Here is a 51,920-nt window from a genome sequence, read left to right as displayed (position 1 = left end):
ATACTCCTTCACAACTCTTTAAAAGAGGTGCAAGGAACTGCAGATGCTGGAATCTTGAGCAAAAAAATTGCTGGAGTAACTCAGCTGGTCAGGCAGCATTTGTGGAGGGAATGGACGGGCAACGTTTCGGGTTGGGACCCTTTCTCATATTACTTCATATTCAATTACTTCCATTTCCCCGCTCTTTCCTCATGTTCCAATTCTTTTTGGACACTATTGGCTCACACTCATCCTACTTTCAGGGCATCGGATTCTTTTGGCAATTGTTGTATTTTTCTACCACTGAAAGAACTTCACCTCGGTTATTTCATTAAATGTTTCATGAATCAGAATGCTCCTTTGCTATCTGAAAGAGACCATTTCCAGTTTCTTCACATAACTAAATCTATCCTATGTACATTTCTAGTAGTTCTCTTTTGTATGCTGCTTAAAGTACCAAAAGCCCAGAATTAACCACGATACTCCAACTGGAAGTATGCTAAATATAAAATTAAATCATGTATATGCAGACACATACTTCAGTGTAGTGCCCACATAACCATAACAGACAGCTTTCAGTCCAATTTCAGTCACATACACTCAAACAACAAAAATGAATATTGCCAGGCAGGCTCTTGGTTAAAACTTACAAACACACAAAGTGGGTGCAATGGATGCAAAAAGCAGATGGAAGATGCACATTGTAGGAATGCTCATGCAAACTGCACATTTTCTATGCTGGTAGTACACACAGGGACAACTGACAAACTGATATTGTAACCTGCACCACATTTTGCAGTAATTTCTGTGTTTTAATACATAATCGTCATCACGAACAGTCGCATAACCAAATGCCACAAGATTTCAGATATTTTAAGATACACCTTTTAACAGATGGGAGTCCACAATATAACATATAAAACAGGCCTTCTCCTTTGATATAATGACCAGCTTGTACACAAATTAAATGATATACTTTCTTTAAAACTGTCAGTAAATGGTAATCTCAAAACAAAAGTTATTAAGTTACTTTTTATCCTACATACCATTTAAAAAAACAATGTCATCCACTATTCCTAATCAAGCATTTGCCTGGTCAGGTAGTCACAGGTTACCTGTGATTACCTGATCACCTGTAATCCAGTGTGAAACTGCCTGTGCAGTGACCAATGTGGCATTATCCCATAGTAAGCGTTTTTCATTCTTGCACCAGGTGACCTTTCCATATCCTGCACCAACCATCCCCATAAGCATTAGACTCTTAATTTAGTGGCAATTAGTTCTCCTCTAGACAGTCTTGTGCTGCAGATTTTACCCACACTCTTTGCATTCTGAACTCTCATAGCTGGAGGCAGTTCATTATCCTATCCACATGAGAGAGATCTCTATGCGGCAATGAGGCAATGACTGGCTGGTGTGTTATAAGGTGGAACAGGGGCACGTCCATTTCAGGCACCCAACGTCAACATTAAGTATAGAATGATCAAGCGTAAACTTTTTTATATTTCTTCAATTTGTACTCTCGGATTGTAACATGGGGCAGGCACATATAGCCATATTCCAGTCTTACTATTGCATTCCACACTCACGAATCATGACATTTTTCAGCCGCCTTGCAGCTTCTCAGGTGGAGTTGATAAATTAGCAATAAAACAGGGTTTCTCAACTGGTATCCAATTGCACAGACTCATTCCAAAGGCTCTCACTTCGGTAGTGGAAATTCCAATTGTTTTTTCCCTCCGACACAACACCATGGATTTGGTCTCCCCTACAATTTCTAACCTTCCATTTTAAAATGCAAGACCACCCTCCCCTCCACCCCAGTACAAGATGTACTGTTGGATTTATTTTACCACAGGGCATCAACTGTGTGCTGTTTAGAAAAAGACATTATCACATACCAAGCTCATGCCTTCTACGTTGAAGGGCTGAGATATTAACACGCGTTAAGCCAATGCACATGATTGACAGATATTAAAAACACCGTTCATTCACCTTACCTTATTTCACAATTTATTTAGTTACTTTTTTTTCTCCATTATTTACCTGCCCCACCCCTCCCCATCATAGTAGAAGGCTAATTATCATCCAACATGATAAATTCATCAGCCAAAAACTCTGGACCCATTTTTTTAAATATAAATAGTGGAGTAGTTACTTGATGATTAAAAAAAAACTCCAAATGAGGTCTCCAATTCCATTGATAAAATTGTCTAGCACAATTAGCAAGCCAATGTCCCTTTCTCCCTCCATTGCAGTTGCTTTCCATATTTACCCCACCTCTTCCCCAACCACAAACGCCGAATCAGGTAACAACAGTGCGAGTCTAACAGCGGAAATGGTGCAAAACTGGAAGCAGCTAGTGGCCACCGTGCATCAACATTAGTCAGCAGCTTGGATCCAAAAATATTTACTTATTAAAAATCAAAATAGAAGATAGAATGAAGGTGCTTCATGATTTCTTGGCATCTGAAAGTATTAGGCGAAGCGATGAGGAAAGGGGTGGCATTAAAGCTGTACATTATGTACAGGGTTTTTAAATCCCTTAAGCGAGACAAGTCACTCATTTATTTTCTCTGTAGATCCATACAAATCAAATGGAATGAGATGATCTGCTCCGATCTTGGCACTGAGCTCCATTGCCGCAGTCACTTTCAATGGAAAAATAATAATTCGGAAATTGAAATATAGGAGCAACAGCACCGAGCCAACAAGACTCCACATCTGCTCTCAAACATTATCCTCCCAGGGCTCGGGGTGAGGGTGTGGGTGAGGGGAGAGTTGTGGGGCAGAGGTGGGGTGGGGATGTAAAAGAACGTTTGTTTCTGAATTTATGATATACAAGTCCGAGTGAAAGGGACTGTTCATTGCAAAGAAGTCCGTTTATTTTGTTCCTCGTTAGCAACACTTCCTCTTCTTTTTACTGTTTTTGGACAGTTTGATGACGTCATTCTGCTGCTGTTGCTGCTGTTTGGCTAAGTTTTCTTTCTTGGCACGCAGCACGAGCTCTGTGATGCAGTTGAACATCTGAAAGCAAAAGCAGACGGTGAGCTTGGACCACAGCTTTACAAGGATGTTGCCAGGACACGAGGATCTGAGCTATAGAGAGAGGTTGAGCAGGCTGGGTCTAGTCTTTTACCCAGAGTAGGGGAATCGAGAATCAAAGGACATAAGTTTAAGGTGAGAGGGGAAAGATTTAAAGGAACCCGAGAGATTCCTATGAAATCTTTTACACAAGGATGTATGGAACAAGCTGCCGGAGGAGGTAGTTGAGGCAGGTACTATCGCAACATTTAAGAAACATTTAGACAGGGACATGGATAGGACAGGTTTATAGGGATATGGGCCAAACGCAGGCAGGTGAGACTAATGTAGATGGGTCATGTGGGTTAGTGTGGGCATGTTGGGCCGAAGGGCCTGTTACCATGCTGTAAAACTCTGAAGCTCGTAGAAGGAACTGACAGATGAGAAGAACCAAATTATTCACATAACCCCATCTTCTACCTCTTCGACGGCAATGCCTACCTCTTCGACGTTGAGGTTCTCCTTTGCACTGGTTTCAAAAAGTTGAATGCCCATCTGTTCTGCAAATTTTTGTGCATCGTTGGTCTCTACTACTTTGCGTGCAGGATCGTCATTCTTGTTGCCCACTGCAATAGAAGCAAAAGATTTGATAACAACAGGTCTGGTGGGAATTGGGTAAGGCAGTAACTTACAAATGTAAATGAGTGTGGGGAAGAGGTGCAAGTGAATGGGTGAAATAGGAGATGAATGGTGGGAGTTAGGGATATATGTGAATTGAAGGGGGAAACAAAAAGTTCAATGACACAGTGGAGACGGCGGGGGAAGGGGAAACCAGTTTTGTGAGCGAAATGTGTATTTACAGACACACCAAAGTGGTCGGTGGGGGTTTAATCACGAACAAAATGCATAACCGCCCATGAATGGAGATTATGCATGGCCTGCATTTTCTTCCAGTTAAACAATATCACCGTTTTTATAGCGACTAGAGAAGGGGCTGTACTCCACTTCCTCTAGGAAATAAGGTTAGCAAGTGACTAAGGGGAAACCATGCTTGACTAATCTGGAATTTTTTGAGGATGGAACAAGTAGAATGGACAAGGGAGAGCCAATTGATGTGATGTACCTGAACTTTCAAAAATCCTTTGACAAGATCCCACACAAGAGATAAGTTTGCAAAATTAGAGCACATGGTATTGGGGGTAGGGTATTGACATGGATAGAGAACTGGTTGGCAGACAGGAAGCAAAGTGTAGGAATTAACGGGTCCATTTCAGAATGGCAGGCTGTGCCAATTTCTGAATTATTATTTTTCCATTGAAAGTGGGGTACCGCAAGGCTCAGTGCTGGGACCCCAGTTATTTACAATATATATTAACGATTTAGATGGGGGAATTAAACGTAACATCTCCAAATTTGCGGATGACACAAAGCTGGAAGGAGGATGTTATGAGGCTGTAGGATGACTTGGATAGGTTGGGTGAGTGGGCAGATGCAGTATAAAGGGAATAAATGTGAGGTTATCCATTTTGGGGGCAAGAACAAGAAAACAGATTATCTGAATGGTGTCAGATTAGGAAAAGGGGAGGTGCAACAAGACCTGGGTGTCCTTGTATACCAGTCACTGAAAGTAAGCATGCAGGTACATGTAGCAGGCAGTGATGAAAGCAAATAGCATGTTGGCCTTCGTCGTGAGATGATTTGAGTATAGGTGCAAGGAGGTCCTACTGCAGTAGTACAGGGCCCTGGTGAGACCACACCTGGAGTATTGTGTGCAGTTTTGGCCTACTAATTTGAGGAAGGACATACTTGCTATTGAGAGATGGCAGCGTAGGTTCACCAGGTTAATTCCCGGGATGGCGGGATGAGAGGGGATCTTATAAAAATATATAAAATTCTTAAGGGATTTGACAGGCTAGATGCAGGAAAAATTTTCCCGATGTTTGGGGAGTCTAGAACCAGGGGTCACAGTTTAAGAATAAGAGGCGGACCATTTAGGACTGTGATGAAGAAAAACCTTTTCACCCAGAGAGTTGTGCATCTGTGGAATTCTCTGCCACAGATGGCAGTGGAGGCCAATTCACTGGATGTCTTCAAGAATGAGTTATATATAACTCTTAGGGCTAACAGATTCAAGGGATATGGGGAAAAGCAGGAACGGGTTACTAATTTTGGATGATCAGCCATGATCATATTGAATGGTTAATAGTTCAACCGAGATCAAGGGATACAAGTGCATAGTTCCCTAAAAGTGGCAGCACTGATAAACAAGCTGAAGATGGGATATGGTGTGCTTGCCTTCATTAGCCGTTGTACTAAGTAGCAAAGGTGGGTCATCATGTTACAGCAGTACACAATGTTGGTTAGGCTACACTTGTGGTACTCTTTGTGGCTTTGATTGCCATGCTCGAGGAAGGATGTGATTAAGCTAGAGAGGGTTCAGCGATTCACAGGAATGTTGCCTGGACTAGAGGGCTTGCGTTATAAAGGAGAGATTCGATAGGCTGGGACTGTATTCCCTGGGGCAAGGGATGTTGAGGGATGACACGAGTGAGGTTAATAAAATGATAAGGGGCACAGATAAGTGTAGATCGCTACAGTTTTTTCCCTGGGGTAGGGGTGTCTTAAACTAGAGGACATAGGTGGAAAGTGAGAGGGGAAGATTTATAGGGGGTCTGAGGGGAATGTTTTTCCATGGTGGAAATAAGGAACGAACTGCCAGAGGAGAGATGGTAGCAGGAATAAATACAAAATTGAAAGAACATTTGGTCCAGTAGATTTAGAAGGATGTGGGCCAGACACAGGCAAAGAGGGTTAGCTTAGATAGGCACCTTGGCCGACATGGAAGAGTTGGATTAAAGAGGCCATTTCAGTGCTTTATAATCATGAATTTGTAACACGGCAAAGTCTTCAACACATTTAACTGCAATCGCTTGATCTTCCATGCCCTCTGGCTCCATTAGCACCCCTTCTTCCCCCACTCCCCCCGCCCCTATTAGCCCTTAACTGATTCACCTTTATACTCATCAACTTGATTAAAGACTGAGACACTGTAGATGCTGGAATTGAGCAAAAACAAATTGCAGGAGGAATTCAATGGGTCAGATAGCATCTGTGTATGGAAATGACCAGACGATCGTTTGGGTCAGGATCTTCCATCCTCCAGCTGCTTCATTTCTTAAATAATTTTGGTTTTACTTTTATGTTAACCATTATGCTATTCCAATACTAATTTTCTGTAATTGCTTTGGTCAGCTACTGTGTGTCTGGTATTTATCATGAAGATCCCCTTTTCCATTTTACGTTTATCTCCGTACATCCAGGAAGCTCTTTGCAAGTCATTCCTCATCTCTTGCAATGGCACTTCACAAATTCCCAAATGCAAAACTAGGCTCACTGTCAGACCATCCCATTATTCTGATTTACACCCCCTCTCGATCCATCTTGTGTTTCTTTAGTCTCATTACTTCCCCTTTTGCCTAGCATCATACCCCCATAATTTAATCTCTCCAGCTTGACACTTTATCGCAGATCTTCCCGTTTCCTCTTTCCTACCAGATCCTTTTCTGCGATACTTAACACTGGTTACATTTTAAATTATTTTCCGTTGTAATAAAACGATCAGCACTTTAAATGTTACACCTGCTTTTCCCTCCACAGATGCTTCCTGACAATTAGCATTTCTATCATTTCCTGCTTTTAGGAAATGGCAACAGAACCGAGGGGAAGCTGCCCTTAACTATGTAGTACGAGTGGGAATACTCAAAGAGCAGATTCACAAATAGTTCCTGAAAGAGCTTTGGATAAATACACATATGAAAATTTTTCTAGAGCCACGAGGGAAAGCGATGAGTGGAATTCCTTTTAATAGCACAGGCTGGTGAGCAAAATGGCCACGACTGAGATATATCATTTTGTTTCTGTTCCATAATTGACAAAATGTCCATAATTGAACAATAACCTGGCAAAGTTTTCCCAAATGGAGGCAATATTTTTTAAATAGTGAAAGCTAAGAAAATTCAAAACTACAATTTACAATATTAAAATGAAGGGCTGAGAAAGCTGTCAAATAATTTAACACAGTGATCTTTAACCTTTTGGACCTAGGTTTACTTCTGGCCCAGACCAGACGAAGACCTTCTGTTCAGTGTCAGTCTGTGTGAGCTGATAGGGAACACACTCAATGCAGTCCCTCGAACTATGAAAAGTTGGAAATGCCAATAACTTTGTGTAGATGATAATCTTATCTAAATTACACTTGAGTACACAAAGTGAAATGACTGTTGAAGAAAGTACACTTTGAAACTGTGCTCAAGCTCGCTGTTGCTGAGGAATTCTAGGCGGGCAGGAGGGAAGGGGGTGCCTGAAGAGTTTGTATTGACACACCAGCTTGGAGTGCTGGATCAGGACACCCACAGCCAATTCATTGTGCTATCTTTGATAATATAATAAAAACAAAGTTAGAGCAGCAATGACTCCCAGATTACAGCCAATAACACCATTGGGGGGATTTTCTGCACCTAACTCATGTTGTGCTGCAGCAGATTCCGAGACCCAACAATAAAACCCTTGAAGATCAATCCCCTTTCACAGCACATGCCCAACTGTTTTGTCATTAGGATTAAAATGGCCGAATGGAATATTTTGAGCAACTTACTGGTAGATAATTCTGAAATTAGACAAACAGATTACACAATCAAAATTTGTAGAGTGAAATATATGCAAATTAACAGGTTCCCTGAATTTAAATTTATTTGTGGCCTTGAGTAGTGACTTTATATGGCAAAAATGACAGCATGTAAAACTCTGCCCTAAGCTTTTAATGAATGGTAAAAACATCAGAAATTTAGGCAGGAAAAATAACAAAGCAAGCACATTACTTAAATAGAAAAAAAGAACATAGAACAGTACAACAGGAATAGGCCCTTCATGTCATGATGTGTGTGGTGAACACACTACCCACTTAAACTCGTCCCTTCTGCACTGCACATGGTCCATATATTCATGCATCTGTCTAAAAGCCACTACTTCGACCACCAGGCATCTACCACTCTTAAAACAATTGTCTCAAATTTTCCCTTTAAACTTTCTCCCTCTGACCTTATAACTATGCCCTCTAGTGTTTGACTAAAGGAAAAAGATTCTGACTATCTGACTCTATCAATGCTTCTCATAATTTTATAAACTTATATTAGGGCATTGCAAAGTTTCCGACACTCCAGAGAAAATAATTGACCTTCATACAACCTCTTTTTATAACCAATAATCAGGCAGCATTCTGATAAACCTTTTCTGCACCCTCGCTAAGCCTCCATATCCTTCCTGTAATGGGGCAACCAGCACTGGTGATAGATTGCAGTGCCCTGAAGTGCAGAGGCATCTAGCGATCCCAATGCACAATGCAAAATGGCTAGTATCCAGGTAATGCAAGTAATTCGAAGCACTAATGTTATCATTTGTTGTGTGGAACTGAATACAAAGCTGGGAGCCACAGTTATACACGGCATTAAGAAACATCATCTGTACACGACATAGGCAGTTATACACAAGGAGGGATGATAAAATGCATGGAGTGATACAGTGCGAAACAGGCCCTCCAGCCACCATAGGCGCATCAAGTCATTAAGTATCCATCTATATTAATCCCATTTTCCCCTGCTCTTGCGTACACATCACTCCAGTTCTTCTGGCACCTTCTGAGGAGTTGGAAGCATTTCAGAAAAGGTTTGCCACAGCAATATTTGGAATTATCACTCATTCACTTTGAGCAGTTTGAGCAGGCTGGTATCATTGAAGCTAAGAAGAGAAAGAGGGGACTTAATTCGAAATATAATATTATGATGGATCTTGACTGGGTGAATCTCAAGATTATATGCAAATCCCAGGTAACGATGAGTTAAGAGTACAGGAGGAAAATTGATAATCTGAATGGTGCCAGAACAACAATCTTGCTCTCAACATTAGCAAGACCAATTATTAACTTCAGGAGGGAAAGGCCAAGGATCCATGAAGCCGTATTCATCAATGGGATGATGCTGGAGAGTGTGTACTGCTTCAAGTTTCTGGGTGTGCACGTCTCTGAAGGTCTGTCTTGGGCCCAACACACTGATGCAATCACAAAGAAAACTCATCAACGCCTCAGATGATTGGGAAGATTTGGAATGTCACCGAATATTCTGTCAAACGTCTACAGCAGTAGGGGAGGGATTATATCGACAGGTTGCATCAGGACTGTTCAGTAACATGAAACACCCAGGAGCGATGGCGGCTGCAGAAAGTAGTAGATATTGCCAGTCCCCAAGGGATACTGACTTCCCCATCGTCAAAGGGATCGGCAGGAAGTGCTGCCTCAAAAAGACAGCTAATATCAAAGACCCACATTACCCTGGCCATGCTCTCATGTCACCACGACAATCAGGAAGCACCTACAGGAGCCCGAGAACTGTGACCACCAAATTCAAGAACAGCTTTTCTCCAGCAACCAGCAGGCTTTTGAACTATACTGCAGAACCCAAACCACAACTCTAGTTCAGCAACAATCTACTATGGAGTTTTTTTTTGGTTGCACTACATACTTCAGCTTTACATTATTATGGACTACTTACCTAGTACTACTTACTTTTAATTTATTGAACCATTAATAATTGTATATTTATTTGTTGTGTTATTGCATTAATTGGTCTGTAATGCAGCAGTAAGAAAAGTCATTGTTTTATTCCTGCTACATATGACAATTAAACATTTTAATTTTAGAGATAGAGTGTAAACAGGCCGCCATCCCACCGAGTCTGCAGCGACCAGCAATCCTAGGGACGTACTGGGGATAAATTTACAGAAGCCAATTAACCGACAAACACGCACGTCTTTGGAGTGCGTTTGGAGGAAACTGGAGCACAGGGAGAGAAAACCCACGCAGCCACAGGGAGAACGTACAAGCTGCATACAGACAGAACCCGTAGTCACGATCGAACCCTGGTCTCTGGCGCTGTGAGGCGGCGACTCTACTGTTGGACCACTCTGCTGCCATTAGTCGCTTGAGGTGACGATTCCACGAGATTCTGGAATGAGGGGTTACTGTTTAAATGTCAGGGTTGCCCACTGAAGACTTGACGCGGGAAGAAATTTCTCTGACGTTCACGACTCTTTGGATATCTCTTCCTCAAAAGGTGGTAGAAACAGAATGTTTGAATATCTAAGAGAGGTTGATAGAGTTTTAATAAGCAAATGAGGTCTACGTTTATGGTGGGCAGATGGGAATGCAGAGATGGGGGGTGACAATTAGATCAGCCACGATTTCACATCACACGTGGAGCAGGGTTGAGAGGTAATCATTTACCCAAGCTCCTATGTTTGTAAAATTATCTATCATATCTTTGGAAATGGAGGGACACAGGTGGATGAGTGACATTCTTATTGTGAATGAGTGAATCATCAAACAATTTCCTTATTTCATTCCAATGTACAATGGTAATGATATACATACCCAGTATCCGACACACATCATCACAATTCTGGTTTATTTCATGTAACCACCGCTTGACGTTAACAAATGATTCTGCACTGGTGACATCATATACCACTATAACCCCGTGAGTGCCTCTGTAATACCTGCCAAATAAGAAGAGATAACATTTAAGACACTTAGGGTTGATTTCAGTGAAGTTAATGCTGAATTTAATTCAGCTTGACACTTTGAGGGAGTGCCACGGGTGTACAGTGTGTTATTTTCCCAGATGAAAAGATCCCATGCGTCTCCACAGTGAATATAAAAAATCCTGTAAGAAAATCTGAATGGAAGATGTTGTCTTTGGCCAACATTAACAAGACTAAAAACAGTCATCAATCAGCCCACTCCTGTTGGTGGGAACATATACTACACGCAATGAATGCTGTGCTTATCTTCAAGAGGGAAACGAGAAGCTTATTGGCTGTGAAGCGCTGTGTGGTTTTGAAGTTGCACAATATTTATTATTAATGTTTTATGTGTCATTCCTAACTGTCACTATGTGTCATGTTGTCGCTTGTGGGCGGAGCACCAAGGCAAATTCCTCGTATGTGAATACTTGGCCAATAAACGTAAACTTAAAACTTTTTAAATGAGAGTGCTCTCAGGTCTAGAATTGTAGTTTCTTGCATCCTCTGCTGAAAATGTCAATAGGTTTATTTGTATGAGTTAGTGATAAAGAGTTTGTGAGCAAGTTAAATTATCTACCTTGACTATGGACGTGCCCAGGTCTCTTCCTCTTACAAACATAGACATGAATTATGGCATTCAAGGATAATCTTGCCATTTCAGGATCTCCCACAAAATCCCACACAGGAGACAAAAGCCATCCTAATAGAGAAGTTTTGCCATAATGGATGTAACTCCATGCGCAAGTACACATTCACTCATCATCACCAGTGTATTCATAGTATTCTCAATCTTAATACTTACTTTCTATGTTAATTATCTTTCACTGATTCTATTGATATGATGGGGTAGTGAGGGGGGAGAGGATAGTGGTGGAGGGAAAATTTGCCTCACACAAACATACAAATATCAGGAGAGTGGATATTCCTGAACTCTCTTGTACAACCAGCAACTGAAGCTTCCCAGATGGCATTTTGGTTATATTTGCCATCTGGTGTGATAGTGACTTATGCAGACCAGATGGTCTCAGCTAAGACTTCTGATTTAGTGCCGAGTTAGCTAATCTTCACAGAACGGCAGTTACAGATTTGGAATCTGTAGAGGCCAAGGCTAGTTTACATTTTATTGGTGGTGTCACTTTCAATAGGTAAAGATGAGTGCCATGCCTCCTAATCATTTAAAGGATTTTAAAAGCACTTCTTGATATTTAAATAAAATAGAAATACTTTGATAACTTTAAAATAGCTGCTGTAACAGGTCTAGATAATTGACTATAGACACAAAAATCCAAAGTAACTCAGCAGGTCAGACAGCATCTCAGGAGAAAAGGAATAGGCAACATTTTGGGTCGAGACCTTCTTCAGACTGAGAGTCAGGGGAAAGGGAAACTAGAGATTATAGATGGCACATAGAACAAATGAATGAGAGATATGCAAAAAGCAATGATGATCAAGGAGAGGTGGAGCTCACAATGGTCCATTGTTGGCTGCGGGGGAGGTGATAATGAGTTATACAGGCAGTGAAACTCAACAGGATGATAGTGAAACAAGTACGACAGCTAGGGTAGGGGAAGGACGGAGAGCAAGGGAAACTAGATAATTGACTGCCTGGTAACACTGATTGTAGCCCAGCTACAAACAACCTGCAAGAAATTGAGGAATGCAACCCTATTCAGCTGTGGCATAACCAAGAAATGATGAATCACCGGCCTAACTTCCTTAATAGTGTGCAGCAGGAGGCTCCTCAATGTTTTACTTAGTATAGCAAGAACAGCTCATTCATCTTCTCATATCTGTTCTGCCATTCAATCATTATCCTTATTTAAATCTTCAATACCACTTATTATTTTCTTCCACTCTCCCTAATATCTTTACCTAACAACTCCCTATCGAAGCTCTTTAATTTCTAGACTGGCCCATTCAGTCTTTTGGCAAAAAAATTCCAAATACCCGTGATCTACCTCTTCCTCTTTGACGACCCTCAGACTATCCTTGATTGGACCTTGCTGGCTTTACCTTGCACTAAACGTTATTCTCTTATCATGTATCTACACTCTGTAAATTTAAACACGTATTGTCTTTCTGCTGACTGGTTGCACACAACAAAAGCTTTTCACTGTACCTTGGTACAAGTGACAATAAACTAAACTAAATTGATCTGTATGCGATGCCTGGTCTGGCTCTCACTGAATAACCCCACCCCATGTTGTGGAACACCCGTCGCCACAGCAGATGGTAGCTGATCTAACAAATTTCACTTTGAACAGTTCCATTAACTTCTGGGAATTCCGGTGCTACTAAATCGGCATCAAAGTTGAGTTCTGGTCAAGGAACCCAAAAGTATCACTTTGTTGGTTCAAACTGATATGTGGAAAGCAGGAATTGGCATTGATATGGTTGAAATGAACACAGTGAATTGGTTTTGAAGTCAGCAAAAAGGGGCGTTTCAAGATATCCAAAATTATTTGGCATTACTCTATCAGATTGGGATTAAAAGTTGACAAGTAAACTGCTCATATTTTAAATCCAAGTTCCTCATTTCAACCATTTGGGATTCAGTGGTAGCGGTCCCTCCTGTTCATCTGGACCAGCAGGTAATAAGTAGTTTTTCTTCCTCAAACACAAACCCAGGTTGTCGACACAGCGTTGCTAGGATGATTCAATCAACAGGAAGTGGAAAACAGCTGGGGATGGTGATTAACTAAACTCCAATTAGCCTCCCTTTGCTCTGATATTTAATTTCATTCACATGTTTAAACTATAATGTTTTATTCTTAACGTTTTAATGTTTTATTCTTAATGGTTTACTGTATGTCGTGTTGTTACTTGTGAGTGGAGCACCAAGGCAAATTCCTTGTATGTGTACATACTTGGCCAATAAACTTATTCATTCATTCAATTCAAGTTTTTTTCATAAACTATTTTCAATATCTGAGCATCACCAGCAAGAGAGACATGAATCACCTTCTTGAAGTGTGCCGTCCTTCTGGTAGGGGTGTTTCTGCAGTGCAGAAAGCTCTAGCCTCAGACCCAGTGACAATGAAGGATCAGCTATGTATTTCCAAGCTAATATTGGAGAAGAATCTGTAGACAGATGCCTGGTCCCCTCGTCTATATTAGTGATGGCATATCAGCCACTAGGCTTGGAGCAACTTTGAATTTGGTGCTTATCGCAATGCTGGATGATCTGTGCAGTTTTATTACTTTTGTTTAAACATATGGACTTTTGCTTGACCACTTCAGAGAGCATTTCAAAGGAAACCACATGTAAGCCAGACCAGGGAAAGACGACAGGAGTTGACCAGATGGGTCTCGTCTGCAATCAGGCAGATTTTCACGGTCGTCTTTACAGATATTCGTTGACACTTTTGTCCAGACCAAACTGGATTATTAATTCTCGATAATTCATTTAAATTCCACTACTGCCCTGTTGGGATTGAGCTCAATTCTCTGGGTTGCTGGTTGGGTCTCCATGTTGCCAGTCTGTTGACTTTCTCACTGTAGCAAGGTAAAGTAATACAAATTATAGCTAATACAAAAGCACAAAAGGGGCACATGTGACTAATTATTTTTCATTGATATTCTGAGTGCGGGATCAAATCTTACACTAGACTAGGGTAACACTGCAATCATTACCGAGTGTTGGTGTACCTTGTCGGGATGCCTTATCGCCTTGGACAAGTCTTGACTACGTTCAATTGTAATTGTGTGGAACTCAGAGGTATCCTGGCCATCTTTCATCCCTCAAGGCACATCAACAACAGATTATTTGGTCATTCCATTTAAATTACAAGTGAGAGCTTGTTGTTGACAAATCATTTGCCAAGTTTCCTACATTGTCAATGACCATTTTTCAAAAGTATGTCATTTGTACAAAGTGCTTTGTAATGTCTTGAGGTTGGTTTAAAAAAAAAAAATGAATGCAGATTCTTTCCTTGATATGCAAGTTCCCTTGTCTATAAATCCTAACAATGAAGGAGACAAAATGTATCAGTAGCAAACAAAAGGAGTATCATTAGGAAATAGATTCCTACAACATAGCAAAAAGATATTTAATATATCTTTTAAAACATGTTTCTAATTTAACAATAGTTTCCATTTAGATTGTCATGTATAGTGAGTCTCAAAGCACCAAGAAAGGAAACTGAGCTTATGAAAGGAAACCACAAAGTCTGAGTTCACATTTTACAACACCACAGATCTCAAGCCGAGCTGCAACAAAAAGTCGCTGGCACACATGTGGATATAAAACCTGTCCATGCACCTGACCACATACATCACTGAATAGCAGTCATGTGATACAAAAGATCACTGCGGGCAACAATCAATGATGCAGACATTTATTAGATGTGGGCGTCACGCAAAGTCAGCATTTATTGGCTGGCATAAATTACATGAGAAGATGGAGGCGAGTCAATTCTTGAACCAGCTTTCTGGTGAATTACTCCCACAATGCTGTCGGAGAGGGAGTTCCAAAATTTCGATCCCACCAAGTGCTGGAGTAACTCAGCGGGTCAGAGAGCATCTTTGGAAGATATGGATAGGTGATATTTTGGGTTGGGACTCTTCTTCAGATTTGTAAAACCAGCATCAGCAGTTCCTTGTGTCCAGGATAATGTGCAAGTTGGAGGGGAACCCACAAGTTTGTGGTTCCCATGTACTCATTGCCCTTGTCCTTTGAGAGGCACCAAAACATTGTTGGAACTAACTGCAGGGCATTTTGTCCAATTGTAAAACAATGCAGCCAGGGTGTGGCAATAGTGGAGGGATGGAATATTTGGAGATCAGGAGATGAGGCACTTGCATCTGACCAGCTTTTGTAGCGGTATTAGGATGCTGCTTGTTGGGAACCTGCTAACAGTAATGTCATTGAATATCAAGGGTAGGTTCTTTAACCTTTTTTACTGCTTTAATTGATTGCTGCTGTGGAGAGATACATCGGCAACATCCAGAATACGAGAATTGGTACAGGAAGGTTTATTCAGGTTCGTTTTCGCACCATTTGCCATAGACTTAGCGTGGCTGCTTTACCTGTCAGAACTACCAAGTTACCCAGAGTGCAGGAGGTCCCCAAGTTGCAAACACCCAGTTAATGGACACTCACACACACAAATGTGCTCTTTTCATACTAAATTCCAAAGTCCGACATACTGTAGTTCCTATGAACGGCAGAACTAGTTTCCACTCTTTCCCCATTCCTGGTAATAGTTCTTTATCAGTCTTATGTGCTTTTGATATCATTCATTACAATACTGCACAGGTATAGTTATATTTCTGACATGGACAAAATCAACTTATGGCTATGTGTAAAATTTATTTCGTGTCGATGGCAAGTATACACTCAACCATTGTTCACTTCCAGAATGGGCTATAATACACAAAGGACTATCGATCATCCTGTCTCAGTTAATGATAAGTAATAATTAGGGATTTCCTTGTCCCCGTTTGACTTGGTGCCATGAGACAAAGAGATAGAAGGGAAGTAATGGAGACTTCAACAGCGAAAACATGCAGGGCCATTCCCTTCTGACTCTCCGTCATTGTCCAATCACCTGCAGTAGTGCAGGATATGGGCACAAAAGCACAATGGGAGCAGATGAGATGCTGGTTGAAATGAACCATGTTGTCCGTGAATCAGGTTAAGAGGGAGTTAGATGTGGCCCTTGTGGCTAAGGGGATCAGGGGGTATGGAGAGAAGGCAGGTACGGGATACTGAGTTGGATGATCAGCCATGATCATATTGAATGGCGGTGCAGGCTCGAAGGGCCGAATGGCCTACTCCTGCACCTAATTTCTATGTTTCTATGTTTCTATCAGTCCAGCTATTTTGAACCAACCCACTGGTTTCATCGTTACAATTACAAATGCTCTCTTTATAAAATTAACAACTGTTTTTTCTTCACTGGTGAAGTTAAATTAACTTGCTGTTGCATTGGGGTTTGAGCATGACACCAGATGGTTAATCCAGGCCTCAGGGTAACTAGCCCAGTCATTAAACCAAATGCATCCATTCCCAGAGAAGGATGTATATCTCCTGCACAAATTAGATCTGGGCACAGTGCAAGCACTTTCTACGTAAACTAGATCTTGGACACACCGCAGACACCTCCTCTTTAATTAGATCCTTGGTGTATTGCAGCTGGCAGCCACAGCCTACACAACAGGACCAATTTGGTTGTCAAAAGCTCATGGTGAAGCTAAGGAACTCACTGTTAAATGAGGCGACAACTTCTGAAGTGGCAGATGCGCAAATAAATATGAATAGCAAAACCCTACCGCGCCATTTGTTCTGCTCCACTGGAAGCTTTTTATAATGAGTATTTCACTATTGTAAAGTGGAAGCTTTCGTGCGGTGGGTATGGATTAAGCCTGAAGCAGATGAGTAACTACAGGTATATGTAGCTTTTTAATAATGTGATAGGTGTTGATGCTAATGACTACCAAGGGACTATATTGACAGCGACTCAACATGCTAGCAAAAATTAAATTTTAATATTTTATTGGTGACATTTTGAAGCTCTCTATCAAAACTGCAAAGTTCCCTTTTAACAGAAATGAAACCTTATGGACTTAGCAAATAAATGAGAAATTCAGCTGCCTTTGCCTGAACCATCCGTGGGAGGTGACACAAAGTTTGAATTTAAAATAGATGCTAGTTAAAAAATAGAACCTGTGGGGAGGTTTTAAAAAAAAAAAACCCCACAAATAATAATTATTGAGACGTTTTCCCTTCTTTGTGTGTGTCAGCTCCCCGGAGACAAAAATATGAAGCAATCAGCGGTGATGGATGCACACACAACTTTATTAACATTGCTGACAGATAATTATACATTAGCACAGGTTGATTTCAATGGGAGAATGGCAACATGAATGATGTAATACCAGTGCCATCACCAGCAATCCCAAAGCTGCTTTCATGTCATGGTGCCAGCAACAGCCAGCGAGGGAGGTGTGAGCAGCAGGCCACCAAGACAGGATGAGCAAAAACCGTGATGCTGGAAAATACATTAACCTACCAAGGCGGGATGGTGGTGGGGGAGAGGGGGGAGGTGATGTATTTGATGTTTGGCCAGCAGATATATTCTTAATGCTGTCTGGCAAGGCAAAAAAATAAAATAAATCATTGCGAATCCAGAATGCCATAAAAGACTGAACCAAAAACCTGAGCAAGTAGCACAGTTGAGTGGAAGGAACTTTTTTCACACAGAGAGTGGTGAATCTCTGGAACTCTCTGCCACAGAGGATAGTCGAGGCCAGTTCATTGGCTATATTTAAGAGGGAGTTAGATGTGGCCCTTGTGGCTAAGGGAATCAGAGGGTATGGAGAGAAGGCAGGTACGGGATACTGAGTTGGATGATCAGCCATGATCATATTGAATGGCGGTGCAGGCTCGAAGGGCCGAATGGCCTACTCCTGCACCTAATTTCTATGTCCATGTTTCTATGATAAGTAGAGGCAACTGTGTTTTAACACACAGTATACAGGCAAGCATGTGAAATGGTGGGGAAGAAACACTGATAAAGAAGTGCCATTTGTCACTCCTTAAAATGTGGCCTGCAGAACAAGGGATGTTTAAGTTAAATCCCATCGTGTATTGTGTTAGTTTCATTCGTATGGCTGTATGGCAACTCAAATCTCACTGTACCAATTGGTGCATGTGACAATAAATGTAACTTGAACTTAAACTCCCAACCAATGAGTGTGCCACCGCCAAATGATCTCAGTGTGCCACCCCGCCATCACATATCTGCAGTCCACTTAAGTATCATGACATGGAAGGCAAGCTGCACAAAAAAATGGAAATCAGAACAGACTGAAAATGTTCCTAATCTTTATCTTTCAAGCTAATCTTTATCTTTCTCGGCCATAGATGACATCTGCGATGTCCACTGCGGTCATCAAGAAGGCTGCAAATCTACTGTTGAGTGGTGAAGCACACCTGGACTCTAAGTGCTGAGCTCTGGTTTACGAGAACAAATTAAGCATGTATGGCAGCTGCAACATGGCAGCAGGGAGAGATCAGACAGGAAGCGCAGAGGGTCCTAATCTTTATCTTTCAAGCTTGTGGCAATCAAGTCGAATGATCCTGACCGGTTCAGGAAATCTAGGTATGGTCTTTGTGAAGCTATCAGGGAAGCCTATTGATTGTGGCAAGCTAGCATGCTATAACTGACTACAAATTAAAGCCGGGCAGTTTTGCTGCCAACAATGCATCTCTCCGACGTCCAATGCATTTTAAGCTCGTTTTTAACAGAATGTTGTGAAATTATGTCATTGTCAAGTCTCAGGTGCACCTGCATCCAAGGTCACCATCACAGACTTCAGATCGGCCTTCCCAAGAGTGAACATGTAAAAAGTGACTGGCATGGACGGAATGTACAAGGAGTGGGATGTGAAAGGGGAATAACTGAACCAATGGGAATGGGTGATTGATAGCCGACATGGATTTGGTGGGTTGTAGGGCCTGTTTCCATGCTGTATTTTTAATAAAATAAAGGCCCCTTAGCAGAAGCGTCCACGTCACTGGGCTGGAAACTGGAAGTATCCTGAGCTAATTCTGCTACCACCATCATCTATTGCAACAAGTGATGGCTCTCACTGATTGTCGCCGGAAGTTATATACTTGGCAGCTCTTGACGATGACAGCAATGTCAACATTTGAAACATGGAAGATGGACACGAAAGAAGAATAAAATAAATAAAGTCATATGCCTGCCTAAAAGGGAAGGATGGAACTCATCATAATGCATCTGTATTATGATTTTGAGCATAATGCATCTGCATTACGAGCTGGCATTTTGCTGATTATGGTTTTAAATTTTCAGAGAACTGTTTCTACAATAGAAATTAATCATGATTTGGCAATGTTTGGACACTTCCTCGAAAATCCACCACTTCACGTTAGCCAATGAACTGCTTTGACCCAGGCCACCCAAAACTCAGTTAATTTTAAGGAAAATGAATCTGGCAGAGGACATTTCTTGAAGGTTTTTCTTCCTGCAGTCTGTGAACGTTGCCCATTAGAAGCAGAATAAATGCCCATGTAGCCAGTAGCCTAAAATTAAAAAAGGCTGGAAATACACGGCAGGTCAGGCCTCCATCATTAAGTGCTTTGAGAGGCTGGTCATTAGTGCGCAGATGGTCTAGATCCTCCAAAATTTAACTTTCTGATCCATTGATCACAATCAGTGAGGATGTGTGACAAAACATCCTCGATGATCTTTTTCAACGTTTCAGGATGAAGATCTTTTGCCAAAACTGGAAGGTGGAAAAAGAAACTTGCTAACTTGTTGGGTGATTGGAGGTGGGAAGGTTTTTTCCCTTTTGGACACAGTAGGTGTGACAATGGGATAATTGTTTCGCTGTTTCTCTTCCCACAGAGCCTATGTTCTCCACTCTGTATCTGCTCCCACTAATTGCTGATCAGATAGCCTTGTTTACAGCTTATCCCACCGTCACCCAAGCTTTACCCACAGAGACATCCTCCCACTCTCCCGGCAGCTTAACATGCTTCTTTACTCTCCCAGTGCTGACAAAAGGGTCCCCAGCTTGAAACGTGACTATTTTCCTTCCCACAGACCCAGCCTGACCTCTTCAGTATTTCCAGCATTTTCTGTTTTAATTTAAAGATTTCCAGCATCTGCAGTTTTTTTTTAATGTTCATTCACTAGTCTCATGGTAACCATTAATGGAAGAAAGTCACAAATTAAATATGAAAGCTAACAAGGGTTGGAATTTATTGAGGAAAAACTGTCCTCTGCCTTCCATCCCCTCCCCCAGAACAGAACATCAGTTTGTATTCAGACATTCTGTGCCGTGGCCAAGTACCAAATACCATTTAGAAGCGAGGCCAATAATAGTAGTAACTTGGATTACATATCAGTTGAGACCCAATTCTCTTACAGAACAGGCTCAGCCAGTCAGGGTTGGGCGATGATTGGACACAACGAGTTGTTATATGGACAAAAAGGTAGAGTAACTCAGCGGGTCAGACTCCATCTCTGGAGAAAAGGAATAGGTGATGTTTTGGGTCAAGTCCCTTCTTTAGACTGAATCAGTCTTCAGAGTCTGAAGACCTGAAACATCACCTATTCCTTTTCTCCAGAGGTGCTGTCTGACCCGCTGAGTTACTCCAGCTTTTTGTGTCTATCTCGGTTTAAACCAGCATCTGTAGTTCCTTCCTTCGCAAGTTATATACTGTTTGAAATTTACATCCAAATACTCGATAAGGAGGTTGAAAGGAAAAGTAAAACAATCTCTGAAAAGAAAGAAAAGTGTCACGATGATTCAAAGCTATTTACCTTGTTGGGGAGAGAAGTGCAGAAGAGGGGGTTTCCCCTGGGAGTGGACAAGCGAAGTCTAGACAAGGGTTAAAAACTGGAACAGTGATTTTTTAAAATATGATTATGCCTCACTTGCAGAATCAGCAGCATTCATTGGCCCATTGCTCACACTGATACAGACTTTCACTCTGATACCATGGAGTTGTCATGGACACAAATTATTCATTCTTACACCGGCAAGCAGTAGGGATCTGTCCTCGTCAACAACTTGCATCAGACATATGCTCCACAGTAAATGAGGAAAAAGGCAGACAATGCTAATCCTTTATACTGGGATTGTGCTGCTGATTCCTGGTGGACTAGGGCTATTAGAGAGACAAAACCTGCCAGATTCATTTCAGCTCAGTACAAACATTAAAATAAAGCTTTTATTTACAGAGCAAAATAAATGGGGTGGACAAAAGTGTGGTCAAAGCAATGGACTGGGAAAACGTAACCGCTGAAATGTGCACCTCTGACCTGCCATCTCTTTGTGTCAACCGTTTTCGCTACCTTAGTTACATTGGACTAAATGTTTGAAAGTATGTTATTTATCTCTGGATCAGATTCAGATTCAGATTCAGATTCAATACTGAAGGCTTGCATTCTCCTCAAGATATCCTGATCTCGCAGGCCACAGTGTGTACTCTCTGTAGTATGACCTTAGGATCCTTCTTGAAGATGACCGTTTTCAGTTTTACAACCTGGCAGCTCTTGACTTTGATACAAAATTGGCCATAGTGCTGTGATATTATTCCATCCTATTTAAAAGCATAAGATCCTATTTTTTGTTTACTGTATACACTAATTACATTGCAATCTACAAAAATCCTGGGATTACCATTAAAAATTGTCCAGATCATGCAATTTTAATCAACTGGTAGAATAAAGATATTATTGATTATAAATTGCAATTTAAACAAACATATCCTATGCATCTGATTATGCCAAAGTCAAATGACTTCACTGTTTGTTCAAAAGGAAAATAAAACTGGCTGGCCAGATTAGCTGAAGTCAGCTAATTAGTAAACTGGATCCAGGAATACAAAGCATGGGAAGAAGCTAGAAAATACAGAATACAAAATGACGCAATTTTGTTTTTTGTCCTATATTTTACAGTTGCACACGTATTCAAGTTGCACATATAATACACACAAACACTCAAGAATGAAAGACGCCACAGAAAATGGTGGACATTGCCTGGTTCATCAGAAGCACCAACTCCCCACTATTGAAGGCATCGCTACAGGAAGAGCTGCCTCAAGGTGGTAGCTACTATTAAATACCCATACCACCCTGGCCAACACCAAACTATTACAGATCTTGCACTATGTTGCTTAGCTTGCACTATTGTGGTCTGGTTTACCAAGAGTAAGCGAACAATATTGCTTGTTGCATTTATTGTGCCTGTAAAGCAGCAGCAATTAAACAATTTCATTGTTCTGGACCCAGTCTTGTGACAATCAAACACTCTTGACATTGCAAAGGCAAGAGCTGGAACGACTTACTCTCTATTGATCTGAAGGGACATCGTGTAAATAGTACAAGATATTTAGATTTATTAGCACCACTAAAATATACAAGTCAGCGGCAACTGTGATCAAACATAACATCAGCTCTGGTTGCCAAGACACAGAACTGTTCCAGTAATAGAGGAGGTGCCGAGAAGCCAATCCTCATTGTGACAGGTCAGAGCTGGCGAATGGCAATAGATTTTTGTCCTGAAAATAAGCTGACAACGCTGCCAATGATGAACACAACTACGGAAGTGAAGAGGGCAAATCCAGCCCACATCCTTAAATAGCAAAACAAAATGAGAAGAGTAAACACACATTCAAACTAGTAAAAGGTACATTTAAGGCTCAACAAGATCTTTTTTTAACGAAGCATGAGCAACACATCAATAAGAGGAATAAAATAAAATTATTTTGTCAGTTGAGAAAATAATTAGAATATGGCAAAAGGAATGTCGAAATTTTCTGAATGAACCAAGATCAAAAAAATTGCTCTCCTCTTTCACAATTCTTTGACATTTTCTTCAGTCACCCTCTAATTTCGGCTTGATGTTCCTCTATCAGTTGGATGGCCCAGAATACAACCCCACAATGAAGATACTGTACAACATAACCTGGTCAGGGTAGTATGACCAGATTATATAACCTTACTATGATTATATGATCATAAGATCATTGTATGACCACCCTAACAGCAGGGTCAAAACCTAGATTGAGATATTTGCACTTATCTCCATCTAGCCAATCTGTGAGAGACAACCACAATCTAGTCTAGAAAACTAAAAGCATGTAACCTGTGGCTCAACTGATAGCAGGGGTCAAGGGAAAAGCATTCAAGTCACGTCACTGTTTCCACCAATCGTTACACCATTACGCACAAGAAGCCATTGTATGCAGATGCCGAGAAGTGTGTTCTGCCCTGGCTGAACAATTTCTAATCTTGTGATGTGGACTCGATAAGAAGAAGCTGACAGCATACTTGCCTCCAGAATCAAAGAGTTTGTGGCTCAAGTTCCACTTCAGAAATATTAGCACAAAAACCCAGGGTGACATTCCAGTGCAGTCGCGAGAGGTCCAACGAGGTGGTGCCACCTTTTGCTTAGATTTCGAAGTAAGAACTCACCTGCCATCCTGGGTGTACGATTTCAAAGAACAAGCATTCTCCCCGGATCTATCGCTAATAAATCATCTTTATAAAAATAATCATTTTTTTAACACTATTACTACAATTGTGGGAGCTGGCTACATGCCACATGCAGGTTATATAATCAAATACATCATTGGCTTTATAGTTCTTTGAAAGTAACTGATGGTTCGATTATAAATCATTTTTATCTGACACAAACCCAACTGTTTATTTTCTTAAAAAAAAAATTCTTTATTTACTAATCCAAACAATCAGTGCACTCCCACAGCCTGAAGACAAATGTAAAAGTTGGAGAGTCATCTGGATGCTGGCTGGCGTCAGCAGAATGAAGCCCTTAATGGAGACTTAACTTCCTGTCACTGAACAAGTGTGGTTTTCACCAACGGATGTCTACAATGCCTTTGAAGCCATTGTGGAAAGTTAGAGTGAAGTGAGTTAACAGCAAGTGTTGAAATATTTTATTTTAAAACAACCACATCGAAATGTTCTTCATTCATAATTTAGAAAAAAAGTGAGCGAGCTAATAACAATAATTCTAATTCCACCTACTGAATTATTGCATTTTGCCAACTCAAACAAAAGAGCTCAGAAGAGATAAACTGTACTTGGTCAAAAATCTAGTAATCCTGCTCTTCCCTCACCCCCTTCTTTCAGTCTGAAGAAGTGTCTCGACCCAAAACATCACCTATTCCTTCCCTCCATAGATGCTGTCTCAACCGCTGAGTTCCTCCAGCATTTTTTCTACCTTTGATTTTTTTCAGCATCTGCATTTCTTTCTTAAATATATTGATACAAATTAGTCTTTTCCATGATCACCTGGGCTTTTACAGATTGTACAGTGGGCAAAATGTGTAAGACCAGAAGGCCAACGTGCAATTGTCTTACATACATTTTTATCTGTCAAGCAAATTGAGCAAATACTTATTTTGTGTCAACTGTTCCCACCAGTGTAACTCCCCTACTGCATGGCTGAAATATTACACTCTTAAACTACCAATTTATCATTATGTGGATTAATGCTAGACCACCCATCTCAACAACATCAATTTTAAATACTTCTTTATTCCCTCAATCAGTCAACCAATATCTGGTTTGCAAGTCAGTTGGCAGTGATTTTTAACCCAATTCCAGTTTTGATCTTAGAATCCAAGATGTGGAGAGAGCAGCATTGCCACCTTACAAACGAGTTCCCCTTCAGGTGGATGCAAAAAAAACCCAAAAAACTATGGCTCCGTTTTAAAACAATGTTTGGGCATTCTTCTGAACATCCAGGATATTACTTCCTCCTCCAATATCAAAAAGAATCACTTTTTTTTCATTGCTATTTGTAGGACTTTCCTGCAGACAATCTGACTACTACATTTCCTATATTACCAGAAGAATTGTCTTAGTACCACTTTCTGTAAAATGCTTTAGCATATTGAAATGAAATGAAAGTTGCTTACTTCCCTAAATTATTACTTCCCTATTTTCCCCATTTTTGAACAAAAAAAATGTGTTGTGACGCACAAAGATGCCTAAGCAAGGCAATTCTAAATTGCTTACCGTTTATTTTATAAATGCTTTAAATATTACCATGAAGAAAATTAGTACACAGGTTAGAATTTACATTTATTATTTATGCACAAAAACCTCTTGTGCATTGGTTATGAAGATCAATAATGGACTGATGATCAGAAGACAAGGTCTGATCAAAGAATAGGCAGCAATAGTTTAAAAGAAATCCTTTCTTATCTTGAGTATATGCATTCAGTCTGCGCAGACTAAACAAAAGTAGGAATTCAGATAAAATATTCCTACTACTTTTGCTTCAATATCACTCCTACCCGTTGGCAAGCCACTTGTGATAACTAGAGCTGCAAATTAAAGGTTAGCAGACAACACTCTCAGCACAAGTACAGCCAATCTATTTCTGCCAGTATTATAAACACTCAATTCAGTGTCATTTTTATGAATGTTGAACGTACGGAGGCTCACTTTCCAAGAAGCAAACAAGTGCACGCAACAGACATCCTTTCAATGAACTCAGGGGTCAGTCCAGGCACTTTCCATCAGTTCCTCCAATTTGGAGAAAAAACGATTTAAGTCACAATAGTTATGTCTCTGTACCAAATTACTGTCCAAACAGAACAAAAGGTTCTCAAATTATAACTCAAATTTTAATGGTACAAATCTTTGTGAGCAAGATTAGATCTGACCACTATTAATAGCTGTCAGCTTCCCTACATCATCTTGATAATCAAACTGTAAACACATGATAGCCTTCACTAAACTATTCTACTCTTACTTGGGTACAACTTAGATGTACCAGATCATTCTTCAACGTAGAAGAGTGAATTTAAACACCTGTTCAGAGAGGCAAACAAAGACAATTGCTGAAAGTAAAGGGCACAAATAATGCAGGCAACACTTTAAGCTAACAAATTAGTCAAAGTCATTCTGCTGTCCATTTCCTGCTCGTTGTCCAAAGCAAGATTGTCACAGGAAATGATCTCATTAAACTAAACCATAACCTGATTATAATCAAATTAAGGCTGTCAATACCTTGCAGATAAGGTATGATGGTTTATTCCTGTGAATGGTAAATTACCACCCCTAACACTACTGAAGCCAATTGCTTCTAAAATTATTGTCAAATCAAAGATGATCACGATAAAGGCCATAAAATTATGAACAAATGAATAGAAGATCATTAATCAGATAACAGTCCTCGGTATAGACTGAACAGAGGAAAAAGCCCTCAAATACTGATGCAACATACTCATCTGGGTTCTCCCTAGAACTAATAGTCTCTCTCGTACACACATTACAAAGAACATTGCATTCCTATTGACAGTTGATTTCACCTTTCTTTATTTTTAACAATATTAAAAGTTTCAACAAAGTTCATGCTTTCATCAGACGCTGGGAAAGTGCTTAGGAAACCACAGCATAATAACAGGAAGGTCAGGATTAGCTGACTTGTCAGAGTCCAGTCTGTGGAACGCAATCTTAAACTTAGAGCTAATCTGCTCAGTGGTGAAGTCAATAACAACTTCCTCACAGCAATGGTGATGGAAATCTGTAAATCTCAGTCCCCCCCTACCCCCCCCCCCCCCCCCCCCCAAAAAAAATAATTGGGGAAATCAAGTTCATAATCAAATTAACTATTTTGATTAGGTTAGCCAGATGTATTAAAGCTTATAGAACCAAAGCATTTAGATGAAGATTACGCATAGGGGTGCAGGATATAACCAAATGACAGAATAAACAAGAAGACAGTGCATAGCTTTCTCTTGCTTTCACATTCATGTACCATAAGTATTGACCAGTAAAATACAGCACATGCTATGTGCAAAACCTATTTACATCAGTAAAGGTTCATATGTTGTTGACTCTTCAATGATATGGCCAGATCTCCAGATGCTTAGCATAGAGTTTAATTCAGATAAAGGTGAGGTGCTGCATTTTGGCAAGGCAAACCAAGACGGGACTTGAACAGTAAATGATGGGGCCCTGGGGAGTGTTGTTGACCAGAGACCTAGGGATGCAGGTACACGGTTCCATAACAGTGGCGACAAGTAGACAGGGTGGTGAAGGCGGCGTCAGCATCATGTATTAAGTACAAGAATTGGGACTAAATAGTTATGGCTATCCAAGATGGACAGGAAAGGTTTCAAGAATATAGATCAAATGTGGGCAAATAATATCTTAGATGGGCATTTTTGGAAGCATGGACAAGTTGGATTTAAAAGGGACCTTCGGGCTTTTTTTTTTCCTTAGAGGGTGCTGCACAAATGGAATGAGCTCCCAAAGGAAGAAGCAGAGGTAGGTACAGTTATGGCATTTAAAAGACACTTTGATACATCCATGGATAGGAAATATTTGGAAGGATATGGGTCAGGCACAGACACATGGGACGACTCAGATTAGGCAACTTGGTTGGCTAAATTAGCCAAAAAGGGCCTGTTTATGTGATGTAACTATGTTAAATGAGCATGGATTTAAAATACAGTTGGTTGTATTTCCAGGGAAAGAGTTCAATAGCAAGAAGTGTGATAAAAGTTAGAAATGGGCCAAAAGTTATATATGATTTTTAACTGCACGGTTTGCTTTAAAAAGCCAAAAGTCAAAATTGAACTGATAGTTTCTTCAACATTCCTAATCTTCCACATATGGCCAAAGGGTAGAAAAAATGTTCAACCCTTCCTTAGATTTTCTGCTCAGTGTACATCTCTCAATAATTTGCCAATGTTTCTGAATTTATTTGCCTCTTGAATTGCTCTGAAACCAAGTCTTTAATAAGCTTCAATGAATGAAGCTCTGTCACGTGAACTCAATGACTCCATCAATGCTTTTGCATTTCAACCTGCTGTTAATCTTCCAGCCTCAAGACAAGGCTCCTTACAACACAGTAATGGAATTAAGAACAAATGGACATTTGGAATTGGATGTACAACACTAAAAGTCTGACCTCTCATTAATGTATCCAATCTCCCCCCAAAAGTTGTCATCACAAGGTAAACACAAGCGTGCATTAATTAACAGCAACATTTTCTTAACACTCCAAGTTGGAGAGTTGTGGGTTGGCGGTTCAAGATCAGTTCACAATTTTGACTGATACGTCTGACGTGTGACATGGTCCAAGAACACAGGGCTGAATGCGAACTAAAAAATCCAGCCTTCAAACAAAGCTGTGGAGATAAGCCTTCAAGTATTTCTCAAGAGATAACACGTCTACTGTTTTGTCCACATTTCTTAAATCACTCCTTAAAGGAGGAATGAGATCCGATTCTAAATAGTGTGTATATTAATCTGTGCCAGTTATCACAAACTTCTTTTCTTCCTCCATAGCAGAAACAATGAATATACATTTTAATTAAAAAATTGTTTTGCTTTCATGTGGAATTGATACTATCGGAAACACAATAATTGTTACATTATTCTCTGCAAAGAATTCCAACTTTCCAAGGCAATGATAATAAGTGACCCACATAATCCTTTTATGACCTGAGCTATGGATTCCAGTTATCAAGTAAGCAGTCCACTCCATTGTACAATCAAAAGACCATCCCCTTTAAGACGATACTTGAACGAAGGTTAACAGCATTAGTCTATAAATTGGCCTGGGTGGGAACTGCACTCACGTGGAAGTGATGGTTCGGAATCGTTCTTGCCCAGCTGTGTCCCAGATCTGCAACTTAACCTTTTCGCCATTGATTTCCACCGTTCTTATCTTAAAATCCACCCCTATCGTAGTTATGTAGCTGCCTATAGACAAAGGAAAACAGAGTATAATTGCTTAAAATTCACACCAGAAAGATATATCTTTGCATGCTCTGATGCAAAAAGACAAAGCAGAAAATTCAAACTAGTTTAGCCAATGACTTTGTCAGAAGATCAATACAAGCCGAGCAGAGGAATTAGACTCATTAACTTCTAGAGTAAACTGCTTCCCGACAGTAACCGGGTTTTCACTCAAACATGATGTATAAACATTAGCATTCCTTTCCCGTTAAAAGCACAACATTCAAAATAACAAGTTGGATTTTTACACAAAGTGCAACAGATGTTGTATGTAGGAAGGAACGGCAGATGCTGGTTTAAACCAAAGATAGACACAAAAAGCTGGAGTAACTCAGCGGGACAGGCAGCATCTCTGGAGAGAAGGAATGGGAAGAAGTAGCCTGAGATCCTCGACCCGAAACGTAATTCAGTTTTGGGTTCGAGACTTCAGATTTCTTCAGTCCATTCTTTCTCTATAGAGATGCTGCCTGTCACGCTGAGTTACTCCAGCTTTGTGTGTCTATCTACAGATGTTGTAAATTTGAAAGAATAATGGAAAGTGCTGGAAATACATAAAAAGCAGCATTTGAGGTGAGAGAAACTACACTGAAAGGCAGTGACCTTTCATTGAGAGATCATTGCTGTGAAAATGTAACTGATTCTTTCTCATATTGGCCCGACTTTAAATAATGTAACATTTTATGCTTTTATAAACAGCTTGCCGTTTATAAACCAGGTCAAAACAATGCCTTACAGTGGCCTCAACCAAGCAGAAATGCAATTGTTGCAGTGGGCATCACACACATGTGCATCAAAGGGCAGAGGAGAAAAGCATTGCTTAGTCCATAACATTTCTTGTAAACCATTGCTCTCGGAAAGTATAGCTAATATGTCATTGAAAATACCAACAGTGTAAAACTTTAGGCTGGGTAAAGTTACAACTACCATGTAGCACGTTGCCATGCGACAGTTTTGAAAAATATTTCAGCACTGACAAATTGAGACAAGAAATCACCAAAAATATCTGCATAAGCATCAAGTCAGTATGGAAGAAAAGGGGAAAGCAGATCATATGAAGAGTGTTCAAGAAGGAACTGCAGATGCTGGAAGATCGAAGGTACACAAAAATGCTGGAGAAACTCAGCGGGTGCAGCAGGATCTATGGAGCGAAGGACATAGGCGACGTTTCGGGTCGAAACCCTTCTTCAGACTGATGGGGGGTGGGGGGGAGAGGGAAGGAAAAAGGGAGGAGGAGGAGCCCGAGGGCGGGGGGGGAATGGGAGGAGACAGCTCGAGGGTTAAGGAAGGGGAGGAGACAGCAAGGGCTAGCAAAACTGGGAGTAATAAAACAACCAAATCATCTGCTTTAGTGATGATGTTAAGAATATGAAGAGTCATGTTTTAACAGATCCATGGATAAGAAAGGTTTCGAGGGATATGGGCCAAACACAGGCAATGGGACTAGCTTAGATGGGGCATCTTGGTTGGCAAGTGCCTATTCTCATGCTGTATGACTCGGTGTTACCTCCATAATTCTCTGGATAATGACAAATGCATTCTTGTGGGACAAAGGGAAAGAAGGGCGTTAAACAGGTGCAGGGCAAAAGGCATGATCCGCAGTGGTGCCATTCAACTGGCACACAAAACCTAAAAGGAGCCTATCATTATATTCAACATACTGATTTGTAAAAGCACCAATGAGAGAACAGTGCAGGAAACATGTACTGACATCCAACTGCATCCTTTCTATGTAGCTAATTTGTGAGGAACTAATGTATCTTTAAGAGACTGTTCACAATATCAAAGGATGTTATACAATTGCAACTCTTAGAATGAGAGCATCAGTCTATCTTGAGGTCCAGCAGTGCCCTGAAGATTCAAAAGAATAGAGATGCAATACGATGTCACAAGCACTATGAATAATCTGAAGAAGGGATTCGACCCGAAACATCACCCATTCCTTCTCTCCAGACATGCTGCCTGTTCTGCTGAGTTACTCCAGCTTTTTGTGTCTATTTTCGGTGTAAACCAGCATCTTAATTTCCTTCTTACGCACTATGAATAGCTATTGTGTACAATTAATCAAATTAACTCACAGTACCGAAGCTTAAATGCTGCATAAACTGCTCCCTAAGGGCTCATCATCCAGCATCTATTTCTCATTACTGACCAGTGTATTTTATAAACCAAAACCACTGTTAAATGCCTTTCATTACAATAGTGAGCACATTTCAAATGTACAGTTCACACTCCCAAAACTGTCTGAACAGTTAAGAATTTGATGCAATCATCTTGTGATGGGAGGATTGGAGAAGAATTAGAATTAGTGCATTGATCTGAAATTGATGAAAGTGGTAAATTATGACAGATTGGGATAACACACCTGGAAAGTAATGCAAGAAACAAATATGAAAAGAAAAAAACAAAGAACCTACGTTCACAGGGACACTATAATTTTCTGAACAATATTAAGCTCAACGATGTTGGATAATAATTTATAACCTGAGGAAATCTCAAAGTGCTCTGTAACAAATAAAACACCTCTTACTTTTATAGTGTAGTCACTGTTGTAATATAGAAAACAAAAAAAATTCACACATCAGGATCACATAAATAACAAAGTAATAAAACAACCAAATCATCTGCTTTAGTGATGATGTTAAGTAATTATTTTCTATGAGTTAAAAGGAAGATGTCTCCCTACTACATCTGAATAAAAGACAAAGGAAAAAACCTGAAGAAACTGCAAATTGAAAATTCCTATCCTCACGGGAATGAAGCACTGCATATTAAACGATGAAAACAAGAATCCAATTGTGCTTACCTGAAAATGTGTTATCTGCAAATCGTAGTAAGAGGCTACTTTTCCCTACACCTGTAAAACAGAACAGAAGAATAGAGATGCATCCTTGATCAAAAGCACATTTTACAGAATTAAAAGCAACCACACTCCTGTGATCTCTCCAAGTGGAAATCGATAATGTAATTTGCACTTGCATTTGGCTGCAAATCTAAATGCACTAGAACTGAAAACATCTATATGCATGTATACAATATGCATATAATCAAATACAAAATATTTTAAAAATGGTCATGAATAGCCATGGACAAAAGCAATGCAGATCAGCTACAGACTGATAGGCTGCATCTGTTATATACTATTCAAATTAAAATAAAATGCATCTCAAAGTACAATATCACTGACTGGTTTGAACTCTGAAATATATATTTTTAATTGTAAGATTAGAACATAAGTTAATTACCTCAATTACAAAAATTATGCCCACCAACAAAACAATATTGTCATATTGTCATAAATCTCAAAAAATGACAAATCAGATTGTCATAAATCACAAAAAATAACTAGGTTTTAATGGTTACGTATTCAATCCTATGATTGTTCACACAAGAAAAATGATTTACTTGTCAGAGGACGTCATACCATATGCTCCCAATGACATATGTGGGAACGTGAGTTTTCAACCACACCAACCCAGGCTAGGAACAAGGAATGGCACTGATAAAATGGACTCCACGCACAACTGTAATCTGTGCAAGGAGAATGGATGCAAGGAGGACTTTAAATGATGTAATAGTAAAGAGGGAAGGGCAAGAGTTGGCAATTCAAACGGAGGACCAAAAAAGGAGTAACCCTTCCCAACTAAAAGATGTGGAAATATGGTTGAAGTTAGAAATTGCACTTTGGAGCCACGGGTAAAATGAATACTCAAAGATACGAGGACACAAGGAAACAGAGATGCTGGTTTACCAAATGAATAGTGCAGGAGTAACTCAGCAGGGCAGGCTGCATCTTTGGAAAATACGAATAGGCGATGTTTTGGGTCAGGACTCTTTTTTACACTGAATGTGGTGATTGGTGGTCAGGGGGAGAAAGCTGGAAGTGATAGGTGGATACAGGCAAAGGGGGTTTTGATTCACAGATGACTGGACAAAGGCCAGAAATGAAAAGACAATGTGTGATCTGGATAGAAGAGGTACAAATTGTGAAGCCAGAGGAAGGATATAGGTGGAAAGAGATAAATGATTGCATATTCAGGTGGGGCACACAAAAGTGAGGCATGAAAATATATGAAGCAGCTAAAAAGAAGATAAATTAATGTCATGTTGGAGATTCAAGTCAGCTGCCTAAGTAAGTATTTTCACCCAAACATATATGGAACAAAGTGAATTAACAGCAGCCATACATTTACATGGTTGTTATCAATGGGGAATAGAACAGAGATGGCTGCAAAAGAGCCAGGAATGGAAACAAAATATTCACAGTTTTAAGGAAAAATTTAGAAGTAATCATCTAATCATAGATGAAATGGCTACAATTATAAGGAAGGATTACATGAGTGGACACCGTGGGTAGAAATAATAAATAATGAATTGAGATAATAGTGGAGGTTGTACATACCCTTTGTATGTAGATTGGATGTTTAATACAAAAAAAAAGGACGGTTAATGTGAGATTTTAATGTCCATATCATTTGAGATGAAACAAAACAGGTCACGACAAAGGCAGTGAATCAAAGATTCTAAATTGACGTAGGTTGATTATTTTAGATGAAGAATAAATTAGTAAAACTAAACTGAATTTGGAGAAGTAAAACAATCTCAGACATACATGGACGAGATTGAAAAATCAGGGAGACAAAGAGGGTTGACCTATCAAATCTAGATGAGTGACAAGGTGCAGAGATTAAGATAAGGAGAAAAAAGGAAGTTTATAATCAGGCGCCAACCAGAAAACTGGACGTGCAAGTGCTAGAGTGTAATTAAAATGGTGATTAAAAACAGAAGGAGTGGTGAAAATACTGGCTCATAAAAACCATTAAACTCCAAAAGATAAATTATTAGAGACCAAGCGGAAACTAGTAGGTAGGCAATAATGGTTGGAGATAGAGGATGTGGGCAAAGTTCTTAATGAAGATGCAAGAGACAATATATGCTGAAAGCTGGAGAAAAACACCCCCAAAAAAATCAAAAAAATCAAACTGTACCCAGTACCCAAAAATGAATTTGAAAAATAGACAATTGACAGAACAATAGAGCAGAAGGTTATGCTTGCATTACATAAAGTATAGCTAAACCTTAGCCTACTAAAATACATGCTGCCCTGGTCACCATTCCACAGAAAGGTGGTTGCACTGGAGGGGCATAGAGATGATTTATGGCGACGTTGCCAGGACTGGAACAATTTTGCTAATAGTAAACACTGGATGAGCTATACTTGTTTTCTTTCAAACAGAGGCAGCTGATGGGAGACTTAATTGAGGTACACAAAATTATGAGGGGCCATAATGGCCTTTCCATTTACTTGTGTAAGAAGGAACTGCAGATGCTGGTTTAAACCAAAGATAGACATAAAAAGCTGGAGTAACTCAGCGGGACAGGCAGCATCTCTGGAAGGAAGGAATGGGTGACGTTTCGGGTGAAGAAGGGTCTCGACACGAAACGTCATTCATTCCTTCTCTCCAGAGATGCTGCCTGCCCTGCTGAGTTACTCCAGCTTTTAGTGTCTTTCCATTTACTTTGTCTCTTAGTGGAGAGTTCACATTCAATTTTTTGGAGGGGTGTAGCAGGGAGGAGTTGGATGTTGAACTCACAGTCAGAAAGGTTCATAGAGGCTATAAGCCTCATCACATTTAAACAACTGTTGGATGTGCGGTTGAATAAGAGTGAGCTAAAGGCCATGGACCTGGCATTGCAAGATGGGAATCAGGCTGGAGAACTCATTTAAAGCCAGCACAGACATGATGGGCTGAAAGCCTATTTTGCATTTCACACAAGAACATTCAAAATAATTCTCTACGTCTATTTTCTGCAGAACTGACAGACCACATTGGATTTAATAATGAGTATTGAGTCAGATCGAGCTAAGAGCCTAACAATGCTTGAACATTAGTCATCATAACACGAGTTAACGTTCCCAACATATTTGTAGCACCTGCCGCCCTGAGGGGGGTTTGATTCATTCTGCCCACCCGCTTCTCTGCTCTAATTATAAAAACACAATAAAAACACTTTTCATAATTGCATCCTACTTCTAATTTTACCACATCACACAAAGGGGTTCCCAGGTTTAAAAATATAGTTGTCAGAACTTAATGCAGTGTTAGAAAGGGAAAAACATTAAGCCACTAAGATTTTAGATTGAGACAAGATTAGCTTCAATGCAATGAGGCAGACTGTCCAGGGAAAAATGTGCACATTTGCTAATGGGCAGGATGACAGACGACCAGTGGGAGGTGTTGCAAAGAATTAAATGTGATACATTGGCAATTCATCTGGAGATGAGAACGTCACTTATCATATCATAAAGTCATGAGGCATGGAAACAAGGCCTTTGGCACAATGAGTCAATGCCAACCATCTACCACCCATTGAGATCAATTCTACATTCCCATCCATTCCCCTCGAGGCAATTCGGTTGCCAATTAATCTACCAATTTACACATCCTTCCAGTCTGGGTGGAAACTGGAACATGCTTGATGACAGAAAATAGTCATGGAGGACTAAATTGGTCAGGAGCAACACAAAATAAGAGGAAAGTGTTTAAAACATCCAAAATCTAGCAGAAATTCTAGCCACTTGGAGAGCCAAAGTGAAAAAAAGTAAAAAGGACAGGAAGAAACATAAAGGAGAGAACAGGAATCATATTAGGGGGGACGGGTAGCCAGAACCACTTAAAAATGATAATAGGAATATTGCAAATAAAAATGAGCAAACAGGTTAAATAACTACTTTGAACAGTGTATTCCAGGTGGAAGAAGTCAGAAATAAACATCTTGAATAAACTGACACGAAAATCAGTGCAAGTGAAGAAACAGCAATCAGAGATGTTAAACAGACCCTTTGGTCTACCAAAATCCTGCTGACTTTCATCCACCCAAATAGACTAATCCAAACATTCCCACTAACTCCCACATACACCAGATTCAATTTAATGGTCAATGAACCTACTGATCTACATGTCCTTCAGAAGTGGATGGCAACTGAGCACTTGGTGGAAACCCACAAGGTGAAGGGGAGAATGTATAAATTCTACTCGGGCAGCAATGGATATAAAAAAAATTAAACCCTGGTGACTGGAGCAATGTGACCAGAAAGCGTAAAGGTGGCAAGCAGAAATTCTGTTTGACAGGAGGCCCTCCTGCAAGGATTATGGTTGCAATCTCCGAGTATAAATGAGATAACATGATTCAAATTTGCCAGTGATTAAAATAAAATTACATGGAAATTGTGTGCATGCTGCAGAGATGTTAATAGATTATGTGAATAGATTAAATTGTGAAAAACAGATTCCAGTGCACAGGTGAGGTGCCAGAGCACTGGAGGGTGGCTAATGTTGTGCCTCTGTATAAATGGCCTGCAAAGAAAAACCCAAGAACTTATATATGGTTAAACCTAACATCTGTGGTACGAAACTTCCTGGAAAGGATTCTGAGGGGAAGACATAGATGCATTGGAAAGATAGTGGTTGATCAGGGATAGTCAGCATGGTTTCGTTCATGGGAGATTGTGGCTCATGAATTTGTCATCTTGGTCAACGATTTGGATGAGAATATATTAGGTATGATTCGTAAGTTTACAGATGACACTAAAATAGGTGGTATCATAGATTGTGAAAATGGTTTTAAAGAATTTCAGTAGGACCACGATAGACTGGGCAAGGAATGGTTCATGGAGTTTAATGTAGGTGTGTTATGTGCTGCATTTTGAGAAGTCAATCCAGGACAGGATCTGCAGAGTGAACAGTGGGGCCCTGAGAAGTATTGTAGGGCAGAGAGACCTAGGAATAGAAATAAATAGTCTGCTGAGAGACCTAGGAATAGAAATAAATAGTCTGCTGAAAGTGGCATCGCAGGGTGATGAAGAAGGCTTTTCCCATAATGGCCTTCGTCAGTCAGTGAGTATAGAAGTTGGGACTTTATGTTACAGTTGTACAAGGTATTGGTATGGTTACACTTAGAATACTGTATTCAACACTTTATTCCTTTGAAGGCTGGAGACTGATAGGTGATCTTGTAAAAGGCGTATACATTTGTGAGGGCAATGGATTGGGTGAATGTATACAATCTTTTTTCCCCCAGGGTAGGGGAAAATCAAAAACTGAAGGGCATAGGTTTAAAGCGAGGGGGGAAAAGGTTCAATAGGAACCCAATGGGCAGCTTTTTCCACACAGAGGGTGGTGGGTATATGAAACGATCTATGAGAGGAAATAGTTGAAGCGAGTAAAATAACATTTGATGGATCAGAAAGATTTACATGGATATGGGCCAAATGTGAGAAAATGGAACGTTTAGATGGGGCATCTTGTTCAATATGGACTCTTTGGGCTGAAGGATTATATGTCTATTATATGACTGACTCAGAGTGTGAGGGCATCCATTTTGGAGGAATGAGTCCTTCAATATGTTAAAGTGCCACATTGAAGGTTATTGCAGAAAATCCATGGTGTAGAAGGTGAAATATTTGGTACAGATAGCAGAATCGCTGGCAACATGATAGAGACAGCTTGCATACATGGCTTCTCTATGGTTAGCAAATGCAATTTTTTTTTTTTACATTTATACAAATGAAATGGAGGTACTAATGGTGAATCTGTTGATAGCACAGAGATAGGTAGGAAAGTAAACAGTGAAGCCAAGTTACAAAGACGATACAGATGGTTCAAATAAGTGGAAAAGAACAGTTTGGTAAAATAAAAACTCATCTAAATGCTGAGAGATTGCAGATATTTGAGATGTAGAGGGTCCCTCGGTGCTCTACTCCATAGCTTGCAAAAAGCCGGTTAGCAGGCAAAGCAAGTAAACCAACAATGTTATTGGCACAAAAACTCTACAGATGTTGGAATCCTGAGTAAAACACAAAGTGCTGGAGGAACTCAGCGGGTCAGGTAACATCTATGGAGTGAATGGGCATTTTGTGTAGGAACCCTTTGTCAGACCGATTGTAGAGGGAGAAAACTGGAAAAGTGATGGGGCGGGACAAAGCCTGGCAAATGATAAGTGTATGCAGGTCAGAGGGACTTTGAATGGCAGATGGGAAGAGTATGTATAGCCACCTCTCTTTTTCCAGGCTTGTGCTACCTCCATTATTTCTACTAGGTATCCCCCCCCTTTACTCCATCAGTCTGAAGAAGGGTCCTAGCCCGAAATGTTATCTGTCCAATCACTCCACAGATGCTACCCATTCCTCCAGCAAAATGTTATTGTTTATTGCTATGGTGATTGAATAAACAAGGTTAAGCTTCAGTAATATAGAATACTGATGAAATCGTATCAGGATAATAGGTAAGAGTGTACACAAAAAAGCTGGAGAAACTCAGCGGGTGCAGCAGCATCTATGGAGCGAAGGAAATAGGCAACGTTTCGGGCCGAAACCCTTCTTCAGACTGATATAATAGGTAAGAGTATTGGCTTCATAATTGAAGAAAGGGTGTTAATGCATTGGATGCAGTTCAGAGAAGGTTTACCTTAATAATACTCAGAATGGGCAGGATATTTAAAAGAATGATCAAGCTAGATTGGTATCCACTGAATCATTCATAGATACAGCATGAAAACAGGACCTTCCGCCCACGCCAACATCTATCACCAGTTTTCACTAATCATATGCTATCCCACTTTCTCATCCACTCCCCACACATTAGGGGCAATTAACCGCAAGAGGCCAATTAACTTACAAACTCGCAGGTCTTTGGGATGTCGGAGAAAACAGGAGTATCCAGCAGAAACTCACTCGGTCACAGGAAGCATGTGAAAACACCACAGACATCTCCCAAGGTCAGGATCAAACCCAGCTCCTGGTGCCATGAGGCAACAGCACCACTGTCAAAGTTTCAAAGAGTAAGAGGCTTGATTGAAACGTGCAAGATTCTGAGGGATCTTGCCAGGGTGGATGAGAGGAGAGGATACAAGGGGAGGCGATACAAGGCAACATGAACAACGTGGAATTAGGTCACACATCTGCCATGATCTCACTGGATGGTGGAAAGCCTCAAGGGGCAAAATGGCCAACTCCCATTTCTATATTGGCAGCAATGATTTCACTCAAAGTAATTCACAGAACTTGCTGCACTGAGAGAGAAGCTCTTGCCAAGTGTAATAAATGTGAACTCAAAAAGCCAGGCAGTCATCTTGAACAGTGGAAGGATCCAAACTGCAAACAATTACTAATTATTGAAATGGCAGAATACAGTAAAAATGGTTTATTTCTTATTACAGCAAAATCCCAGAATGGGCAAAAATACTTCCTCTTCTCTTTACCAACAGAAAATCTCTTGCAACGTGACAATCTTGGGCCAATGTAACCACATCTCTGCTCCACTTCCACCCCAGGCCTGCTTCATGCTGTCGGTTCTCCAAACCCATCCAAATGCTTCCGTACCAATGAAATCGTTTGAAGTGCAGTCAATGCTGTTATGAGCCCAATCCATCACATGGCTCTGTATCAGCTGATGCACATTAAAGGGGCGAGCTGCCTAATGTTTAGCACATTAAAGTGCTGTTGAGCAAATACACTATTTAATTTATACCAGCTGGTTCATGTGCTGACAGTGAGGAGTGGAGGGAGATTAAATTAGATGGAGCAGCTGTTAACTTAATAACAAAATGATGGATGCCATCCAGAATGTTTTTAGTTTCAATACTTTTGCAAACTCATGGATAGTCAGAAATTTATTAATAATTGCTTTATAACCTCCAAATGTTAAATTACAGATTTTCCTTTTCCTTCCTTGTAATTCTAAAAAGGCTCCATACTATTGGGTTGAAAGGTAACTTGCTCCAAAATACAAGAAAATCCTGTACTATCATAGTATACACACCATCTTCGATACAATGGCAAGTACCATACTTGTCATTCTTTAGTTATTAATCTCCAGAGATGTCCCTACAGCATTTGGGGCAGGAGGGAAAGGTTATTCAGGAACATTGCCGGTTCATGTTTCTGAGTTTCCCAGTAACTTAAGTAAATTAAGCAATGCTCCCCTTCTCTGAAATACCCTAGTCACAATGATACGTTATTCTCATACTTAGCCAATGCTCATCATTTACAAGAAAGATGTCAGTGTTAAATTGATGTGTATGAAGGAAAGGCTGGAGTAACTCAGCGGGACAGGCAGCATCTCCGGCGAGAAGGAATAGGTGACGCTTCGGGTCAAGAGAAGAAGGGTCTCGACTTGAAACATCACTCATTCCTTGTCTGGAGATGCTGCCTGTCCCGCTGAGTTGGATACAAAATGCTGGAGTATCTTGTGTTAAATTGATTGCAGATATAGCAAATATTTAAAGAAATAGGAAGTGCAGCGTAGGTTCACGAGATTGATCCCTGTGGTGGCGGGACTGTCATATGAGGAAAGATTGAAAAGACTAGGATACACAAAAATGCTGGAGAAACTCAGCGGGTGCAGCAGCATCTATGGAACGAAGGAAATAGGCAACGTTTCGGGCCGAAACCTTCAGACTGATGGGGGGTGGTGGGGGGGGGGGGGAGGGGAGAAGAAGGGAAAAAGGAGGAGGAGGAGCCCGAGGGCTGAGGGATGGGAGGAGACAGCCCGAGGGCTGAGGAAGGGGAGGAGACAGCAAGGGCTAACAAACTTGGGAGAATTCAATGTTCATCCCCGCAGGATGCAGAAAAGACTAGGCTTGTATTCTGTTTAGAAGGATGGGGGAAGGGGGGGGGGGGGGGGGGGGACTTTCCCATGCTTATAGAAACTAATACAATTATAAAAGGACTGGATAAGCTAGCTGCAGGAAAAATGTTCCCAATGTTGGGCAAGTCCAAAACCAGGGGCCACAGTCTTAGAATAAAGGGGAGGTCATTTAAGACGGAGGTGAAAAAAAACTTTTTCACCCAGAGAGTTGTGAATTTGCGGAATTCCCTGCCACAGAGGGCAGTGGAGGCCAAATCACTGGATGGATTTAAGAGAGTTAGATAGAGCTCTAGGGGCTAGTGGAATCAAGAGATATGGGGAGAAGGCAGACACGGGTTATTGATTGGGGAAGATCAGCCACGATCACAATGATCGAAGAGCCGAATGGCCTCCTCCTGCACCTATTTTCTATGTTTCTAAATATTTATAATTAATGTACGTTCCCCAAAGAAATAAAAAAATAGTCAGGAAAAGCTCCAGCTAACTAAAGCATTCAAAGATAGCATTAAATTGAAAGCTTGCAGAAATCCTCTCAAATAAACAGATTGTGTCGAGTTTGGAAGAGGTTTAATAACCATCAGTGATGATGGAAAAATGGGATAAGTTCAAACAGGAAAGCGAATTTAAAAAAAAAAAGCAGCTTCTATTAGATTGTTGTGTAAAAATGGTAGCTAAAATAAATGTAGGTCCCATTGAGAAAGAGGCAGAAGAATTCATGGATAATAGTTACTGATGCATTAAATATTTTTTTACCTTTGATATTCTCTTGTGAGATGAAGAGCTTAGTACTTAACATTACTAAAATAGTGGCGAACCTAGGGACCAAAACCTGACAAATTCCCAGGAACTCACAGGTTGCATGATAGGGTTTGAAGAGATGCCGCAGAAATGGCTACATTTGAGATGCATGTCCAAAATTCCCTACGTTCTGGAATATTCTCAGATTGCCAAGAGGCTGTTTACTCAGCCTGGATTGTTTACAACTAGGGTCATGATCTTAAGATATGAAGCCAGATGCAGAGAAATGTCTACAACTCACTAACCCAGAAGACAGTGTATAGTCAGCAAGTATTTTGAAGTTCAACAAAGGTAGATTTTTATGGACAACAATGTGGACGAATTATAGAATTAATCGTGATCTAGCTGAATAGTGCAGTAGTATGCTTGAGCAAATGTATAGTCTACAATGGATCCTTTTTCCCTTTATTGGGGACCTACTGACTAGAATGTTAACACCACCTAGAAATAATGTGGCCTCGTGGGGAGGGCATCTTGAGATGACCATCTCCTTCTGACCAAAGGGCTTTCCATCATTTATAATGGACATCAGGAATGTGTCCTGAATATTCTCCAATTACCTGGACTGATTGCAATTCATATTATACGGAAGTTGAACAACACACAGAATACAGAAGTTCAACAATCAAAGTAGTGCCATTGACTGGCACTCTACTCATTATCCCACTATTCCTCCACCCCAGCACATAGTGGCTCTGGTACGTGCCACCGATAAAAATTTACTGCTTTTACTTCTTAAATTGCAAATCTCAAACTCATGACCTCTACGGTAAGGTATAGAAGTATCCGAGGTGATGTACAGTAATGTGCAAGGTCCTCTCCAAGTTACACACCATCTAAATTTGGGACACAAAATGCTGGGGTAACTCAGCGGGACATGCAGCACCTCCAGAGAGAATGAATAGGTGATGTTTTGGGTCGAGACCCTTCGTCAGACTGATAGTTAAACTAGCTGCTGCATTTCCTTCCCAGGCATCTAGATTTGGGAAATGTATCACCATTCTGTGGTCATTTGATCTAAAAATTGAACATGGTATCCAAAGATACACCATGAGGGTCACAGCAGTTCAAGATAGGAACTCCTTTCCGTTTCTTAAGGGCAATGAGCGATGGGCAATAGGGAAACATTTGAAACAAAATTGCTGGTCTTTCCAATTGTGTCCAAAAGCTTTAAGAATTATTCTATAACATGTTCTGCTCTATATAAACCTTTTTAACTTGGTCTTCTCTGCTGCTAAGAAACACAAACTGCAAACAAGAGGCAGAAAATAGGTGGATTTCTTGCCTGCAGACAGTGTTCAAAGGCTGAAGGTTGACTCAATACAGAAATGTTTTCACTGGTGCATTAAAAAAACCAGGCTTCAGGAATACAACATGGACACTGAAAATGTTCACAATTTTTTAGTTAGTAACGCATATAAATAAAGAAACTTACTCCCCACCAGAACGTTGACGAGAAGAAAGTGGAAATGAATGGAAGAAGATGCTGATAGCAAGTGATGGAATGACAGGAGGCTCAGGTGGAACAAAAACAATGGCAAAGACTAGTTGTTTTGCGTGTGCTGCTATTGATAAGAGTAAATTCTATTCTGATAATATATCTGTTACACTGCACTTTAGAGGGATCACTGCAAATGCTGTGACAATTTTACATTGTTTACTTGACGTTCAAGAACGAGCATGCAAACCTCATCTTTGCATTCATTTGGCACTTGTTATAAAGCTCAATTTGGCATTCCAAGATTACGAGAGGCATGGATGGAGTATATAGCATGGGTGCTTCTTCATTCCCGCTTGCGCTGAAGCCTGCAATGTGCAACCTTGTAGCATTTTATATAGGAATAGATTTACACACAATCTGTAGATTGAAAAAGTCAATCATCTATTACCCCAATCAAGGAACAAACAATGAGCAATAAAATGGCAGCTTTGCTGGTTTAAAACCCAAGAACTTTGTTTAAGCTAATTGTGGCTGCCCAGCATTGTGTCCCACAACACAAATCATTTTTTTGCCACTGAAACCAAATTGAATGAATTAAATATTTTGGAAATACTAGTGATTTTCGTGGATTTAAACTGGTCATTGAGCAAATTCACAGGTACGGAGATTCAAATAAACTCTACGAACTGGATGCTTGTGTGGGAAGTAAATCAGAATTTAGGATATGAATTTACAGATGCCGACTTCATAAAGGAAGTCGCTGTTCTGTAAACCCAAGGCTGTTCTATTAACCCAAGGTCATTCAAAAAGCAACAACACAGGTGCTGGATATCTGAAATAAAAAGAAAAAACATTTAAAATACTCAGGAGATCAGGCAGTCAGAATCGTGTGACTAGGCAGAGATCTTGAAGGTGATGGAATTACAATGATGTCCTTGTCTGCAGGTGGAGGAGGTTGTGAGCTGGGACTCCGTGTCCTGGATTGCTGATGGCGTGCCAGGCAGTTGTGGATGTTGAGATGAATGAAAGAAATATAAATCATCCAGCATTACCCTGGATGGTCCAAAAGCAAAATAATGCAATCTTGGAAATCGTTTTGGACGATTTTAGTGACTATTTTAGGGGACAGGCTAACAACCTTTAACTATGACAAGACCACAAGTTTCAATAGCTAATTAGAGGACAATTCCTCCCACCTTGCACCCAGGTTTCACCAGGCTAATCTGTCTCCCCCACAACTTCTGATTATGCAAACTTCTGCACCCATGCCTCCACATACATCTTTCACCCCAACAGTTCAATTTCCTGCACTTTGACTCTCATTGAATTTTGGCTTGTGGGCAAGAAAGATTACCCCTTCATCTCAGTGATACTTTATTGTCACATGTACTTAGGTACAGTGAAATGCTTTGTTTTGCATACAACTCAGTACAATCATGTAGCTTCACGTATACTACATCAACCTGAAAATTCCAATGGACAGAAACAAGAGCTCTCTACAGCAATCCTTCAAGCCTGCTCCGCTTGGAGAGCAGCACCTCGCCTTCTGACCAAAGATCCTATAGGAATCTTTGCTTCTGACAAGGCACATTAAAGCCTTCTGGACTCAATTAATTTAATAGTTTCAGATTATCAACCAAACCAACCAGTTTATTTACATCTCTTCTGCCAGCATTGGATCTATTTCACCTCTCCCAAGATATCTTTTGTTCTTCATCAGCTTTTATTCTCTTTCAACATCAGCAGACAGAGAATGGCAAAGGCAGGTGAATAACAAAAGGTGTCTACTTATTACTCATTCTCTCCTGCTCTCCTACATTACCACAGACTCTTTTGATCTCCCTATCTTTGTAAGACTCATTTCATTTCTATTTTTATCTTAATTCTGATGAACTGTCCATAACCTGAAATCTGCTTCTCTTTCTGCAGATGCTGCCCGACCTGCCGGTAACTTCTAGCATTTTTCATTGCTATCCCGGATGTTGAATTCAGATTATTGCAGCTAATACAGGTTCACCACTGATTTTCCGGCAACCGATGGGCCGGCACCTCCTTTAATTCAGACAAAATTACGAGAGTATTGTGTGTGGCTCATCCTCTTTCAGGACATGTGCCTCCATCCTGAGAGTGTCAAGTATTTATTTATTTATTTGTTGCTTTATTTAGGTTTCTAGCAGTCCAGTGTTTTAGAGACATGGAAAGAGTATAATTCATTGGTCAAAGCTGTATTGTTGAATTATTATTACATGACCTCTGTTGTCCAGCAAAATGGATAATCCAGCAAGGCTCTGGAAGCAAAGGTGCGGGAAAATCAATGGTTCACCTGTATGCAAGAGGACACAAATAGCCTGAGTAACTCTGTGCTCCAGGCAGCATCTCATGGAGAACATGGATAGGTGACATTTTGGTCGGGACTATTCTTCAGAAGGTCTTCTGACTTGTCTTTTATGAAGATGTTTTGGTAGGCAGAAGGGCAGTCACTCATCATAATACCCAACCCAAGGTTTAGATTACTTCCATAGCTTTTATGTGACTCTCCCATTTGGCCAGTCTCAGGATGCCGAAGGTAAAAAAGTATGGCAATATCGTTGCTATTCACTTAAAAAGGAAGATAATTAAATTCTCCCATTAATGGTCAATGCCCAGCACATGACATATCGATGTCACCTGTCAACCCTGGATATTTTCTGGGTTTTGCCGAGTATGTGTGCAAACCTTTACATCAACTGAGGGATTGCAAATACAGCTGACAGTTACAATTCAGTGAGCAGCCATGCTTCCAATTTCAGTAAACAGATTGTGGGACTGAGGTGGCTGATCTGCAACAACTACCAGCGTCATCAACCTCTTTTTCACCATTTGTGACTCTTAACCCATTCAGGATTGATCTTCATTAACTTAATACCACACTCAACCAAATTATATCCAGAGTAAACAATCTCACGTCAGGAGGTTAGCTCTTTTACCCACACGTAGAAAAAGGAAGACTCAAAATCTGCTGTCAAGTGGTACTGAGAGAACCTGAACTCTGGATTAATAAGCCAGCATCAAAGCTATTATACAACTGTTTGGGTCAAGAGAGAAATCCCACTTTTGTGGCTTCTCTTCTACAAGCTAATCCATGTCTTTGTGGACTTTACCAGCAGCTAGTGGTTAGTTACTCACCAATATTGAATGTAGCCGTATATAGCTAATCACAAGGATTAGTCTCTATTAGTTACTAGCCCTCCAGATGAGATTTGTCTCGAAGACCAGGAAATGAGCAGTGGTAAACAACTTAGTCAATCCCAGCTCTAACTCATTGGGAGTTGTAATTTAAACCTTAAATTACATCACAATATATGAAAGACCTGCACTTTTTGACCCTTTTGAACTGGATTACATATTGTACAAATGAAATGTGCTATGTTTTTAACATCCCAAATCAAGTGAACTTATCTCTACTCACTCTAACATCGTATCAAGTCTCATTCCACTAAGCTTCTGTTTGCAATGTTCCAAAAATCACAATTCACAAGAACTGCTGGAAAGTGGCCTGGAATGGCATAGGACAACTTTTTGAAGCTGGCAGAGCAGTAACTAACAACAGTGTGAGAACATGTTCCAAGATTATTGTATTGCCAATTGGTTTGTCGATCCAAAACTTTAAGAGTTGGGAGTACACAGCAACTAACTACGTACATGCCAAATATCTTAAAACCATTCGCCAGCCCACCCCCCCCCCGCCCCCCCAAGTCTGAGCTTGCCTCTGTCTCCATTAGGCAGTTAGCTTATCTATTCATTTTGTTTCTGACCCAAGCTACAAGAGTAAATTCAATGTTACAATTGTCGACTTTCTTTTTCTCTGACCACCCTCATCCCCCATACTTAATTGAAAACTAACTTATTAATGAAAGAAAATAGAACCTTTTCCCAATGGGAAAGAGGACATTGCGCCAACATTTACTGTGAAAACACGTTGGATGTCTGCTTCAAAGCTCTCACTCTTTGAAATAAAAGGAATTCATTTTGTGAGTTGGGGGCGTGGGAAGAATAAATATTGGATAAGTGTACGATTAGGGTAAATGTGCACTTGATGGGCCAAAGGGCTATTTGACTATGACTGAATAAATAAAGCTCATGAGGCTACATTCTCTGCTCCAATCTCCATATCTATTTATCACCATCCATTACATCATAGCTGTCTCATCCTTAAGCCCACTTTAACATGGAAGCATTGAGCAGAATTCACTTATTGATTGAGGCCGTCACATTCCTTCTCAGTTTGAATAATTAGAACCATACAAACTTGCAAGGGTATGACAACCAGCAGTGGAAATGACAATCTTGCTGGATAATTTCAGGTTACTCTCATGGTAACCATAAATATGACTAGGTTTTCACACCTTCTGGAATTAAATCTCACTGCATTGCCCGATTAGTCCAACCTATTTCCTTGCAATACAACCACTTTATGTTAGGACCTTCATTCTTAAGCTTCGTGTCATGTGCTCATTAAAATAACTTAAGAATGGAGTTGTTCATACATCCTCTTCAGCCTGCTTCGCCATTAAATGTCACCTTGCTCTCTGCACCACTTTCCTTCCCATTTCACATGACACGATTCAACTATTGAACAAACATATCCATCATGGTCTTTAATATATTACTCATGGAAATTTGGAAGACCACGATAAATCACCGCCTCTGCAGCCACTTGCTTCAAGAACCCTGGATGTGGCTAATGATCAATGGAACTTACCAGCCTCTAGTTTTGTTGGTATCTTTTCTCTTGTAAGAGTGATTACTTATGATTATTTTCTGGCTCTTTTCAGCTAGGCCTGTTGCATTAAAGCAGATAGAACATAGTGCTGCGAACTGCATTTATTCAAATTGAGAAGGAAAGCGAGTCTCAAGAAGGTGCATTGAGCCCTTTGCTTTCAATAAATCAGTCATTAATATAGTCAACACTTAAAAGTGACAATGCAATGAATCCTAACTTGAATTATTCCATACTTTCTTAAACCCAAGTGTGGACATGACTAAAGATTGAAGTTGATCAGATCAATCAACATTAGATTCTGTTTTACATCCTATTTGTTAATGTTATTGGGTACTTTAGCATAATTGCCATATATTTGGTGGTACCAAGACAATCCAGGAATAAAATAGGTAGCAGATGATAATACACTTTTATTGTGACATGCATCGCGATTCAAATTGTGCCCATCATTAGTGGCTTGAGAACTATTTCTCAATGACACCCTTAAAGACAACAAATTTGGAAAAATAAACCTACAGCTGTATTTCCAGATATTTATCCGTCCCAGAGTTTAATGTCTAAAGATCTCCATTCCCACCACCATAACCCTATCACCACCAAACTGCACACCGGGTCCAATGTACAACCTGCCAAACTTGTGCACTTTTGCATTTAAACACAAGAAGCATAACATTTATATTATTCATGTCTAGTTGCCCTAAAGTAATAGTTTGATATATGGAATGACTTGTATAAAGCAGGCAAAAATCTGATTTATTGGTGTGAGACTTGAGTTAAAGAAATGCCAAACCAGATAATGATGGATAGCTTAGTTTGTTGAATTGATATTAGTGAACACTTTGAACTTTTAATAACAGAGTGATACAACCATTTTCCTTCCTGATATACCTTTGAACTAATGAAAATCATTAAATAATTTTGGTATAGTCTGAATCTTAATTATTGGTCTTTCAATTTAGTCATCACTGCATCACAAGTAGTTACTCGCTGGACAGATCATACAGCATTTAAATTAAATGAATCTCAGCTACACAAAGCTGTGTAGTAACAAGTGTTCAGTCTGTCTTACACAGCCAGGGGCCTAACAGATCACAGTTTGTTACACAAACTGTAAATCAGAGACTGGACTTCCTGAACAGGCCCACGTCCCCAAGACATCAAGGCCTGTCACTGGCATTGAAGTAAACCACCAAGTACTTCAACAATCTAATACTGTTTGAGCAGGTTCTTACCAATGACACCACTTACTTCACTGAAATAGTCATTTTCCCTTCTAAGTATCTCTAACTTTGACATGAATGATGAGATTACCTTCCCCCGACATCTATGCCACATTGGCCAGGAGGAATAGGACACCTATCTTGTTGCCTCCAATAATTTATAAGTCTCCTTGTCTGATTTCCAGTGAATGCAACAACATACTAGCTATAATTCCAGAAACTTGGCCAAATGATCCGAGAACACACATTTAAACAAAACATCTAGCAGCTGGATAATTCAGGTTAGGTTAATTCTAGAGTAAGAAGGTGGCATCTTGAATGATGACCACAAAACTACTAGATTGTTTTGAAAGATCTCTGGGGAATCTGATAATTTACTCTAGCCTGCAGACCACAAACAACCTGGTTGAATTAATCGAATTGACCTCAAAATTCAATCAGTCCAATAAAATTATGCTCTGGAGACAAAATCAGCAACACAAACTCCATCCCTCTCTGGCTGAACTGCAAGTTGTTCCTGCAGCCTTCTAGGCCCCAAACTCCAGAATTCCCCCGTACGCTTTTTCTTCTACATGCGTGCATGTGCGTCTGCCTAATTCTTTCCCATGCATCATCATAACCAATTGGTTCCCACCTAGACTAGTTTTTACACTTGCATTCAGGCTCTATCCTTGACACGCTCTACCATGCACATAAAGCAACAGTCATGTCCCTGTGTGTTGATACAGAAACTCAAGTATACAACCCCATGCCTGGGCAAACACACACCAGTGGTCAGGCATCTTCTCTACCGTACTTACACTGGAAACATTTACTTACATTGGCTCATCCCCAGGTTCAGATCCTCAGAATCAATCTACATAACCAAGCCAATTGGCATTATGGGCTAATCCCATTTGCTTGCATTTAGCTCATTTTCCCATCTAAACCCTTCCTATCCATATATCCGTCCTACTAGGTAGACAGAAATGCTGGAGAAACTCAGCGGGTGCGGCAGCGTCTATGGAGCGAAGGAAATAGGCAACGTTTCGGGCAAAAACCCTTCTTCAGACTTTTCGGCATGAAACATTGCCTATTTCCTTCACTCCCTAGATGCTGCCGCACCCGCTGAGTTTCTCCAGCATTTTTGTCTACCTTCGATTTTCCAGCATCTGCAGTTCCTTCTTGAACATTTTATCCATCCTACTACCTTTTGAAATTTGTATCCCCTACTATAGCTTTCTCTGGTAGCTCATTACAGATCTGGACTAGCCTCCAAGTTAAAACGTTGCCCACGAGGTCCAGCATAAATCTCTCCCACTCAACGTAAGCATACGCCACTACCTATAGAATCCTCTGCCCTGGGTAACAGACAATGTTCAGTTTATCGATGTCCCTCATGTTCTTGTACACCTCAATAAGGTCATCCTTCAGACTCCAACGAAAGAGGGTCCCAGCCTAGCCATCCTTTTCCTATAACTCAAGCCCCCAAGTCCACATAACATTCTGATCAATCTCTTCTACACTCATTCCAACATTGACATCCTTCTTATAGCTGGCAGTCCAGAACTGTACGCAGTACTCAAAGTGTGGTCTCGCCCATGACTTGCAAAGCTACATCATGATCTTCCAACCTTTGTACTCAATACTCCTCCCAATGAAGGCAAGTATGCCAAAAGCCATATTCACCATTCGGTCCACCTATACTCCTAGATCTCTGTCCTGCAATATTCTACGGGATTCTACCACTTATGGTGTAAGTTCTGCTCTGGTTTGCCATATAAAAGTGTTGATGAACATGACACCACCTCCAGACAATTGTACTCACCAATGTCCCAATCCTATGACATGGTTCCACCTCAGTAACTTTCAGGCATAGCTCACCATTTACCTTATCTCACCACGGAATCCCCATCCGAATTTTGTCACAGGGATTTGCAAACCTATTTGCCAAGTTAACCCCAATACACACACGTAGCCTATTTTCAAGCATACCTACCTTCTAAAACACCAGTCTCCTATGTAGGTTCTTTGTAACAATGACACACCAACTTTCGCACTTGTAACTGTATACAATTTAGAATTTACTCACACATTCATCTTACCATTAGGTGTTCGCGCAATCACTTCCCCCCCCCTGCCTTTGCCCCACCGTCTCAAAGTCCTGACCCACTCACTGAACTGCCCCCTATCTAAACATTAATATCCTCGTCCCAACGAGTCTGTCCTGTTTCAGGCTCTCGCACTCCCTCTCCGAGACTGCCCATGGCCGAGCCCTGACTCCCTCCCTTGCTCCCTCCCCGAGAGTCTGCGTTGTTCCGGACTCATTCCCTCCCTGAAAGACTGCCTGTGCCGGACCCACTCACTGAGTCTCCCCCAGTCCTCCCTCTCTTTCGGAAGGCGCTTCGTGACAACAGTTCAGCCTCCGCCTCCGCTCCCGGAAGGCTTCTTCTGACAGGAAAGAAGCGGGGCTCCGGTGGCCGCGGCCTCTCCACCCTCTTTCACTCTGTCTCGGGCTTCCATTGCCCGGCCCATTCCACCACTAGCGTCGGGCCTTTGACTCGGCCTGTTTCCTGCCGCCGCCCCGGTTCCGCCACTCCACCTTCCCGGTTGCTTCTTACCGCTGTCCCCGATGATGAGGAGCTTGAAGAGGTGGTCGTAATCCCTGGCCATGTTTGCGGCGCTGAGCAGGCAGCTCGGCTCAGTGTCTCGGTGACGGCACCGCTTCCTTCGAGTCTTTGAGCAGGACGGGGTTCGGCTCTCCGGCTCTCCGGCTCCCGCTCGGATCGGCTATTTCCGGAAACGCTCGGCTCACAGCGCCGTCTCCCTGCGCGCTCAGCTACTTCCGGAAACAGCTCCGGCCGCTTCCGCGCGCTCCTTGGATTCTGCTGCTTTCGGTTCCGCTCCTCGTCGCGGCCTTCGGCTGTTTCCGGAGCCTCCGCTTTTTGAAGCCGATTACTGTCGGAAATGGTCGGTTCTACAGTCAGCGACTTCGGCTATTTCCGTGAGTTCAATTCGGCTCTCGAGCCACGAACTCTGGGCTCGGCCTGCTCGACGAGGACGACGTTTGTGAGAAGTTGCGTGTCCTCTGAAGTAAATCGACTTCTGAAGTAAATCGACTTCTGAAGTAAATCGACCTGAAGAATGGTAGTTGCAAAGTGTTCGGTTGGGTTA

General features: G+C 40.7%; 1 protein-coding gene across 1 annotated transcript; it reads right to left on the bottom strand.

The window, feature by feature from the left end:
- Positions 1-751: 751 nt before the first annotated feature.
- Positions 752-51,554, bottom strand: rab35b (RAB35, member RAS oncogene family b). Its single transcript, XM_055656018.1, has 6 exons — positions 51,368-51,554; positions 31,705-31,755; positions 28,742-28,865; positions 10,484-10,608; positions 3,505-3,629; positions 752-3,006 (listed from the first exon to the last, which is right to left on the bottom strand). Exons 1-6 carry the CDS (start codon positions 51,417-51,419, stop codon positions 2,878-2,880), a joined length of 606 nt encoding a protein of 201 aa, XP_055511993.1. The 5' UTR covers positions 51,420-51,554; the 3' UTR covers positions 752-2,877.
- Between the last annotated feature and the right edge of the window lie 366 nt (positions 51,555-51,920).

The sequence above is a fragment of the Leucoraja erinacea genome, chromosome 25, assembly GCF_028641065.1.
Source record: "Leucoraja erinacea ecotype New England chromosome 25, Leri_hhj_1, whole genome shotgun sequence".
In the NCBI taxonomy this organism is placed as follows: Eukaryota; Metazoa; Chordata; class Chondrichthyes; order Rajiformes; family Rajidae; genus Leucoraja; species Leucoraja erinaceus.
Note: the sequence above shows the minus strand (reverse complement) of the source record. Positions and strands in the feature narration are given on the sequence as shown.

Coding starts and splice junctions, on each gene's coding strand:
- rab35b (XM_055656018.1), bottom strand. CDS start 51,419: ATGGCCAGGGATTACGACCACCTCTTCAAGCTCCTCATCATCGGGGAC. Junction 28,866..31,704: donor TGCAGATAACACATTTTCAG/GTAAGCACAATT, acceptor CTTTGTCTATAG/GCAGCTACATAACTACGATA. Junction 10,609..28,741: donor TTCCGAACCATCACTTCCAC/GTGAGTGCAGTT, acceptor CTTATTTGGCAG/GTATTACAGAGGCACTCACG.